Genomic DNA, 55,744 nt, shown 5'->3' with positions numbered 1-55,744 from the left:
AGAAATTGGCAGGTATGCGTAATGATCGTCTTGACGTTTATGTTGAATACCACATGATGTAGGTGTCCCATATATTTTATTAAAGGTTTTCTTTTATTCTAATAGCTATTGATGTGTAGCAAGCGCTTGTAAAGTTTTACACCTCTCTCCCTTTTCAGTCATATGTATTGAGTTCTCTTTCCTATTTCTTCTTGTCTGACTGTTAGTGTATGGTTTTTTCTCAGAAACGATATTCCATGGTAAGCTTCACTTTTGCTTGCTAATAAATTATATGATGTTTTTAGGAGGAGAAAAAATGTCAACGTTGGATCATCGACAAGGTTTCTTCATTCCGATGGAAAATCTCAATCTCACAGAGTTCCTTTTTATTGTTTTAAGCCTTTTGCGAACAATGATGATAAGTGTTTAAGACCTATCGTATTGCAGCGTGGCTTGGCGCTACTGCTTCATCTTTTGTTCACTGTGTATTATACATGTTCTATTTGCTCAATGTGAATATGAAGAAAATATATGATGGCGTGAAAGTAGCGTAAGTGAAATTTTCCATTATCCTTATCATCTTGAACCCATAGTTTAGGTTTTCGTATTTTGTGCCACCTATTCCTTCATCATCAACGGCTGATGCTTTGCCATTTCTACCGTCAAGGGCTGGTCTTCATGCTGTTCCGACTTGCACGTACAAACATTTGAGTAGACGCGCAGTGTCCTTGTAAGTGTTCTTGTTGTTTTCACAATATAAACAGTGATATGCAAGAGTTTGGCTTCTTCAATACCTGCGCAATGACGTAATCTCTACTGAGTGTCATTTGTTACACGACACACCTACTACCACCATAAGGTCTTTTTTCTTCGGCGGTTTATTTAGGCATTCAGAGCTGTTCCTACTACACTTAAAACAGTCGGTAGCGTCTTCAACGAAAATGACTTCTATGTAATGTTGGCATCGTAGAGATCTGATATGCCCTTGAAAATATTGGAAAATTTCTCGAACATGTTCATGACTTCTCCTTTAGCTATTAACCGATAATTATTTCATTTTCTACCGTTACTATAAATCACATTTTTTGCATAGAATGAGTGGGAATGAAGAAATACAAAAGTGGACTGAACATAAACTGGAAAACTCTTCAAATTACTAAGAGCAATATTTTTGTTGCAGGCTAGTAATATACACGTAAATAGTAACATGCACAAAATTCGTAAAATTTGTGCAATAAAGCAAAGTATCGTCGATAATTCGGTTATGTTCAAAACCTTTAAAGTCCTCTGGTAATCTAAAAATATTGCCAATTGCCAAAAATTCAAAACTCCCCGAAAAATCAGGCTTGAAGTAGATGAGGCAGTCCAGCAAAACATGGCGTCGTCGCGTAAATGTTAATTCATACCGAAGCTCATTGATCTTACTGCTCAACTACTTAAGAAATTGCACCTTTCAATTTAAGATAAACGTAAATCAGCTCATACTGAGGATCATTATTTAGAGTACCTCTGAAACAATTGTTCTGTGCTTTTCTCGTAAAGGCACCGTATGTTGAATAGCCAAAGCAACTGCTGTGTTTTCTAATATATCGTTGAGCTGTTTAGCTCCCCACTTGTGTTAATGGTTTTAACAATTAAAGTTCAGGTTTTCGATAACTGGTTATGAATTCTCAATAATTAGAGTACTTAAGGGGCTTAGAGTTTGCTGAACTTATCGAAGAGACTTTCTTTTATCTATTTAGAGTGAATAATCATTTTTCAACAGTGTTATTTTATTCTTAATAATGTCAACGAGCTCTAGTTACAATTGGTGACAGTCTGCAAATTCAGCAAGACAAGGAGTGTAATTTAATTGGTTTTCAAATTAGTCATGTAGATCGCATGGTAGTTCTTGCATTGGCCTTCTATGTAATATACGCTTATACCTTAGAATTATGGTTTGCATACATCATCGGAACGATCTTATAGAGAGTCACTCCATTTCAGATCTAATACTAATATCCAACTTTAATGATACTGCTTGCGGTACAACTAAACAGAAATGCGGTTAGATCTATCGTGTGATGCAGAAAATTAGTAACAGATTGTCAAAAAAAACTGTGTTGTGAATCCATAAAAACGAAGTTTTTCAGAAAAGACCGCCAACAAGATAGGTATACGTGTTTTTTATTCGTTTTCACCAACCACTTGGGTGTAAACGAATTAAGATCTAATTACTGACAGTCGTAAAACCCGGCATAACTAAAGCAACTTCCCTCATCAACTATGGTTGCCGAGAAGAAAATCGGAAAGATTTTATTGCAATTGTTAACGTAAAGACCAAATGTATATGTATATGTACACAAGTGGCCATGCAAAAGGAAATTTGATTCAGTTAAAGCTGTACCATAAGGCGATGACTCATCATTTCTTTCTTAATAAGTCTTTTCATTTTTAAACGCCACAGATAGCTTTTGTGGTTACTGCCTTTTTTTCTCCTTATTCTCTTTAGCCGTGATGGTAAGTATTTACACAGCTGTTTAGTTATTTGGTTCATTAAAGTGGTTCCATTTAAAACCCGCTGTTTTAGTCCATATGTTGCAAGAACAAGTGAGGAAATATACACATAGCTTTGTCGATCCTGATGCAGTAAGTATTTGCTGGGGCTTTGCATTTTTTATACAACTTATTATAACATTTTTATTTCAGGTATGTGCAAAGTCATTAAACTCTATTTATAATGAATTTCAGAACAATGGAAAGTTGTCGCGCTATAGCATAATATCGAGAATCACTGCTGCGCCATCAAATTCTTATCTTATCGATGGTACTGTGTTCAAGACCACATTTGCTCTCATCTATAAATCTGGTAAAACTAGTTTTTACTTTACATTTGTGTTATGTAGTTGGGTTTATGTTAATTCCTCTTCATTTTTGTCTTTTATGAAGTGTGTCTTTATCTGCACATTTAACTTCAATTTTGTGTTGAATCTAAACCTTGCGTTACATTTTTAACAGTTTCGATTTTGACTAAGTACCAGCGACAAATAAATTGTCACGAAGTTTGAATTAGAAATGCAATTTTTATACGTTAGATCAAAGTTCACTACCTCGACCAAGCAAATATGAATGTTTTCAGTTGGAGATCTGCTGTCGTCAATTCTCGATTTCTTTTCTACTTTTGGTCACAGAGCTTATTCACTATTGCTTACGGTAAACTTTTTTGGCTTTTTTTCTGCTCAGTGCTAAAAAGAGTTGATTATATTTAGTTGGCATCACGATGTCATCAGCTGCGGAAGCCTTCAATTCGCCAAGATTGTATCTTTACAAAAGCATGACACTAATTTACAATCTTGGAACTATAATGATGACTCCATTGACTTATTTCTATTCCATGGTTTCGACTGTTGTTTCGGCATTCTTCCTTCTGGCTGCAAGTTTGTTCCACCGATTTTCGGTCGATGTGGTTGATGAACAAAATAACATATATATGCAAATTAAGCTTCTATTTTATTTTGCATTTAGACAGCGTAAAAGTGAAGTGGAAGAAAATTCTAGCCTCGATTACATTTACACGGAAATAAATTCTAATGTCCGTGTAGCCACAGTCGCACCATCAATCGACGAGGCAAAATTGATCAATAAAATTGATACAACGGTAGATTTCGATGTTTTCATGAAAATTTTAATTGATTATTCAACACTCTACGGCATTTCTTGTACTCTATTGTTGTTATTTTAAAATATTGCCGGCTGAGACACCAGTAGTCTTTATATTATCGTTTATTTCTGTCTAGGTGCGTGCAAAATGAATCAGGACTTCAGAGTGAAGTTTAAGAAAAAATTGAAAGTTTTATCTGCTACGTACAGTAAGAAATATCTATTTTTTACGGTTGTAGTCATGACCTTCATTGAATGAGATAGTTTGATGTCCTATGTTTAGAAAAACCGAATTGATGTCGACTACTCACGGTTGGAGTCTATTATACGTACAGCAATACGTGATTGCAATAGTGACAAACAGGAATGTCCGATTTCTTTTAGAGAGCGCTGGTGTGTAACCGAAGAATTTAGTTTGAAATGTTTTGTTTACATTATTGAAGTTAACTTTTACTAAGTTGTAAAATTTCAGCTATTTATTTTATTTGCGTTGTAGAAGATAATCTTTTACTTTATGTGAAAGTTAAGGATGGTGGATTGGTTTAACGTTCTTCCGCATCATATTTTCTTGCTACACTTGATTCATTGTTTTTGTACACAACAGCACTATTATTAGGTGCCGCAGTAATTTCGACACGATAATCGGAGAACTACAGTACATATTCCAGGCTCGAAAAATCTGGGACATCCTGCTATGGTATTCTATCTGCGGGCCGGCAACCGTTATAGAGGTAATTGTTTTCTGCTTTATTGTCGATGAATTTTTAGTTATTAAATATTAGATGAAGATATCTTGTAAAAGCTATAAAGCTTATATTTAGCAGGCAATCACTTGTAAATCTCTGGTAAGACTTCTTGATCTGAAGCAATTCCGATATGCATCGTTTAAGCGTTAATCGAAAACACTATTTCCTGACATGACTGTTGGTCGTTCAAAGGTTCTGGGTGACGACATCACAATTCGTCTTTCATAGGAAATCAATGTCACTCTTATCTGCTACGAACATATTGGTGTGTAAAAAACTATTTGACTATATTATTCGTTATAGTGAAATTCTTGTTTTTTTTTAGTCCGCAAATATATCTTTTATTTCAGATGCTTATCAAGCTCCAGATGGTGCTCCCAAAACGTTCAAAATCTGTGTATGACTAGATTTTAGTGTTTTCAACGCTCTCATAGTGCTAGTGTAAACAATATTTAGGCCTGTATGTCAGAGAATGATATGAATACAAGAGTTCGCCTTGGTGACTTCATGTACGACCTTAAGGGCAGTCCATTGCAAGTCTTCGTAGTTAAGGTTGTTATTCTCCTCGTATTTTGTGATGGCAAACAAATAAGCGAAAACATGCTATCTATTAGTCTCTAAAGTAGAATTTTCACACTCTTACTGTTTCATTTGTGCTTTTGGTGTTTTTGAGCTTCATATTCGTGGCTTTGCTGACATGTGAACGACGTCCTGGCCGTGAAGCGCTACTAAACCTCATCTAGTTTACACTCTTTAGATTCAACCGGACAATCCTGTGAAACTTATCGAGATTGAGGTTACGCTTAACTGCGGTGCTGAGTTCACTTCCTTTATCGTCTCCATCTCCATGGATGAGTTTATAAATCAGGAAATGTGTAATGCTCTTCTTACTTGGGTCAACCTCGACACTTTGAAATCTTGTGAATATTGATTTCTTTTATTTTATTATTTTTAGCATTGTAAGTGTATAGGGCCACTCTATTTCTTAAGTACAGAGCTGAGTTGTTATTGTTTAGTTCTTATTTTCTTTAGCGTACCGTTTATTTTGTTTCTTTGTTTATTTTCCGGTAGCTGTACTTGATAGCTACGTCTCATGAATAGCGCACTATTTCATGTTTCTTTGATGATACACTGCTAGTTGTCACAAATATTTCCATTTTAGGAATGAGTAGTGTTAGAGCCGTGGATTGACATGAATTCTGTGTTTTGTAGATATATGGGTTCTTGTTATTTCTTATTTAAATGCCTACTTTTCGCGGGCTATTATGGTCTGAGCTTTCATTTACCATAAAAGACTTTTCTCCAATAAAATCTTTTTAAACTATGAAGATGTTCGCATTGAATTTAAATTTACTAGCCATACGTATTTTTTAACTTCACCTGTGTCACCTGAAGCTGCGTTGATTTTCGAGTGACTCGAGCGGGCGCCAGTATTGCCACCATATCTCCCTGTCGCGTGCAAGAGTGGCCCAATGAGTTCTGCTCGCTTTAAGGACACGTTGAGCATCATACCATTCTTCGAGCGTTTTCACGAAAAACTCTGACCATCGGGTCCGTAACCTTTCTGAGTGCGTTTGATATCCCGAGGAATCCAATCCGTTACGGCTCTTGTCCATCGGTTGTCATTGAATCGCATCACGTGCCCGGCCCACCCTATTTTTGACCTTTTGGCGTGAAGGACGGCATCTCTAATCTTCGATCGCTGACGTAGGTCCGAGCTTCGTATTCCCTCTTTCACTTTTGTGATATGGAACACTCCTAGCATCGCCCTTTCGACTGCGCGTTCAGTAACGCTGAGTGTTCTTTCATCCTGCTTACGTAGAGACCAGGTCTCTGATGCGTACGTTAGGGCAGGAAGAATCGTTGAGTCAAAAAGGTGGGCACGGAGTCGAGTTTTCTTTATCCTCTTCACTACATCCTCGATGCTCTTAAAAGCTCCCGATGCCGCTCTCTTCCCCCTGCTCAGATTTGGAGCTAGGTCGTTCATCATGTTGACTTCTCGACCTAGGTACACATAACTGGAGCAATCGGAGATATTTGTTCCGTTGAACGTAAGTAGGACATTAGAAACCAATCCGTTTTTCATGAACATGGTTTTTGTAAGATTTAGCCGAAGGCCAATACTTCCACATATTTTGTTAACTCGGCAAGCATTCGTTCCGCCTGATTGATGTTTGATGTTATAAGAACGATATCACCAGCAAAGCGAAGATGGTGTAGTATTGACTTCCCAAGACCAACTGTTTCTTAACTTGGGCAGTGTTCATTTAACTTTCATTATTAATGGCCCAATTCTTTTTATAGGCAGTGTTATTAATCGAAATATAACTGCGCTGATGCTGAGATATTTGCGATTAATTGAATTATAAATAAAGTTCCAACGCTTTCATACTCAGCCATCATTCTTCAGTTCACCAATACTCCCGCTTATACAATACTTCGTGCAACTAATGTCGACGTGTACGCGCAACAAATGACGGATTGATCACATTGGAGAAAATTAGACTCCGAAAAAGAACACTATCGGCCATTATCAGTACGCACACGTAGTTCCTTTCTTGCAGTCTCCTCAATGCACAGGTACCACTGAAAATTTTTGAAAGAACGAAACTACACTATCAGCTAGCAGGATCCAGCGTTTGTTATAATGAACACCAACGTGACTACCACACGAAGAATGGCCATGATGCCGACACCGACGCCGAAGCGGACGAGCGGTCGCGTCACGCACTAAATGATGAACCTAATTTGAACTCTACCGCAATAAGAAACTACTATGTAACGAAATTGTCTAATCTCTATACAACAATGAAGAGTTGAAACCAATACAAACATTTAATAAAAAAAGAACCGTTATAACTATTCAAAATAATTTGTGCCACTAAAAGCACTCTTTGGATTAATTTACCTCTAAAAATATATCTATTGCTTGAGTTGTACTTGTTGGCGGCCTTAGTGCTCTCAGGCACGGCGTCTTTTGCAAGCTCTCCTGGAAGGATCAGTCTGACTGCCGTCTGGATCTCATGAGACGAGATTAGCGAGCGTTTGTTGTAGTAAGCTAGAACCGATGCATGTGCAGCAATGCGTTCGAGGATGTCTTCACAAACGAATTCATCATGACATCGCCTTTGATGACACACCAGTATCGGGATGTCCCTGTTGCAGTACACAATAGATGTGTACAGAAAAGCTTTCCTTCCGTCGATGCTTCTTCTTCTGGTCTCCAGTACTGCTGACTTCCTCGCTCCTAGCGGCTCTCTTCGCTCTCTTAACGTACTGCTTCGGCGCCATGATGAGATCTATCGTGTACATGTCATTCATCTCGCTCATGTCTCTATTTATAGCGGTCCCGCAACGAAGCTCCGCCTCTATACGTGTTATCGCTGTGTCCTATAAATACACTCCTGATCTCTGCTAACGCATTATCAATTCATTGATTGCTGTCGATGTGGGGCCGTAGTAAAGCAGCGGAAGCGAAGAGCAGCAGGATAGTCAGATCAATGCCGGCTCGTCCTCGCCTGCAGTTTCCTGCTAGAATTCTTCATCGAAAGCTCTGCAAGGGTAACTATGCTGCCACAGTAAGTGGTGGTGCGGATATCTATCTAGCTGCCGTCCTCGAATACTTAACTTCCAAAGTTTTGAAGTTGGCTGCAAATACAGCTCGTGACAATAATAAAACAAGAATTAATCCTCCTCATCTCCGGCTAGCTATTCGCAGCGACCCCGACATTAACAAGTTACTTTCGAGAGCAACGATTCCTCTAGAAGGATTCCTGCCCAAACGCAAGCCGAGCTGATGCCCAAGAACACTGGTGGAGAAACGAAATTAAGCAAACTGCCCTCATTAGGGGCCAGACTCATTGTTAACTGTTTTGTTGATTATGTAAAATATTCAATAAAGATCATTCCATCAACTTGTTTCTGTTTGTTTTCAACTTATATTAAAGAAGATAGCGATTAATTACATACTTTGTCGTAGATTGGTCATTGTAATAGTTTCTTACGTAGTGCATTAAGTTGAACTAGTATGGTATATTCTGTCTTAACCACAATAAGTACAATCTTAGGAAATTCGGTGTTCGTGCGTATGCTACGGATTGGGTAGTAACGGAAGATTCAGTAGAAGGGTTTTGATTCTCTGTCGTTTTAAAGTTTACGTTTTTGCACTTGTCGATAGAGAAAGTCTTGTTTCTGATGGGTAAGAATGGCTATAGACTAGCTGATTAGCAAATAAAAATTACCAAGCACGCAATTGGTCGTTTTACTCGTCGTGGTGGTGTGAAACGTATTTCGGGACTGATCTATGAGAAATTTCGTGGAGTCTTCGAGAACGTGATCAGAGATGCCGTCACCTTTTGTGAGCATGCGAGAAGAAAGACGTTCACTGCCATGGAAGTGGTCTATGTTCTCAAATGCAAAGGACACACTCTCTACGGTTTCGGTGGATAATGAAGCTTCTCCCGATCGATTACTGTAATACGACGATCCCTTTTGGGCCACATTTGAAAAACCTCGATAGCATCTCACTTGTAGTATGATGTGTTTGGTGAAAAAAAAGTACTTTACTACTGTTTTGCACATTCGACGTTATCTACGTTTCATCAATTTGTTATGGACGAGATCTTGTTGAATCCTCAACACAAATTCTCCATACAATTTCTCGAAAAAAATGTGTTGTATATTTCGAGATAACATTGTTATGATCACAATTCAACTCAACCCCTAACCACATGGAAAAATTGCGCTCTATTGTCACTCTGTGCACCCTTTAAAACAGTCAAAAATGGGCCTACGATTACTTGACGAATCCTCGAAGTTCAGCATCTAGAACCAGTTATTAGCAGTATTCTTGTATTACGTAGGAATGGCTCACTGTTCCCATTTGTCCATTGCATCGAGAAGAAATCATGGGCACCCGTTTAGAATTACTTCTCTCCCATTTAAGGGGCACACTTTGGTGGCACAAATTTTTTGTATAGCCTGCCTTAGTGTGACAGTTCAGCTGGTTGCTAACGATTTTGTAATGAATCTGTTACGCTGCACTTAAGGCTTTTTTGGTATTAATGTCGTTGTTCGTTAATGTCACCTCGTGTTTAAAACACAAGCGAAGCTTTTATATCAGGCAGCTGCGCACAAAGCACTAATTTCTAATATTTTTTCTTCGGTTAAAGTTTGAAATATGTCCTCTTTCAAAATGAGATGTTCGAACTTGCAGTGAAGTGTGTTGTTAGCGGTAAATAGCTTAAGCTTGAGCATTTTTTTTTAGTTAAGAATCAAATTATTTTCGTTGTTTCTGCGATGTAAATCTAATTAAGTTCTTATTTTCTTCACTTCAGTCAGGACATACTACCAAGCGAGACAGAAAGAAAAACCGTTAGTCAGAAACGATCATGGTTAGTGTCTTTTCTTCTACATTGTTTTTATTTTTTACATATATCTAATACTTCGCATATGCTCTTTCATTTAGAAATAGAAGAATAGTTATATCAAGCAGAACGAGAACTACCGGAGAAGCAGCGTAGCAATAACGAATTGCTGGCGTCTATTAACGAAAAGGAACACAACATGCAATCAGCTCAGATGACAACAGAAAGGTTTTCTTATGTAGTGCTTTCCATTGACATACCTTATATCTATCCCCTAATATTCCTACTGCATGTTCTTTTTATTTTAGTTTGGGCAAAGTTGCGCATGCGTTAGAGGCTATTCCTGTGGTATGTAGAATATTTCCAACCACCCTGATGTAACTGCTCCCTCACTTGAAGTGCAGGATGTAGCTTTTGATTTCGTAACAGTAAAGAAAATACGTGGACTATTGAGAGCGAAAGGTAGGGAATGGAAAATCCTTGCCAGCGTATAAGTGTAATTGTTTGACGTGGAGAATGACGATGGTCTCATGTGCCCAAATAAAAAATATATAGGGACCATAAAGGGAAGGACAAAATTTCTCTCAATAATAGAATTTTAGAGCATAACGGACGATGCGAATTGTTTACAGTCGAACGTTTGCGGCTGGAGTTTACAATGCGATTCTCTGTAGGGAACATCACTGTTCATAGTTTTATTTTGTTGCACAGATCTTTTTCGCTATATTTTTTCACGCATTCGATAGCTTATCAAACGCAACTGGACATAACAAGGTTCGCAACAGAAAAGCTTTCCATATGCTTCATAATTTGCAAAAAACCTCGGACATGTTAAATTCTCACTCCAACTATACACACTGAAAGACTGCATTTAAAGGCTTTTTACCTAGAGATAACTGGAACGAAGCTAAACATACAGAAATATTTTTGTGTTATTTTGCTGTTGCAGCATCGGCGACAGCAATTAAGGAGTGGATAATGAGGGACTCAGGTGATGTGGATACGCGAAACCCAGGAGAAGAACGAATGAGTGAGTCTTCCCTTTCCATTACATCATTATCTTAATATTTCTTCTTTGTTCCGTTTTTTAAACTATTTGTTTGGTAGGCAGAAATACTCTGGTTTCATGTCGGGTACTGCACCAGAGGTGATAGGAATCAAGGAGTGATTTACAAGGCACCCTCTTGATATTCATATGCGCATGCGAGAGAAGAAAGAATGAGTGAGTGTTCGCTTTCCATTCCATCATTAACTTAATATTTATTTTTTGTTTCCTTCTATTTAACTACTTTTGTTTCGTAGAGAGGAATATCCCGGTATTATATTGGGTATTTCAGCATCGGGGACAAAGATTAAGGAGTGGATTGCGAGGCACACACTTAATGTGGCTACGCAAAAGCCAGGAGAAGAAAGAATAGGTGGTCTTTCCTTTCCATTCCATTATTATCTTTGTATTTCTTTTTGATACGTGCTCTTTAGCTAAATTTATTTCGTAGACATGAATGTCCTGGTTTTATCTTATCTATTGCAGCATCTGCTACAGAAATTAAAGAGTGGATAATGAGGAACTCACATGATGTGAATGTGCAAAAGGAAAAGAAAAAGGAATGAGTGAGTCTTCCCTTTGCATTCCATCATTATCTTAATATTTCTTTTTTCTTCGTTTTTTTTATCACCTTTGCAGGTATGGAGTGGATAATGAGGAACTCACGTGATTTGGATGCGAAAAAGCCAAGAGAAAAAGGAATGAGTGAGTCTTTTCTTTGCACTCCATCATTATCTTAATATTTATTTTTTGTTTCCTTCTGTTTAGCTACTTTTGTTTCGTAGACAGAAATATCCTGGTATTATATTGGGTATTTCAGCATCGGTGACAGGAATTAACGAGTGGATTACGAGGCACCCCCTTGATGTTGATATGCAAATCTAAGAAAAAACGAATGAGCGGTTGTTCGCTTTCCATTCCATCACCATCTTAATATTTCTCTTTCTTTCGTTCTTTTTAACTACTTTTGTTTCGTAGACAGAAATACCCTGGTGTACGACGCGTACTGCAGCATCGGTGACAGGAATTAAGAAGGCAATTACGAGGCACCGCCTTGATATGGATATGCAAAAGCCAGGGAAAGAAGGAATGAGTGAGTCCTTCTTTTCCATTCTGTTGTTATCTCTATATATTTTTTTTGTTTGGGTCGTGGTTTAAAAATGCAAGATGAACAGTATTTACGGCAAAAAAGCAGTAGCATTAGGATTTGCGAATATTGCGTGTTTGTAAAGCTTTCGGCAGGGATTGTGAATTTCATCACATCGCTATAAGAGCAGAGCATTCAAAGATTGAAAACAAAGTAGGGATTAAAATTGCTTGGAAAGACATGAAGTGACAGATCTCAAAGTAAAAGCATATATACTATAATGCGTTTAACTCATCTTTAGTAAATTCATATGTAATCTACTTATGTTTTACCTTATACTGCTTACTCGTCAAGTAGTATTTAGAAATTCTTACTAAATAAAAAGAAAAGATTCTTTACCGATAAACAAAATCCATGCCTTAAAAAGATGCGAGGTAAATAAGGACATTTCTACATCTACTGAACATTCCCATCTGTAGCATCTGTAGCATACGCACGTACATGAGATCCTAAATTTACAGCTATTTCAATGGTATGAAAATGTAAAAATTCATTACAGTCTGTTATTATCAATAGAGTACGTAGTCGATACAAATTTTCATCACAAGTTAACTACAAGAAGCAGAAGCAAGTTCCTAATAGAACGATTTTTATTCATGTCAATTCTTCTTCTTTGAACAAACACGAGGTTGGTAAACAATTTTACTATTGGGCTGACATTTCGGCCGTATCGCCTACCTCAGAGCTATTTCTCGCCCTCCGATCAACCGTTAGGTTGTGTCTGCCTTGTCTGATTTTTATTCAATAATTTATAAAATGAATGATAAGCTTTCTCAAGAATTCAGTATCACAGAACTACTCCTTTTCTCCACCGGTTTTCATCGGCGCTTGGATGTTGGGAAAGACTCTTCCTGGCAATCGTTACTCCCGAGAGTAACTTGTTAAGCTACTCGTCGCTGCGAGTAGCTAGTTGGAGATCACGAGGATTAATTCTGGTCTTTTCATTGTCACGAGCTGTATTCCCAGCAAAGTCCAAAACTTCGGAAGTTAAGTATTCCAGGACGGCAGCAAGATAGACTGGGTCACCACGACTAATTATGGCAGCATAGTCACCCTTGCAGAGCATTCGATCAAGTCGTCCAACAAGAAACTGTAAGCCAGCACGAACCGACCTTGACTTCACCCTACCCCTGCTCTTGGCATTTGTTCCTCAACCAAGGGCAACATCCTAACGGCAACATGCAAAGAACTGCTGATCGGTTAGCAAAGAGAAGGAGTCTATTTAAAGGGCAGAACAATAGTAAACTCTGCTTACGTGTAGAAGCGGAGCTTTTTTACGAGACCAAACTCTAGAAGAATAGTACAATGCTGAGAGAGTGCCTAAAGAGAGCAGAACCCATTGGGCCACTCACGCGAAAAAGACAAAGAGAGAATCTACTTGCACCTGCTGGAGTCACGCAAACATCATCGGGGATACAGGTGATGCAGATGATATTATTAATTAATAGATTAAAATCATTCCACAAAAACTTCAATTTTTCCAGTTTAAGATCTAAGTTTAAAAAAGAACGAGAGAAAGGCTTTTGAAAATGAGGCCAAAAAGAAAAAAGATCTCACAGAGAAATGTAAAAGCTAAGAATTCACATTTTTCCTTATCTCCTGCATATTTCATCAGAAATGATGAATTTCCTCATAATAAATAATGATGCATTGAACGAATATTGGTTAGCACTTACGTGACGATGTGATCTCTACAGTGGTCGTTTCTTGCGATACACAGTAATCGGTATGACGTCTATAGTAGTCATAGCGACGGCTGCGAAAATTTAGGGTTCAAATAGAAGCAGAATACTAGCGAAACTAGATGTCGTCGCGTAAGTGTTAAATGTTAAATCTAATGGGCGTACAGAAGTCTCTAGTTCAACTGTGTGAGCTAGTTGAACTATCTTCATTTATCATCTTCATCACTACAACTTGATGGAATAACGATTTGTTATCATGGATATCACTACGCGATAAAAAACAAACAAAATCATATTATCTTCTTATCGTTATTACAACTTAACAAGTTATTTCCGCAGTACGCCTTCAATTCGTCATTGGTGCTCATCGCGAAAGGTAAGGTCTGTTTACTAGCACAGTTTATCCCTTTTCTTTTCCAACTTCTCCCAACTTACTCTGCTCCTCTTCTTCTCTTCTCTCGATTATGTGGACCTTATTTCGTATAGTAAACAGGACGTTTAGCTGCTAGTATATGGGAATGAGTAAGTATTCGCATAGGATTAAAAACGAAACACTTTAAAAGTAGATCTTTTTCGTAATATTCCTAAAGAATCCTAAATGCTTTTTATCATTAATATTCGTTTCGAGTAAGTGTCGATATCTATGTGATTCTACTTCTAGTGCACATTATTTGCAGGCGTCACAGCACTATCGAAGTTGGTGTCGAAAAGTGTCGAATGTGAATAATCACCGCAAAAATAAGTTATGTGGAGAACAAATGCCAACAACGAAAGGTGGTTGGTCAATTTCGTCAAAACGCTCTCTCAACAATGAGCCAATGAGCTCACATGAGAAAGTCATCGACTGTGAGTTTTTCTTTATGACATTGCTTTAGATTTTCTGAGAATTTCAGGATTATCATACAATAAACAAAAACTTTTTAGGGTTTCATCGCAACGAAGAATATTTGAACCAATTTTTGACGAAGGATGCTATGAAAGCGACAAAAAAATATTAGTTCTATTCTTATTTTTTTTTTCTTTTGATTACCATTCCATTGAATTGCAGATGCAATTGTTTTTTTTTTCAACAAAGCTTCTGTAAATTTTGCTTTTACACGATTAGCAGACGACCTTGCAATAAAAAAATCTGAACTAGCTATTGTGTTATTAAACTGGTAAGCAGGAATGACTCTGTGAATAAAGACATTTCATTTATAATGATAAGAAATACGATCGTCGCAGAAAATGAATGGTATTGATGACTTACGCAAATTAGGGCAGGTGAAAAGGTTAACGTGTAGAACGTGGCCACATTTAATTAGAGTGTTCTTTTTCTTGTTAGTTTTCAATGTTTCATCTGGGGGCGGTTGTAGCGCAATGGTTAGCGACGCCACGCAATACACACTGGATTCGATCTCGCACCCCGAGCACACCAAGCCTTCCATCCCTCCGAGTTCGACAAATTGTGCCAGATTTCCTATCAGGATAAAACACTGACTTGTCACATTGGCTGGCACCCGCAAGTCACTGTATATAGGCCACATATGCATTTAACCACCTCTATGATGTCTAATGAAGTCGAGTGCATGGCGCATCCCTCAGGGTTTGATTAACGCCAACCACTTTTTTCTTTATCCTTTAAGTAGAAGCCTTAGAGTTTGGAACAGGAATACAGCAGGTTGCGACATAGTTATAAATAGAAAGAGGAAACATTTTACTTATGCTTAACTGACAAATGTTATAGCGTTTCAATTAAAGCCTCAAAGCATATAATTCTAATGGATTACAGTTTTAATGGTGTAAGCTTAGGCCATGTTTGTGATGTGCAGAAAATGAACAACAGCAACAACACAATATTTCTTCTGTTAATGTTTGTATTCAAAAATAAGTGAATAAAAATTTTTAACTTAAGCAAAAAAGGAAGAAACAGGCAATACATTTTTTCTCCTAGTCTTCTGCTTAGATGCTCTTCGGAGTCTTCACCATCACTATCGATGATGGGTTGACCTAAAACATAGTGGAGATTGTCATTTGGTATGAAAAATTATGCTTAGCGTCTAAAATGAGAAAATATGAAGCACACATAGCGTACATACCCATAGAGCGATGAACTAAATTGCAATCGCTGTAGAGAGTCATGCTTATTGTCTAAAATAAAAAAATATAAGAACATATATATCCCAAGAACGATTGAGCAAAGTTTACCTCATAAAACTGTTCAGATTCTAACTCCTGAAGTACATTAATCATCAAAAAACCATATGTAGTTATCGAAGAACTGGAATCGCACGTTATACGAAGCATAATTTTCGACCAGCAGCTCGTTGATGTCTCATTTTCAATCGCTATGATAAATCGTAGTTGCTGTATGAAATGGAATAATATAAGAATCGCAAAGTAAACATAATAACACACTTTGCACACCCTATAGAAATCGAATTAAATGTTGACACGAGTGTGACTGAATGGTGAACAGATGCTGTTTTCTTCACCGCTTACAAGAGTCAGATATGCTCCAAGAACAGTGAGACGCGTGTTGAAGAACATAAGGATACATAGGATATGAGAAACATGGAAATAGCCTTTAAAACATAGATAGAAACCAGATTATAAAGCGAAAATCGCAATAAAACGGGAGGGTCTAACTACTTATGGGGTGTAGTGGTCGGTGTGATCTCTATAGAGGTCATAGAGAGCGCCGCAAAAAATTAGGGATCAAATGGAAGCGGCACACTAGCGAAATTACGCGTCGTCTGATAAGCGTTAAATAACTCGAATTCTTCGCTTATGCCTGCATTTTCAACTGCACACTTCTCAACTATCCGTCATTGTACTTGAACTTCTCAAAAATTTTCCCATCTACATAGCAGCTTCTCATGTAAGCTAGCGTGCGTAAGAAGCTTATATCGTAACCAAATCTTTCCAAACCTTGAAAACTTCATATAAATAAGAGTTAGCTACCTCGTCGTACTCACTATTTTCAACGTCTTGAGAACATTTTAGAGTAAGAAGCGATTTCATTCATTTTACTGCTTTTGATATGTAAATATACACGTCTAACTCGCCGGATTCTTCCGTGAGGGCTGAAAAAATGGGGTAGTGAGGAACTCTTTAAAAGAGGGTCATACTAAAAAATCACTTGCATGCATGTAAAAGCACTCAACAATTTCTGAATCCACTCTAGTTTGAAAAAACTTATATGGTCTCTCTGGTTTCCGTTTAATCGCGATTTGTAGTTGCACTGTGGAACCCAGTGTGTAGCCGGCCAAGATCCCTCGTGTAAGTGAGATTTTAGGGATTTCTTCTTGATGGATGACGTGCATCACGCGTGACGAAATCAAATTGTTCATAAAGGTTCAAAGAGAGTTGGGTTCAGAGTATAGAACGTATTTCAACTCGTGGAATATGAATAAATACATCACGACTGAGTCAGAAGCAGTGAAAAAAGTGAATTCTATTGAATAGCAAAATAGAAGCACGCTAATATTCAATCATACAAATAACCGTCTTTTCGATGATTTTCTAGTAGAAATTGCGTTAGTGTGCTAGGGTCTTTTTTCTTCCAGGTCTTCATTACGGCCATTTCTCCGGCTTTGTTAGTGGAATATTCACGGCTTTGGGACCCACTGATTCTTCCAGGACGACAGTGGTTCCTGCGACGGCATTGAATTTTGTAGTTTCTCTATTGACCGCTAATGAACGATGTTGCAAGCAATAAATTTACTAAACCACAACTACTGTGGTAAACTTGGAGCGGATTAAAATTTTTTTTATAGAGTACAATAAAACAAAGCGTTCATATGAACACTATTAAAAAGCACAAAATTTTCGCTTTGATGCTACTAAGGCACTTTGCCGAAAATATATCTCAGTATGTTACGAATACCTGTAAGAATTCAGATGTTGTGACTGCACGTATGAACATGTCTACGTTGCGACAAAAAGTAGGTGCCAAATCGGCGCAGCAGAAAAAGAAAGTTCATCCCTTTGATCCATCTTCGTTTCTAGGAAGCACAAGGGCGATTTTGGTCAGCGTTTGACCTCCTCTCCGCAAACTGGGGACGCGCCAAGTTGCCTCGTAACCAGCGGGCTCGAGATCCCTCGGTGAGGAAGATCCACGGGGAGAGAGATCCGTGGGTAGAAGACTTAACCAATTATAAAGGCTTTATTAGAAAGTCGACATATTAGTGCTGGAGTTTAATCACACAAGTGGGTGCCTTGCACCATTTTTACACATCGCAGAAGAGTTTCTTTCGATTAGAACTCTAACTTTACAAGGAGATCACAGTACATTCACTGCTAATAAATGCTGACATTACGTGGGGCGGGAAGCCCATGGGTTAGAGATGCCACGCAATAAACGCTCGTCGAGGGTTGCAAACCACCCTAGGCCAATCATTCATCCACCCGATGTGGCTAGAAGGTCCCACGTATTTTCGGATAAAGTTTTTCCGATCAGCGAAAGGTGGCGACTGGCTCTTGTTAATGCCTGAGAGCTCCATAGCAGAGCTATCCCATATGATATTCGACCAGCATTAAACAATATTTTTGGGGATGACGAAACCCTCAAACACAGGCCGAGCACAGGAAGAAATTCGGGAACTGTCGTGAATTAAAGATGGAAGGCAATAAAGGAGAAATGAAAGATTTGCCAGGATTCGCACAATATTTCAAATTTAAAGTCAGATTAGACAAATAGAATAAAAACTGAAAAATGTTACCATCCAATTCAAACAACTACCATTTGCTAGAGGGATGAAATATGAAGACAAATAGATATGGAAAAGATATAATAATATAGTATTATATGAAATGTTAGTACAAGATATTGTCGACATAAACGTGACATGTCACGGAATTTGATAAGTGCCATAAGTTAAACCATCTATTATAATATGCATGTTTAGCAACAGGTATATATATATATGATGTTCTAAGTATAGATAGAGATAATTAGGGGCGCGTGTAGCGCAGTGGTTAGAGGTGCCCTGCAATACACGCTGGATTCGATCCCGCGCCCAGGGCTCACCAAGGCTTCCATACCACCGGGGTCGGCAAATTGGTACCAGAGCTGTCTGGGAGGATAAAAACACTGACTTGACACATCGGCCGGCCCCAGCAAGTCATTGTATAGGCCACATTTGCGTTCAATCACCTCTGCGATGTCTAATAAAGTCGAATGATGGCGCATCCCTCAGGGATTGATCAACGCCGACCACTTTTATTAAGTATAGATCATTGTGGAAGCTCCTTCATTTCTGCCATTTCTTATATCCTCCGTCAACGTTTCAATGTCAAGAAAGCATATCTAACTCTTGTAGTAGTTTCAGAAAAAAACTCGTCGACCATTCAATTATACGGCTGTCAACATTTAGTTAAGTTTTTTGTGAGAGTATACTAAACAATTTACGGCACTATTGACATCTTTTTGATTACTGATACCTGCTAGAGAATGGGGTCACCGTTAACTAAAGCTTTCTATAGGGAAAGGTTTTTCTTGTAGGTCATCATCACACATTTCCCGAATCCTTCATTCATTTTGTTGTGTTCCATCATCTACGAAGGTATTCAGATTTGCATGTGGGTTCCGATGCCATTTAAGGATTTTTTTTTCTTACTATGAATAGCTTTGAACTAAGGACGAATTGATTCTGCCAGAAATCCTGTAATAGATGCTCTAGAGTGTTCTTAAGTCTTCACTACAGTAGCCGCCGATTTCAGAAATAGACAGTTAACATCATATCACAATTACTATAAGGAATCATGCTTAGCTCTTAAATTAACGAACACAGTAACATATAGATCAATAGAAAGGTTGAGTAATGTTTCTTTTATAAATGTTTTACGTTCCTAAATCCTGAAGCGCATAAGTCATCAAAAAGATGTCTACGGTAATTGAAGTAGCGGCATAGTAGGCTGTTTGAAGCAGAATTTTTTGAAAGCACTCTTTGTGAGTCATTTTCAGTCGCGAAGTTATTTGATGAATTGTAGTTATTTTCTGAGTAGAAGGATACAAAGACCGCAGAATGATTGGAGTAATATGTCTAGAATATTTCATAACAACTTCACTAAATGCTGACACAAGTATAATTCAATTCTTGACGAATTTCTCTCTCAAACTACTCACGAGAGTTAAATATGCTCCATTGACATTGAAAAGTGCATAAATACCTTGCAATGTTCGAGAATGCTGTGTCCTTAAAACACGTATATATACGTGTTGCTAAGTATGCATCGTATAATAGATGGGTTTGCTCGTGCCACTTATCATGTGTAAATTCCGTGACATGTAATGTGCATGTCGATAGTATCTTATAGTATTATTTTATATAATAAAATATTAATATATCGTTTTCATATCTATTTGTCTTCATGTTCCCTCTCTCTAGCAACTGGTACTTGTTAGAATTGAATCGTAATATTTTTTTGCTTGGTATGCTTCCTCGAAGGGATGAAAGGCTTGGTGAGCTCTTGGCGCGAGATCGGGTCCTGAGTGTATTGCAGGGCTATCGTAACCGCTGCGCTAATACGCGACGCGATTCGCCCATATGGCGTCGTCCACAGCGATGGCCGACAGTGTCTGTTCATACCTGGTGTGCGTGGTTCAGCTCTGAGACAGTTTTGGTTTTTTTTAAATTCATATATTAGCGTAATGCAAAAATTTCGTCATCTGTAGAATTTTCTGTTATCCTCTATCTTTTTTTTTATGAATGATGCTTGCTCATTATATTACGATTGTTAAAAATGAAAATAAACTGAACTCACCAGTGCAGTGTCGTCGCTTTTTTCCAATTGTTATATCAATTATGTTAATTAATGTTAATTATCTGTTACATAATTATTATATAATTTATAATGTTGCAATTCATTTTTAACTACCTATTTCTGTTTATCGGTAGTGTTATTATCAATCGAAATAACCGCTAGAACACTGAGATATTTGCAAAACTGGACACATATGTGGGGCACGGATGGTGTAATGGATAACTGGTGACCCCCCGGAAAGGGCAATCATCTGGTTGGAAGTTCGCACCCGCCCCAAGTTTTGCAAATATCTCAGTGTTCTAGCGGTTATATCGATTGATAATAACACTACGGATTAACAGAAATAGGTAGTTAAAAATGAATTGCAACATTGTATATCAAAATTTTTTTAACTCGATTAGTTTCAGTTGCGAGTGTAACGCATTTTTGGTTGCGTGAGGGTTTTGCCTGAGTGTTTCTCAAGTTACCAATACATCCTGTGCTGCTCTATTAAATCGTAGAGTCTTTCCTTCGTTCAAAAAATTCTTCATTCTCGTTGTTGTTGTTTACACTGGGCAAGTTAGCATTTTCTCAGATTTATGAATTAGTTTGGGTTTAATTTCCCCAATAGATTCTTCTATACGTCCTTAGAGCCGTGATATTTCCACAAACTAAAACAATATGTAATCAACCTTGCGATTAAAAGGATAATTCACCTGATTCGACATTCATTCTCTACATCGTTGTTTTTTATCAATAATTACTAGAAACTTTGACGGAAAAAACCTTTTACTTTCCTGTCATATAAAGCCAAAAAATTTTGAAGAAGATGGATTTTAATAAACATGGGGCGTTGAAATTTCATAATTCAAAAGAAAATGTGATTCAAATAAAGCAATCATTGCGCCAGCCGCGACGCAGACGCACTGCGATAGGTGTTTTGGGTGCGTGGTATCATCCGGCTAATATCTTTTAGATTTGCTATAGTTTATTTCTGTAATTATTATTGTATGGCTATGTACTGTGTTTAAGGCATAGAAGCAGTTCTTTCGATGTATACTCATTACTCTTGTTTTTAATCTTTTACAGAATTTTCTTTCTATCTTGGTATAAAGGCAGAGCTTTCTTGATTTATTGTCAATTCGTGTGTCTAATAACATCCAAACAATTTCATCATGATTATACACAAGAGTGACACACTGGGTTCTGCTCACTCTACGAATTTGCTGAACATCATATATTTCTTTTAGGATCTTCGTGAAGAATTGTGACCATCGGGTCGATGGTCTTCGTTCTGTGCGTTTGATATCCTGGGAATCTAATCGGTAACGGTTCTTGTCTATGAATTGTGGCTCATTCGCATCACTTGTCCGGCGCACTTGAGTTTTAAATTTTAGCATATACAACGGCATTTCTAATCTAGTTCCATCGCTGACGTAAGTCAGGGCTTAGGATTTTCTCTCTCGTTATACAGGTTACTTCTAACAATGCGTTTTCGACTGTGCGTTCCATAAGGCTGGGTGGTCATGCATCCTGGTTACGTAATGACTAGTTCTCTGATAGATACGTTAAAAAAAAAAGAAGAATCGCTTCGTCAAAAAGCTTTTCTACAGGTGTTCTTCGCCGTCTTCACAACATTCTCGATACTCTTAGAATGATTACCATGCTATCCGCTTTCAGCCTCTCAGCTTCGGAACTAAGTCGTTCATTGTGTTGACTTCTCGACTCAGGTACACGAAGTTAGAACATTCGGAGATATTTATTCTGTTGAGCATTGCAATTGGTGCAAATCGTTCAATTTTGCGTCTACCGTAGACGGTCATATAGGCAGATATGAATAGCAGAGAAGGATTCGAAACTGAAGTCACTATTGTCGTTCAGGAATCTAAAAAATCACCTCACAAAACTCTCGAGGTATTTCGAACTAATTCTAAAAATCTAAAGAACCGCAAGAAGAAAAACTGCCTCGTCATCAGACGTGTCTTCGCACCATATCTTGGAATGATATTTTTATCCGATGGAGGCACTTACCACCGCTATTACTCACTTCTCATCCGCCCTTAACACCTAAACAGTGAGCCTTCACCATTATCTGCCAGACCTAACCGGGGAATCCATGTCTGCTGAATATGTTGTTTCTGATGCGATTGAAATTAACTTTTAGAACTTCTTCTGTTGGAGTTATTGCATTGTTTTGAGAGAGCAGTATGTATTGTGTGGATACCACATAAAATAGCCATCTACAAAATGAAAGTTCTATAACGCTATTCCGGAAAGCAACTGTTGACTTCGATCAATAACTTATAATTTTGTTAACATGCAGTTGTGTTCATACTGTTTTGTTTGACTTTTTTCTTTTTGAGTCACACCTTATAAATGTACATTGCTTCATGATATATCGTTTTGCCGTGAAGAATTTAGACTGCATATCTAACACAACTATTTCTAGCATTTTCATTCAGAAGTCTGAAATGGCCAGCAACAATAGCATTCAAGAGAGAGCAGTTGGCAATTCTGGTCGAATGGGCGTATATAAATCTAATAGTAGTCCGGCCCGGTTAGTCGAATGATTTGTAGCATTCATGAAGTGTTGTTTTTTTTATTATTGTATAATAAGAGAAAAACTGATGATAAGTGTTTAGTAATCTAATTAACGTATTCCATTTTGCACACCAATGATGTAAGTGGAGCTTCAATGTTTGGTAACAAAAATTTTAGAATTCGATCGAGGCCCATTTTCGTCTGAAGCCCGATGCTGCTTTGGGTGACTTGAAAAAAAAATTTGCCACTAGTGCAGGATTAGATTTGCTATCCTTGCGGTAACTTTCCTTTTTCATATCACACTATCAGCTTCTTAGGTCTGATTGATGTTTGGTTCTAATCGAAATAGTAACGACTCTATTTGCTTTGCAGGTTTCTATTCGACAGTCGTCGAATCAATGACGAAGACACGCCGCGGACACACGAAATGGAAGATGGCGATACGATAGAGGCAATACATTTATACCAAGAAGTTTTTCTCTGCATACGAAGAAAATTTTGTTTCATTAGTTTATTACAAAGTAATTGCGTTGAGGTTAAATTGGACTATTTTTAAAAGATTAACATATATATATATATATAATGTAGATTGTTGTTTGTCGCGCTTTAGCTCTTCAAACTTCCGAGATAAGTCTGCGAAAGAGCAGTGTTTTTTTTAGATCACATATACAGGATTGTCTAGCGTGAGGAATCGATGAGACACTATTGTTTTTATTATTTATTAATCACAAAATTACGGTTGAATTTGATCTGTGTAAATGTACTTGTTAATTCTTCTTCTTTGAACAAACACGAGGTTGGTAAACAATTTTATTCATTGGGCTGACGTTTCGGCCGCATCGCCTTCTTCAGAGCCTGGAAAGGTCGACTGACAACGATCTACCAAGCCAAACACGCCAACAAATTAAACAGAGAAACTCAAAAACCAAGTTCGAAACGCATAAATAACATCAAATACTCGCAACTTCTCCGCCTGCTCCCACGACCTACATTAAGTTCACCCGAGAAACACCTAAAGAGGATTGACTTTCCATTTTTAAACGTTCAGGTTAGCGTACTTTATAAACAGCTATGCTACGAAGTGGTACCGTAAGCAAAGTAATAAAAACATATTGGTTCATTATCTCTCGTCTCATCCTTCAGAAACAAAGAGAGCACTTATAAGAAACATGTTTCCTACGGCCTCCGGTGTGTGTACGGGAGGAGAACAGAGAGAAGAATCACTCGACTTGGCACGGAAAATAGCCATTTCCAACGGTTACAACGTCGTAGCTTCTCGGGATAAGTTTAGAGGAAAGGCGATGAGCTATAATCATGGGTCTAGCAATAATAAAATCCCTTTCCAAATACCCTTCATTTCGAACGAAATAAGCATAGCTATTAAAAGATGCTTAGGAAGGGCGGGCTTAGAGAAATCAGTGGTAGTTATAGAAATACCACCGAACAATCTACGTCGCCAATTGATTCAAAACCGCTTGTACGACCGTCTATGCACAACGCAGAAATGCACGATTTGCCCTCAGGGCAGAGACGGTGATTGCATGATCTCGGGTACAGTGTAGCTGATTTCTTGCAAAACTTGCGGGGACGAATATATTGGCGAAACGGGAAGACCTCTTTGTGTCCGCATAAAAGAACACCTAGATGGTAAATTTAAAAGCAAGGCTAACACTCCACTAGGCACGCATAGGACACAAAGACACAACGGAGAGGATTTTGATGTTAAGGTTAATATTCTTGCACAGGAAGATAGTATATCGGCACGCAAAGTTCTTGAGGCATTTTGGATTAAATTCAAAAACTCAAACATGAACCGCAAGAAGAGTGCCTCCTAATCACATTGGTAGATCGTTGTCAATCGACCTTTCCATGCTCTGAATAAGGCGATACGGCCGAAACGTCAGCCCAATAAATAAAAATGTTTACCAACCTCGTATTTGTTCAAAGAAGAAGAATTACCAAGTACTAAACAATGCCGTGGTTAAAGGACAGTCGGTCATGGAAACTGTGTAAAAGTAATTCGATCCTATCAGTATCCTTTTGCTGAGCAGGTACCATAACTAGCGCTTTCAGGTCTACCAAGAACAACTTGGAAGGTTCATCGTGAATTTTTCTCCAAACGAACTTCCAAAGCAGTTTCATTCTTTTTCTTGTCATCGTTAATATGGAATAATTTTAACTGAATAAATATTTCAATCTGAGGTATATTTATAAAATTTTACCTGTTCTTCCTATATACATCACATACCTTTGGTTGTGATTATCAAGTGTTTGGATTTTTAGAAGATAAACCATTTTATCTCCGTTTAACCATTTGACCATGATGTAATTTTGAATGTAATTATACCTTAGTTCTCAGAGGTGATGACATAGTCTCATTTGTAGCAAAAAGTGCTTATCCGAGATCGTAGACCATGAGGTTTATCTTTTCAACATATATTATCTACCTTGCAAGAGTTTTCGCTTCTTTGCTTTCTATTGCTCAATTGTAATTTTTTCTGATGTTTTGTTAAAGTCGTAAGTTAATAAAGCAGAAGTTAGATGTTTAAGTACTCACATAGTACGTAAGCCATTGTCTATTGGAAAACAATCTAGATGTTTTTCTATTTTCATAAAAAACAAGCGAACTTTGTGGAACTCTTTACCATTGAGAATCAAATTTAAGTCAAAATTAACTAGACTTCTTTCACACAATTGCAAGCTTATCGTCATATACTCGTGAAATTAGTATCTCGTTCGCAACAAATTGTAAATTTAACTGGACCTTATTTAAATTGATAACAACGGATTTGTTTTGTTATATTGACGTTTTCCACGGATCTCCCTCACTGAAGGATCGCAAGCCGTATAGTGGCCAGGTTACGTAGCGCGTCCCCAAGTGGCGGATGGGGTGTGAAATGCGGACCAAAAGTGACCTTGTGCTTCTCAGAACGCAGGTGGACAAGTGGGATGGATTTCCGTTTTCCGCTGCGCCGATTTGGCACAAATTTTTTGACCTACGTAGATATATTCGTGCATTCGTGTGTGAATAGCTGAAGTAATTAGGTGCGGTATTAGTAACGTCTTTCAGTCATGGATTCTGTCCTACGTTCGCCGGCGCTAAAAACAGTGTATCATAGACGTCTTTCACTTACTCGCCTTCCAATTCGATCTGCCATTTGCCTCTTTCACTGAGGAAGAAGCGGATCAACTGACCAGTTCGTTTCTGTAAGTGTTCATAATGTCAAATATATGGCAAAGAATTGCTGTAATTTTCTTCCAGGAAGTACTCAACTGGATACACGTATGCGTTCAGGTGGATTTTTCGCTTCACTTTTTTCATTATGTGATTTTTAGTATAAATTTCCAGTATCTACAACCCCGATAATCTCTCTGCATGAAAGGTTCGAATGTCAACAACAATGTGTTACAGATTACACGTCTTGAATATGATCCGTATGATTCTCCGGCTAACAGTATTATTTGCAAGGTGAACTTATTTATTTTTAACTTTTTAAAATGTTGTTTACTAAAGGGTTGTATTCTTTTGTCTAAAGGGAATCAGTGTTGTTTCTACGTTGCTCAATGCTGCATTTTGGCTACTTGATTTGGTCACTATATCCTTGTTGAGGAATGTTGGACTGTTGTCGTACAATGCTACTGAGTGCATTTTGTGCTTAAGTATGTTACTTATCAATTTTCTGCAATTAGAAATACTTGAGTAAGGTTATAAGCCTAATATATTGTACTTTAGTTCGGGGTATTTGTAGTTATATAGTCTATGTTGGTACGTCAGTTTCTTCTATGCGAACCATCTTCGTTCTCGCTCTTCCATGTGTGAAGTGCTGTCTGTCATTGTTTTGAGGTTACTTTACACGATTTTTAAGATTCTTAGTGTTCCAGGTGTATAAAATTACGTTTTTAAAGTGTTTCGTCTTACGATTCCATAGTTTTATTTTAGTAAATCTTACTATTGTTGCCTTCTTCACATTTCGAAGCTCTTTTAATCGCTCATATTACCTACGTTTAAAATAAAAATGCCAAGAAATAAATAGGCGAAACCTACTAGCATATTTAGAGCATGTCGAATGACGAGAAGCTGAAACCACGCGGTTTTTTTTCAGAAAATGCAACGACCGGTGCGTTCAGTTGAACAAGCATCATTTCATTTTTGACATTATAAGCAATACCACTGTAAGCATAGAAGCAGATAGCATATGTTTCATAATCTAGTTAATGTTTTTAGTTTTTTGAATTTACTACTTTCATATTTTTTGCAGAAATTGGCAGGTATGCGTAATGATCGTCTTGACGTTTATGTTGAATACCACATGATGTAGGTGTCCCATATATTTTATTAAAGGTTTTCTTTTATTCTAATAGCTATTGATGTGTAGCAAGCGCTTGTAAAGTTTTACACCTCTCTCCCTTTTCAGTCATATGTATTGAGTTCTCTTTCCTATTTCTTCTTGTCTGACTGTTAGTGTATGGTTTTTTCTCAGAAACGATATTCCATGGTAAGCTTCACTTTTGCTTGCTAATAAATTATATGATGTTTTTAGGAGGAGAAAAAATGTCAACGTTGGATCATCGACAAGGTTTCTTCATTCCGATGGAAAATCTCAATCTCACAGAGTTCCTTTTTATTGTTTTAAGCCTTTTGCGAACAATGATGATAAGTGTTTAAGACCTATCGTATTGCAGCGTGGCTTGGCGCTACTGCTTCATCTTTTGTTCACTGTGTATTATACATGTTCTATTTGCTCAATGTGAATATGAAGAAAATATATGATGGCGTGAAAGTAGCGTAAGTGAAATTTTCCATTATCCTTATCATCTTGAACCCATAGTTTAGGTTTTCGTATTTTGTGCCACCTATTCCTTCATCATCAACGGCTGATGCTTTGCCATTTCTACCGTCAAGGGCTGGTCTTCATGCTGTTCCGACTTGCACGTACAAACATTTGAGTAGACGCGCAGTGTCCTTGTAAGTGTTCTTGTTGTTTTCACAATATAAACAGTGATATGCAAGAGTTTGGCTTCTTCAATACCTGCGCAATGACGTAATCTCTACTGAGTGTCATTTGTTACACGACACACCTACTACCACCATAAGGTCTTTTTTCTTCGGCGGTTTATTTAGGCATTCAGAGCTGTTCCTACTACACTTAAAACAGTCGGTAGCGTCTTCAACGAAAATGACTTCTATGTAATGTTGGCATCGTAGAGATCTGATATGCCCTTGAAAATATTGGAAAATTTCTCGAACATGTTCATGACTTCTCCTTTAGCTATTAACCGATAATTATTTCATTTTCTACCGTTACTATAAATCACATTTTTTGCATAGAATGAGTGGGAATGAAGAAATACAAAAGTGGACTGAACATAAACTGGAAAACTCTTCAAATTACTAAGAGCAATATTTTTGTTGCAGGCTAGTAATATACACGTAAATAGTAACATGCACAAAATTCGTAAAATTTGTGCAATAAAGCAAAGTATCGTCGATAATTCGGTTATGTTCAAAACCTTTAAAGTCCTCTGGTAATCTAAAAATATTGCCAATTGCCAAAAATTCAAAACTCCCCGAAAAATCAGGCTTGAAGTAGATGAGGCAGTCCAGCAAAACATGGCGTCGTCGCGTAAATGTTAATTCATACCGAAGCTCATTGATCTTACTGCTCAACTACTTAAGAAATTGCACCTTTCAATTTAAGATAAACGTAAATCAGCTCATACTGAGGATCATTATTTAGAGTACCTCTGAAACAATTGTTCTGTGCTTTTCTCGTAAAGGCACCGTATGTTGAATAGCCAAAGCAACTGCTGTGTTTTCTAATATATCGTTGAGCTGTTTAGCTCCCCACTTGTGTTAATGGTTTTAACAATTAAAGTTCAGGTTTTCGATAACTGGTTATGAATTCTCAATAATTAGAGTACTTAAGGGGCTTAGAGTTTGCTGAACTTATCGAAGAGACTTTCTTTTATCTATTTAGAGTGAATAATCATTTTTCAACAGTGTTATTTTATTCTTAATAATGTCAACGAGCTCTAGTTACAATTGGTGACAGTCTGCAAATTCAGCAAGACAAGGAGTGTAATTTAATTGGTTTTCAAATTAGTCATGTAGATCGCATGGTAGTTCTTGCATTGGCCTTCTATGTAATATACGCTTATACCTTAGAATTATGGTTTGCATACATCATCGGAACGATCTTATAGAGAGTCACTCCATTTCAGATCTAATACTAATATCCAACTTTAATGATACTGCTTGCGGTACAACTAAACAGAAATGCGGTTAGATCTATCGTGTGATGCAGAAAATTAGTAACAGATTGTCAAAAAAAACTGTGTTGTGAATCCATAAAAACGAAGTTTTTCAGAAAAGACCGCCAACAAGATAGGTATACGTGTTTTTTATTCGTTTTCACCAACCACTTGGGTGTAAACGAATTAAGATCTAATTACTGACAGTCGTAAAACCCGGCATAACTAAAGCAACTTCCCTCATCAACTATGGTTGCCGAGAAGAAAATCGGAAAGATTTTATTGCAATTGTTAACGTAAAGACCAAATGTATATGTATATGTACACAAGTGGCCATGCAAAAGGAAATTTGATTCAGTTAAAGCTGTACCATAAGGCGATGACTCATCATTTCTTTCTTAATAAGTCTTTTCATTTTTAAACGCCACAGATAGCTTTTGTGGTTACTGCCTTTTTTTCTCCTTATTCTCTTTAGCCGTGATGGTAAGTATTTACACAGCTGTTTAGTTATTTGGTTCATTAAAGTGGTTCCATTTAAAACCCGCTGTTTTAGTCCATATGTTGCAAGAACAAGTGAGGAAATATACACATAGCTTTGTCGATCCTGATGCAGTAAGTATTTGCTGGGGCTTTGCATTTTTTATACAACTTATTATAACATTTTTATTTCAGGTATGTGCAAAGTCATTAAACTCTATTTATAATGAATTTCAGAACAATGGAAAGTTGTCGCGCTATAGCATAATATCGAGAATCACTGCTGCGCCATCAAATTCTTATCTTATCGATGGTACTGTGTTCAAGACCACATTTGCTCTCATCTATAAATCTGGTAAAACTAGTTTTTACTTTACATTTGTGTTATGTAGTTGGGTTTATGTTAATTCCTCTTCATTTTTGTCTTTTATGAAGTGTGTCTTTATCTGCACATTTAACTTCAATTTTGTGTTGAATCTAAACCTTGCGTTACATTTTTAACAGTTTCGATTTTGACTAAGTACCAGCGACAAATAAATTGTCACGAAGTTTGAATTAGAAATGCAATTTTTATACGTTAGATCAAAGTTCACTACCTCGACCAAGCAAATATGAATGTTTTCAGTTGGAGATCTGCTGTCGTCAATTCTCGATTTCTTTTCTACTTTTGGTCACAGAGCTTATTCACTATTGCTTACGGTAAACTTTTTTGGCTTTTTTTCTGCTCAGTGCTAAAAAGAGTTGATTATATTTAGTTGGCATCACGATGTCATCAGCTGCGGAAGCCTTCAATTCGCCAAGATTGTATCTTTACAAAAGCATGACACTAATTTACAATCTTGGAACTATAATGATGACTCCATTGACTTATTTCTATTCCATGGTTTCGACTGTTGTTTCGGCATTCTTCCTTCTGGCTGCAAGTTTGTTCCACCGATTTTCGGTCGATGTGGTTGATGAACAAAATAACATATATATGCAAATTAAGCTTCTATTTTATTTTGCATTTAGACAGCGTAAAAGTGAAGTGGAAGAAAATTCTAGCCTCGATTACATTTACACGGAAATAAATTCTAATGTCCGTGTAGCCACAGTCGCACCATCAATCGACGAGGCAAAATTGATCAATAAAATTGATACAACGGTAGATTTTGATGTTTTCATGAAAATTTTAATTGATTATTCAACACTCTACGGCATTTCTTGTACTCTATTGTTGTTATTTTAAAATATTGCCGGCTGAGACACCAGTAGTCTTTATATTATCGTTTATTTCTGTCTAGGTGCGTGCAAAATGAATCAGGACTTCAGAGTGAAGTTTAAGAAAAAATTGAAAGTTTTATCTGCTACGTACAGTAAGAAATATCTATTTTTTACGGTTGTAGTCATGACCTTCATTGAATGAGATAGTTTGATGTCCTATGTTTAGAAAAACCGAATTGATGTCGACTACTCACGGTTGGAGTCTATTATACGTACAGCAATACCTGATTACAATAGTGACAAACAGGAATGTCCGATTTCTTTTAGAGAGCGCTGGTGTGTAACCGAAGAATTTAGTTTGAAATGTTTTGTTTACATTATTGAAGTTAACTTTTACTAAGTTGTAAAATTTCAGCTATTTATTTTATTTGCGTTGTAGAAGATAATCTTTTACTTTATGTGAAAGTTAAGGATGGTGGATTGGTTTAACGTTCTTCCGCATCATATTTTCTTGCTACACTTGATTCATTGTTTTTGTACACAACAGCACTATTATTAGGTGCCGCAGTAATTTCGACACGATAATCGGAGAACTACAGTACATATTCCAGGCTCGAAAAATCTGGGACATCCTGCTATGGTATTCTATCTGCGGGCCGGCAACCGTTATAGAGGTAATTGTTTTCTGCTTTATTGTCGATGAATTTTTAGTTATTAAATATTAGATGAAGATATCTTGTAAAAGCTATAAAGCTTATATTTAGCAGGCAATCACTTGTAAATCTCTGGTAAGACTTCTTGATCTGAAGCAATTCCGATATGCATCGTTTAAGCGCTAATCGAAAACACTATTTCCTGACATGACTGTTGGTCGTTCAAAGGTTCTGGGTGACGACATCACAATTCGTCTTTCATAGGAAATCAATGTCACTCTTATCTGCTACGAACATATTGGTGTGTAAAAAACTATTTGACTATATTATTCGTTATAGTGAAATTCTTGTTTTTTTTTTAGTCCGCAAATATATCTTTTATTTCAGATGCTTATCAAGCTCCAGATGGTGCTCCCAAAACGTTCAAAATCTGTGTATGACTAGATTTTAGTGTTTTCAACGCTCTCATAGTGCTAGTGTAAACAATATTTAGGCCTGTATGTCAGAGAATGATATGAATACAAGAGTTCGCCTTGGTGACTTCATGTACGACCTTAAGGGCAGTCCATTGCAAGTCTTCGTAGTTAAGGTTGTTATTCTCCTCGTATTTTGTGATGGCAAACAAATAAGCGAAAACATGCTATCTATTAGTCTCTAAAGTAGAATTTTCACACTCTTACTGTTTCATTTGTGCTTTTGGTGTTTTTGAGCTTCATATTCGTGGCTTTGCTGACATGTGAACGACGTCCTGGCCGTGAAGCGCTACTAAACCTCATCTAGTTTACACTCTTTAGATTCAACCGGACAATCCTGTGAAACTTATCGAGATTGAGGTTACGCTTAACTGCGGTGCTGAGTTCACTTCCTTTATCGTCTCCATCTCCATGGATGAGTTTATAAATCAGGAAATGTGTAATGCTCTTCTTACTTGGGTCAACCTCGACACTTTGAAATCTTGTGAATATTGATTTCTTTTATTTTATTATTTTTAGCATTGTAAGTGTATAGGGCCACTCTATTTCTTAAGTACAGAGCTGAGTTCTTATTGTTTAGTTCTTATTTTCTTTAGCGTACCGTTTATTTTGTTTCTTTGTTTATTTTCCGGTAGCTGTACTTGATAGCTACGTCTCATGAATAGCGCACTATTTCATGTTTCTTTGATGATACACTGCTAGTTGTCACAAATATTTCCATTTTAGGAATGAGTAGTGTTAGAGCCGTGGATTGACATGAATTCTGTGTTTTGTAGATATATGGGTTCTTGTTATTTCTTATTTAAATGCCTACTTTTCGCGGGCTATTATGGTCTGAGCTTTCATTTACCATAAAAGACTTTTCTCCAATAAAATCTTTTTAAACTATGAAGATGTTCGCATTGAATTTAAATTTACTAGCCATACGTATTTTTTAACTTCACCTGTGTCACCTGAAGCTGCGTTGATTTTCGAGTGACTCGAGCGGGCGCCAGTATTGCCACCATATCTCCCTGTCGCGTGCAAGAGTGGCCCAATGAGTTCTGCTCGCTTTAAGGACACGTTGAGCATCATACCATTCTTCGAGCGTTTTCACGAAAAACTCTGACCATCGGGTCCGTAACCTTTCTGAGTGCGTTTGATATCCCGAGGAATCCAATCCGTTACGGCTCTTGTCCATCGGTTGTCATTGAATCGCATCACGTGCCCGGCCCACCCTATTTTGACCTTTTGGCGTGAAGGACGGCATCTCTAATCTTCGATCGCTGACGTAGGTCCGAGCTTCGTATTCCCTCTTTCACTTTTGTGATATGGAACACTCCTAGCATCGCCCTTTCGACTGCGCGTTCAGTAACGCTGAGTGTTCTTTCATCCTGCTTACGTAGAGACCAGGTCTCTGATGCGTACGTTAGGGCAGGAAGAATCGTTGAGTCAAAAAGGTGGGCACGGAGTCGAGTTTTCTTTATCCTCTTCACTACATCCTCGATGCTCTTAAAAGCTCCCGATGCCGCTCTCTTCCCCCTGCTCAGATTTGGAGCTAGGTCGTTCATCATGTTGACTTCTCGACCTAGGTACACATAACTGGAGCAATCGGAGATATTTGTTCCGTTGAACGTAAGTAGGACATTAGAAACCAATCCGTTTTTCATGAACATGGTTTTTGTAAGATTTAGCCGAAGGCCAATACTTCCACATATTTTGTTAACTCGGCAAGCATTCGTTCCGCCTGATTGATGTTTGATGTTATAAGAACGATATCACCAGCAAAGCGAAGATGGTGTAGTATTGACTTCCCAAGACCAACTGTTTCTTAACTTGGGCAGTGTTCATTTAACTTTCATTATTAATGGCCCAATTCTTTTTATAGGCAGTGTTATTAATCGAAATATAACTGCGCTGATGCTGAGATATTTGCGATTAATTGAATTATAAATAAAGTTCCAACGCTTTCATACTCAGCCATCATTCTTCAGTTCACCAATACTCCCGCTTATACAATACTTCGTGCAACTAATGTCGACGTGTACGCGCAACAAATGACGGATTGATCACATTGGAGAAAATTAGACTCCGAAAAAGAACACTATCGGCCATTATCAGTACGCACACGTAGTTCCTTTCTTGCAGTCTCCTCAATGCACAGGTACCACTGAAAATTTTTGAAAGAACGAAACTACACTATCAGCTAGCAGGATCCAGCGTTTGTTATAATGAACACCAACGTGACTACCACACGAAGAATGGCCGTGATGCCGACACCGACGCCGAAGCGGACGAGCGGTCGCGTCACGCACTAAATGATGAACCTAATTTGAACTCTACCGCAATAAGAAACTACTATGTAACGAAATTGTCTAATCTCTATACAACAATGAAGAGTTGAAACCAATACAAACATTTAATAAAAAAAGAACCGTTATAACTATTCAAAATAATTTGTGCCACTAAAAGCACTCTTTGGATTAATTTACCTCTAAAAATATATCTATTGCTTGAGTTGTACTTGTTGGCGGCCTTAGTGCTCTCAGGCACGGCGTCTTTTGCAAGCTCTCCTGGAAGGATCAGTCTGACTGCCGTCTGGATCTCATGAGACGAGATTAGCGAGCGTTTGTTGTAGTAAGCTAGAACCGATGCATGTGCAGCAATGCGTTCGAGGATGTCTTCACAAACGAATTCATCATGACATCGCCTTTGATGACACACCAGTATCGGGATGTCCCTGTTGCAGTACACAATAGATGTGTACAGAAAAGCTTTCCTTCCGTCGATGCTTCTTCTTCTGGTCTCCAGTACTGCTGACTTCCTCGCTCCTAGCGGCTCTCTTCGCTCTCTTAACGTACTGCTTCGGCGCCATGATGAGATCTATCGTGTACATGTCATTCATCTCGCTCATGTCTCTATTTATAGCGGTCCCGCAACGAAGCTCCGCCTCTATACGTGTTATCGCTGTGTCCTATAAATACACTCCTGATCTCTGCTAACGCATTATCAATTCATTGATTGCTGTCGATGTGGGGCCGTAGTAAAGCAGCGGAAGCGAAGAGCAGCAGGATAGTCAGATCAATGCCGGCTCGTCCTCGCCTGCAGTTTCCTGCTAGAATTCTTCATCGAAAGCTCTGCAAGGGTAACTATGCTGCCACAGTAAGTGGTGGTGCGGATATCTATCTAGCTGCCGTCCTCGAATACTTAACTTCCAAAGTTTTGAAGTTGGCTGCAAATACAGCTCGTGACAATAATAAAACAAGAATTAATCCTCCTCATCTCCGGCTAGCTATTCGCAGCGACCCCGACATTAACAAGTTACTTTCGAGAGCAACGATTCCTCTAGAAGGATTCCTGCCCAAACGCAAGCCGAGCTGATGCCCAAGAACACTGGTGGAGAAACGAAATTAAGCAAACTGCCCTCATTAGGGGCCAGACTCATTGTTAACTGTTTTGTTGATTATGTAAAATATTCAATAAAGATCATTCCATCAACTTGTTTCTGTTTGTTTTCAACTTATATTAAAGAAGATAGCGATTAATTACATACTTTGTCGTAGATTGGTCATTGTAATAGTTTCTTACGTAGTGCATTAAGTTGAACTAGTATGGTATATTCTGTCTTAACCACAATAAGTACAATCTTAGGAAATTCGGTGTTCGTGCGTATGCTACGGATTGGGTAGTAACGGAAGATTCAGTAGAAGGGTTTTGATTCTCTGTCGTTTTAAAGTTTACGTTTTTGCACTTGTCGATAGAGAAAGTCTTGTTTCTGATGGGTAAGAATGGCTATAGACTAGCTGATTAGCAAATAAAAATTACCAAGCACGCAATTGGTCGTTTTACTCGTCGTGGTGGTGTGAAACGTATTTCGGGACTGATCTATGAGAAATTTCGTGGAGTCTTCGAGAACGTGATCAGAGATGCCGTCACCTTTTGTGAGCATGCGAGAAGAAAGACGTTCACTGCCATGGAAGTGGTCTATGTTCTCAAATGCAAAGGACACACTCTCTACGGTTTCGGTGGATAATGAAGCTTCTCCCGATCGATTACTGTAATACGACGATCCCTTTTGGGCCACATTTGAAAAACCTCGATAGCATCTCACTTGTAGTATGATGTGTTTGGTGAAAAAAAAGTACTTTACTACTGTTTTGCACATTCGACGTTATCTACGTTTCATCAATTTGTTATGGACGAGATCTTGTTGAATCCTCAACACAAATTCTCCATACAATTTCTCGAAAAAAATGTGTTGTATATTTCGAGATAACATTGTTATGATCACAATTCAACTCAACCCCTAACCACATGGAAAAATTGCGCTCTATTGTCACTCTGTGCACCCTTTAAAACAGTCAAAAATGGGCCTACGATTACTTGACGAATCCTCGAAGTTCAGCATCTAGAACCAGTTATTAGCAGTATTCTTGTATTACGTAGGAATGGCTCACTGTTCCCATTTGTCCATTGCATCGAGAAGAAATCATGGGCACCCGTTTAGAATTACTTCTCTCCCATTTAAGGGGCACACTTTGGTGGCACAAATTTTTTGTATAGCCTGCCTTAGTGTGACAGTTCAGCTGGTTGCTAACGATTTTGTAATGAATCTGTTACGCTGCACTTAAGGCTTTTTTGGTATTAATGTCGTTGTTCGTTAATGTCACCTCGTGTTTAAAACACAAGCGAAGCTTTTATATCAGGCAGCTGCGCACAAAGCACTAATTTCTAATATTTTTTCTTCGGTTAAAGTTTGAAATATGTCCTCTTTCAAAATGAGATGTTCGAACTTGCAGTGAAGTGTGTTGTTAGCGGTAAATAGCTTAAGCTTGAGCATTTTTTTTTAGTTAAGAATCAAATTATTTTCGTTGTTTCTGCGATGTAAATCTAATTAAGTTCTTATTTTCTTCACTTCAGTCAGGACATACTACCAAGCGAGACAGAAAGAAAAACCGTTAGTCAGAAACGATCATGGTTAGTGTCTTTTCTTCTACATTGTTTTTATTTTTTACATATATCTAATACTTCGCATATGCTCTTTCATTTAGAAATAGAAGAATAGTTATATCAAGCAGAACGAGAACTACCGGAGAAGCAGCGTAGCAATAACGAATTGCTGGCGTCTATTAACGAAAAGGAACACAACATGCAATCAGCTCAGATGACAACAGAAAGGTTTTCTTATGTAGTGCTTTCCATTGACATACCTTATATCTATCCCCTAATATTCCTACTGCATGTTCTTTTTATTTTAGTTTGGGCAAAGTTGCGCATGCGTTAGAGGCTATTCCTGTGGTATGTAGAATATTTCCAACCACCCTGATGTAACTGCTCCCTCACTTGAAGTGCAGGATGTAGCTTTTGATTTCGTAACAGTAAAGAAAATACGTGGACTATTGAGAGCGAAAGGTAGGGAATGGAAAATCCTTGCCAGCGTATAAGTGTAATTGTTTGACGTGGAGAATGACGATGGTCTCATGTGCCCAAATAAAAAATATATAGGGACCATAAAGGGAAGGACAAAATTTCTCTCAATAATAGAATTTTAGAGCATAACGGACGATGCGAATTGTTTACAGTCGAACGTTTGCGGCTGGAGTTTACAATGCGATTCTCTGTAGGGAACATCACTGTTCATAGTTTTATTTTGTTGCACAGATCTTTTTCGCTATATTTTTTCACGCATTCGATAGCTTATCAAACGCAACTGGACATAACAAGGTTCGCAACAGAAAAGCTTTCCATATGCTTCATAATTTGCAAAAAACCTCGGACATGTTAAATTCTCACTCCAACTATACACACTGAAAGACTGCATTTAAAGGCTTTTTACCTAGAGATAACTGGAACGAAGCTAAACATACAGAAATATTTTTGTGTTATTTTGCTATTGCAGCATCGGCGACAGCAATTAAGGAGTGGATAATGAGGGACTCAGGTGATGTGGATACGCGAAACCCAAGAGAAGAACGAATGAGTGAGTCTTCCCTTTCCATTACATCATTATCTTAATATTTCTTCTTTGTTCCGTTTTTTAAACTATTTGTTTGGTAGGCAGAAATACTCTGGTTTCATGTCGGGTACTGCACCAGAGGTGATAGGAATCAAGGAGTGATTTACAAGGCACCCTCTTGATATTCATATGCGCATGCGAGAGAAGAAAGAATGAGTGAGTGTTCGCTTTCCATTCCATCATTAACTTAATATTTATTTTTTGTTTCCTTCTATTTAACTACTTTTGTTTCGTAGAGAGGAATATCCCGGTATTATATTGGGTATTTCAGCATCGGGGACAAAGATTAAGGAGTGGATTGCGAGGCACACACTTAATGTGGCTACGCAAAAGCCAGGAGAAGAAAGAATAGGTGGTCTTTCCTTTCCATTCCATTATTATCTTTGTATTTCTTTTTGATACGTGCTCTTTAGCTAAATTTATTTCGTAGACATGAATGTCCTGGTTTTATCTTATCTATTGCAGCATCTGCTACAGAAATTAAAGAGTGGATAATGAGGAACTCACATGATGTGAATGTGCAAAAGGAAAAGAAAAGGAATGAGTGAGTCTTCCCTTTGCATTCCATCATTATCTTAATATTCTTTTTTCTTTCGTTTTTTTTATCACCTTTGCAGGTATGGAGTGGATAATGAGGAACTCACGTGATTTGGATGCGAAAAAGCCAAGAGAAAAAGGAATGAGTGAGTCTTTTCTTTGCACTCCATCATTATCTTAATATTTATTTTTTGTTTCCTTCTGTTTAGCTACTTTTGTTTCGTAGACAGAAATATCCTGGTATTATATTGGGTATTTCAGCATCGGTGACAGGAATTAACGAGTGGATTACGAGGCACCCCCTTGATGTTGATATACAAATCTAAGAAAAAACGAATGAGCGGTTGTTCGCTTTCCATTCCATCACCATCTTAATATTCTCTTTCTTTCGTTCTTTTTAACTACTTTTGTTTCGTAGACAGAAATACCCTGGTGTACGACGCGTACTGCAGCATCGGTGACAGGAATTAAGAAGGCAATTACGAGGCACCGCCTTGATATGGATATGCAAAAGCCAGGGAAAGAAGGAATGAGTGAGTCCTTCTTTTCCATTCTGTTGTTATCTCTATATATTTTTTTTGTTTGGGGTCGTGGTTTAAAAATGCAAGATGAACAGTATTTACGGCAAAAAAGCAGTAGCATTAGGATTTGCGAATATTGCGTGTTTGTAAAGCTTTCGGCAGGGATTGTGAATTTCATCACATCGCTATAAGAGCAGAGCATTCAAAGATTGAAAACAAAGTAGGGATTAAAATTGCTTGGAAAGACATGAAGTGACAGATCTCAAAGTAAAAGCATATATACTATAATGCGTTTAACTCATCTTTAGTAAATTCATATGTAATCTACTTATGTTTTACCTTATACTGCTTACTCGTCAAGTAGTATTTAGAAATTCTTACTAAATAAAAGAAAAGATTCTTTACCGATAAACAAATCCATGCCTTAAAAAGATGCGAGGTAAATAAGGACATTTCTACATCTACTGAACATTCCCATCTGTAGCATCTGTAGCATACGCACGTACATGAGATCCTAAATTTACAGCTATTTCAATGGTATGAAAATGTAAAAATTCATTACAGTCTGTTATTATCAATAGAGTACGTAGTCGATACAAATTTTCATCACAAGTTAACTACAAGAAGCAGAAGCAAGTTCCTAATAGAACGATTTTTATTCATGTCAATTCTTCTTCTTTGAACAAACACGAGGTTGGTAAACAATTTTACTATTGGGCTGACATTTCGGCCGTATCGCCTACCTCAGAGCTATTTCTCGCCCTCCGATCAACCGTTAGGTTGTGTCTGCCTTGTCTGATTTTTATTCAATAATTTATAAAATGAATGATAAGCTTTCTCAAGAATTCAGTATCACAGAACTACTCCTTTTCTCCACCGGTTTTCATCGGCGCTTGGATGTTGGGAAAGACTCTTCCTGGCAATCGTTACTCCCGAGAGTAACTTGTTAAGCTACTCGTCGCTGCGAGTAGCTAGTTGGAGATCACGAGGATTAATTCTGGTCTTTTCATTGTCACGAGCTGTATTCCCAGCAAAGTCCAAAACTTCGGAAGTTAAGTATTCCAGGACGGCAGCAAGATAGACTGGGTCACCACGACTAATTATGGCAGCATAGTCACCCTTGCAGAGCATTCGATCAAGTCGTCCAACAAGAAACTGTAAGCCAGCACGAACCGACCTTGACTTCACCCTACCCCTGCTCTTGGCATTTGTTCCTCAACCAAGGGCAACATCCTAACGGCAACATGCAAAGAACTGCTGATCGGTTAGCAAAGAGAAGGAGTCTATTTAAAGGGCAGAACAATAGTAAACTCTGCTTACGTGTAGAAGCGGAGCTTTTTTACGAGACCAAACTCTAGAAGAATAGTATAATGCTGAGAGAGTGCCTAAAGAGAGCAGAACCCATTGGGCCACTCACGCGAAAAAGACAAAGAGAGAATCTACTTGCACCTGCTGGAGTCACGCAAACATCATCGGGGATACAGGTGATGCAGATGATATTATTAATTAATAGATTAAAATCATTCCACAAAAACTTCAATTTTTCCAGTTTAAGATCTAAGTTTAAAAAAGAACGAGAGAAAGGCTTTTGAAAATGAGGCCAAAAAGAAAAAAGATCTCACAGAGAAATGTAAAAGCTAAGAATTCACATTTTTCCTTATCTCCTGCATATTTCATCAGAAATGATGAATTTCCTCATAATAAATAATGATGCATTGAACGAATATTGGTTAGCACTTACGTGACGATGTGATCTCTACAGTGGTCGTTTCTTGCGATACACAGTAATCGGTATGACGTCTATAGTAGTCATAGCGACGGCTGCGAAAATTTAGGGTTCAAATAGAAGCAGAATACTAGCGAAACTAGATGTCGTCGCGTAAGTGTTAAATGTTAAATCTAATGGGCGTACAGAAGTCTCTAGTTCAACTGTGTGAGCTAGTTGAACTATCTTCATTTATCATCTTCATCACTACAACTTGATGGAATAACGATTTGTTATCATGGATATCACTACGCGATAAAAAACAAACAAAATCATATTATCTTCTTATCGTTATTACAACTTAACAAGTTATTTCCGCAGTACGCCTTCAATTCGTCATTGGTGCTCATCGCGAAAGGTAAGGTCTGTTTACTAGCACAGTTTATCCCTTTTCTTTTCCAACTTCTCCCAACTTACTCTGCTCCTCTTCTTCTCTTCTCTCGATTATGTGGACCTTATTTCGTATAGTAAACAGGACGTTTAGCTGCTAGTATATGGGAATGAGTAAGTATTCGCATAGGATTAAAAACGAAACACTTTAAAAGTAGATCTTTTTCGTAATATTCCTAAAGAATCCTAAATGCTTTTTATCATTAATATTCGTTTCGAGTAAGTGTCGATATCTATGTGATTCTACTTCTAGTGCACATTATTTGCAGGCGTCACAGCACTATCGAAGTTGGTGTCGAAAAGTGTCGAATGTGAATAATCACCGCAAAAATAAGTTATGTGGAGAACAAATGCCAACAACGAAAGGTGGTTGGTCAATTTCGTCAAAACGCTCTCTCAACAATGAGCCAATGAGCTCACATGAGAAAGTCATCGACTGTGAGTTTTTCTTTATGACATTGCTTTAGATTTTCTGAGAATTTCAGGATTATCATACAATAAACAAAAACTTTTTTAGGGTTTCATCGCAACGAAGAATATTTGAACCATTTTTTGACGAAGGATGCTATGAAAGCGACAAAAAAATATTAGTTCTATTCTTATTTTTTTTTCTTTTGATTACCATTCCATTGAATTGCAGATGCAATTGTTTTTTTTTTCAACAAAGCTTCTGTAAATTTTGCTTTTACACGATTAGCAGACGACCTTGCAATAAAAAAATCTGAACTAGCTATTGTGTTATTAAACTGGTAAGCAGGAATGACTCTGTGAATAAAGACATTTCATTTATAATGATAAGAAATACGATCGTCGCAGAAAATGAATGGTATTGATGACTTACGCAAATTAGGGCAGGTGAAAAGGTTAACGTGTAGAACGTGGCCACATTTAATTAGAGTGTTCTTTTTCTTGTTAGTTTTCAATGTTTCATCTGGGGGCGGTTGTAGCGCAATGGTTAGCGACGCCACGCAATACACACTGGATTCGATCTCGCACCCCGAGCACACCAAGCCTTCCATCCCTCCGAGTTCGACAAATTGTGCCAGATTTCCTATCAGGATAAAACACTGACTTGTCACATTGGCTGGCACCCGCAAGTCACTGTATATAGGCCACATATGCATTTAACCACCTCTATGATGTCTAATGAAGTCGAGTGCATGGCGCATCCCTCAGGGTTTGATTAACGCCAACCACTTTTTTCTTTATCCTTTAAGTAGAAGCCTTAGAGTTTGGAACAGGAATACAGCAGGTTGCGACATAGTTATAAATAGAAAGAGGAAACATTTTACTTATGCTTAACTGACAAATGTTATAGCGTTTCAATTAAAGCCTCAAAGTATATAATTCTAATGGATTACAGTTTTAATGGTGTAAGCTTAGGCCATGTTTGTGATGTGCAGAAAATGAACAACAGCAACAACACAATATTTCTTCTGTTAATGTTTGTATTCAAAAATAAGTGAATAAAAATTTTTAACTTAAGCAAAAAAGGAAGAAACAGGCAATACATTTTTTCTCCTAGTCTTCTGCTTAGATGCTCTTCGGAGTCTTCACCATCACTATCGATGATGGGTTGACCTAAAACATAGTGGAGATTGTCATTTGGTATGAAAAATTATGCTTAGCGTCTAAAATGAGAAAATATGAAGCACACATAGCGTACATACCCATAGAGCGATGAACTAAATTGCAATCGCTGTAGAGAGTCATGCTTATTGTCTAAAATAAAAAAATATAAGAACATATATATCCCAAGAACGATTGAGCAAAGTTTACCTCATAAAACTGTTCAGATTCTAACTCCTGAAGTACATTAATCATCAAAAAACCATATGTAGTTATCGAAGAACTGGAATCGCACGTTATACGAAGCATAATTTTCGACCAGCAGCTCGTTGATGTCTCATTTTCAATCGCTATGATAAATCGTAGTTGCTGTATGAAATGGAATAATATAAGAATCGCAAAGTAAACATAATAACACACTTTGCACACCCTATAGAAATCGAATTAAATGTTGACACGAGTGTGACTGAATGGTGAACAGATGCTGTTTTCTTCACCGCTTACAAGAGTCAGATATGCTCCAAGAACAGTGAGACGCGTGTTGAAGAACATAAGGATACATAGGATATGAGAAACATGGAAATAGCCTTTAAAACATAGATAGAAACCAGATTATAAAGCGAAAATCGCAATAAAACGGGAGGGTCTAACTACTTATGGGGTGTAGTGGTCGGTGTGATCTCTATAGAGGTCATAGAGAGCGCCGCAAAAAATTAGGGATCAAATGGAAGCGGCACACTAGCGAAATTACGCGTCGTCTGATAAGCGTTAAATAACTCGAATTCTTCGCTTATGCCTGCATTTTCAACTGCACACTTCTCAACTATCCGTCATTGTACTTGAACTTCTCAAAAATTTTCCCATCTACATAGCAGCTTCTCATGTAAGCTAGCGTGCGTAAGAAGCTTATATCGTAACCAAATCTTTCCAAACCTTGAAAACTTCATATAAATAAGAGTTAGCTACCTCGTCGTACTCACTATTTTCAACGTCTTGAGAACATTTTAGAGTAAGAAGCGATTTCATTCATTTTACTGCTTTTGATATGTAAATATACACGTCTAACTCGCCGGATTCTTCCGTGAGGGCTGAAAAAATGGGGTAGTGAGGAACTCTTTAAAAGAGGGTCATACTAAAAAATCACTTGCATGCATGTAAAAGCACTCAACAATTTCTGAATCCACTCTAGTTTGAAAAAACTTATATGGTCTCTCTGGTTTCCGTTTAATCGCGATTTGTAGTTGCACTGTGGAACCCAGTGTGTAGCCGGCCAAGATCCCTCGTGTAAGTGAGATTTTAGGGATTTCTTCTTGATGGATGACGTGCATCACGCGTGACGAAATCAAATTGTTCATAAAGGTTCAAAGAGAGTTGGGTTCAGAGTATAGAACGTATTTCAACTCGTGGAATATGAATAAATACATCACGACTGAGTCAGAAGCAGTGAAAAAAGTGAATTCTATTGAATAGCAAAATAGAAGCACGCTAATATTCAATCATACAAATAACCGTCTTTTCGATGATTTTCTAGTAGAAATTGCGTTAGTGTGCTAGGGTCTTTTTTCTTCCAGGTCTTCATTACGGCCATTTCTCCGGCTTTGTTAGTGGAATATTCACGGCTTTGGGACCCACTGATTCTTCCAGGACGACAGTGGTTCCTGCGACGGCATTGAATTTTGTAGTTTCTCTATTGACCGCTAATGAACGATGTTGCAAGCAATAAATTTACTAAACCACAACTACTGTGGTAAACTTGGAGCGGATTAAAATTTTTTTATAGAGTACAATAAAACAAAGCGTTCATATGAACACTATTAAAAAGCACAAAATTTTCGCTTTGATGCTACTAAGGCACTTTGCCGAAAATATATCTCAGTATGTTACGAATACCTGTAAGAATTCAGATGTTGTGACTGCACGTATGAACATGTCTACGTTGCGACAAAAAGTAGGTGCCAAATCGGCGCAGCAGAAAAAGAAAGTTCATCCCTTTGATCCATCTTCGTTTCTAGGAAGCACAAGGGCGATTTTGGTCAGCGTTTGACCTCCTCTCCGCAAACTGGGGACGCGCCAAGTTGCCTCGTAACCAGCGGGCTCGAGATCCCTCGGTGAGGAAGATCCACGGGGAGAGAGATCCGTGGGTAGAAGACTTAACCAATTATAAAGGCTTTATTAGAAAGTCGACATATTAGTGCTGGAGTTTAATCACACAAGTGGGTGCCTTGCACCATTTTTACACATCGCAGAAGAGTTTCTTTCGATTAGAACTCTAACTTTACAAGGAGATCACAGTACATTCACTGCTAATAAATGCTGACATTACGTGGGGCGGGAAGCCCATGGGTTAGAGATGCCACGCAATAAACGCTCGTCGAGGGTTGCAAACCACCCTAGGCCAATCATTCATCCACCCGATGTGGCTAGAAGGTCCCACGTATTTTCGGATAAAGTTTTTTCCGATCAGCGAAAGGTGGCGACTGGCTCTTGTTAATGCCTGAGAGCTCCATAGCAGAGCTATCCCATATGATATTCGACCAGCATTAAACAATATTTTTGGGGATGACGAAACCCTCAAACACAGGCCGAGCACAGGAAGAAATTCGGGAACTGTCGTGAATTAAAGATGGAAGGCAATAAAGGAGAAATGAAAGATTTGCCAGGATTCGCACAATATTTCAAATTTAAAGTCAGATTAGACAAATAGAATAAAAACTGAAAAATGTTACCATCCAATTCAAACAACTACCATTTGCTAGAGGGATGAAATATGAAGACAAATAGATATGGAAAAGATATAATAATATAGTATTATATGAAATGTTAGTACAAGATATTGTCGACATAAACGTGACATGTCACGGAATTTGATAAGTGCCATAAGTTAAACCATCTATTATAATATGCATGTTTAGCAACAGGTATATATATATATGATGTTCTAAGTATAGATAGAGATAATTAGGGGCGCGTGTAGCGCAGTGGTTAGAGGTGCCCTGCAATACACGCTGGATTCGATCCCGCGCCCAGGGCTCACCAAGGCTTCCATACCACCGGGGTCGGCAAATTGGTACCAGAGCTGTCTGGGAGGATAAAAACACTGACTTGACACATCGGCCGGCCCCAGCAAGTCATTGTATAGGCCACATTTGCGTTCAATCACCTCTGCGATGTCTAATAAAGTCGAATGATGGCGCATCCCTCAGGGATTGATCAACGCCGACCACTTTTATTAAGTATAGATCATTGTGGAAGCTCCTTCATTTCTGCCATTTCTTATATCCTCCGTCAACGTTTCAATGTCAAGAAAGCATATCTAACTCTTGTAGTAGTTTCAGAAAAAAACTCGTCGACCATTCAATTATACGGCTGTCAACATTTAGTTAAGTTTTTTGTGAGAGTATACTAAACAATTTACGGCACTATTGACATCTTTTTGATTACTGATACCTGCTAGAGAATGGGGTCACCGTTAACTAAAGCTTTCTATAGGGAAAGGTTTTTCTTGTAGGTCATCATCACACATTTCCCGAATCCTTCATTCATTTTGTTGTGTTCCATCATCTACGAAGGTATTCAGATTTGCATGTGGGTTCCGATGCCATTTAAGGATTTTTTTTTCTTACTATGAATAGCTTTGAACTAAGGACGAATTGATTCTGCCAGAAATCCTGTAATAGATGCTCTAGAGTGTTCTTAAGTCTTCACTACAGTAGCCGCCGATTTCAGAAATAGACAGTTAACATCATATCACAATTACTATAAGGAATCATGCTTAGCTCTTAAATTAACGAACACAGTAACATATAGATCAATAGAAAGGTTGAGTAATGTTTCTTTTATAAATGTTTTACGTTCCTAAATCCTGAAGCGCATAAGTCATCAAAAAGATGTCTACGGTAATTGAAGTAGCGGCATAGTAGGCTGTTTGAAGCAGAATTTTTTGAAAGCACTCTTTGTGAGTCATTTTCAGTCGCGAAGTTATTTGATGAATTGTAGTTATTTTCTGAGTAGAAGGATACAAAGACCGCAGAATGATTGGAGTAATATGTCTAGAATATTTCATAACAACTTCACTAAATGCTGACACAAGTATAATTCAATTCTTGACGAATTTCTCTCTCAAACTACTCACGAGAGTTAAATATGCTCCATTGACATTGAAAAGTGCATAAATACCTTGCAATGTTCGAGAATGCTGTGTCCTTAAAACACGTATATATACGTGTTGCTAAGTATGCATCGTATAATAGATGGGTTTGCTCGTGCCACTTATCATGTGTAAATTCCGTGACATGTAATGTGCATGTCGATAGTATCTTATAGTATTATTTTATATAATAAAATATTAATATATCGTTTTCATATCTATTTGTCTTCATGTTCCCTCTCTCTAGCAACTGGTACTTGTTAGAATTGAATCGTAATATTTTTTTGCTTGGTATGCTTCCTCGAAGGGATGAAAGGCTTGGTGAGCTCTTGGCGCGAGATCGGGTCCTGAGTGTATTGCAGGGCTATCGTAACCGCTGCGCTAATACGCGACGCGATTCGCCCATATGGCGTCGTCCACAGCGATGGCCGACAGTGTCTGTTCATACCTGGTGTGCGTGGTTCAGCTCTGAGACAGTTTTGGTTTTTTTTAAATTCATATATTAGCGTAATGCAAAAATTTCGTCATCTGTAGAATTTTCTGTTATCCTCTATCTTTTTTTTTATGAATGATGCTTGCTCATTATATTACGATTGTTAAAAATGAAAATAAACTGAACTCACCAGTGCAGTGTCGTCGCTTTTTTCCAATTGTTATATCAATTATGTTAATTAATGTTAATTATCTGTTACATAATTATTATATAATTTATAATGTTGCAATTCATTTTTAATTACCTATTTCTGTTTATCGGTAGTGTTATTATCAATCGAAATAACCGCTAGAACACTGAGATATTTGCAAAACTTGACACATATGTGGGGCACGGATGGTGTAATGGATAACTGGTGACCCCCCGGAAAGGGCAATCATCTGGTTGGAAGTTCGCACCCGCCCCAAGTTTTGCAAATATCTCAGTGTTCTAGCGGTTATATCGATTGATAATAACACTACGGATTAACAGAAATAGGTAGTTAAAAATGAATTGCAACATTGTATATCAAAATTTTTTTAACTCGATTAGTTTCAGTTGCGAGTGTAACGCATTTTTGGTTGCGTGAGGGTTTTGCCTGAGTGTTTCTCAAGTTACCAATACATCCTGTGCTGCTCTATTAAATCGTAGAGTCTTTCCTTCGTTCAAAAAATTCTTCATTCTCGTTGTTGTTGTTTACACTGGGCAAGTTAGCATTTTCTCAGATTTATGAATTAGTTTGGGTTTAATTTCCCCAATAGATTCTTCTATACGTCCTTAGAGCCGTGATATTTCCACAAACTAAAACAATATGTAATCAACCTTGCGATTAAAAGGATAATTCACCTGATTCGACATTCATTCTCTACATCGTTGTTTTTTATCAATAATTACTAGAAACTTTGACGGAAAAAACCTTTTACTTTCCTGTCATATAAAGCCAAAAAATTTTGAAGAAGATGGATTTTAATAAACATGGGGCGTTGAAATTTCATAATTCAAAAGAAAATGTGATTCAAATAAAGCAATCATTGCGCCAGCCGCGACGCAGACGCACTGCGATAGGTGTTTTGGGTGCGTGGTATCATCCGGCTAATATCTTTTAGATTTGCTATAGTTTATTTCTGTAATTATTATTGTATGGCTATGTACTGTGTTTAAGGCATAGAAGCAGTTCTTTCGATGTATACTCATTACTCTTGTTTTTAATCTTTTACAGAATTTTCTTTCTATCTTGGTATAAAGGCAGAGCTTTCTTGATTTATTGTCAATTCGTGTGTCTAATAACATCCAAACAATTTCATCATGATTATACACAAGAGTGACACACTGGGTTCTGCTCACTCTACGAATTTGCTGAACATCATATATTTCTTTTAGGATCTTCGTGAAGAATTGTGACCATCGGGTCGATGGTCTTCGTTCTGTGCGTTTGATATCCTGGGAATCTAATCGGTAACGGTTCTTGTCTATGAATTGTGGCTCATTCGCATCACTTGTCCGGCGCACTTGAGTTTTAAATTTTAGCATATACAACGGCATTTCTAATCTAGTTCCATCGCTGACGTAAGTCAGGGCTTAGGATTTTCTCTCTCGTTATACAGGTTACTTCTAACAATGCGTTTTCGACTGTGCGTTCCATAAGGCTGGGTGGTCATGCATCCTGGTTACGTAATGACTAGTTCTCTGATAGATACGTTAAAAAAAAAAGAAGAATCGCTTCGTCAAAAAGCTTTTCTACAGGTGTTCTTCGCCGTCTTCACAACATTCTCGATACTCTTAGAATGATTACCATGCTATCCGCTTTCAGCCTCTCAGCTTCGGAACTAAGTCGTTCATTGTGTTGACTTCTCGACTCAGGTACACGAAGTTAGAACATTCGGAGATATTTATTCTGTTGAGCATTGCAATTGGTGCAAATCGTTCAATTTTGCGTCTACCGTAGACGGTCATATAGGCAGATATGAATAGCAGAGAAGGATTCGAAACTGAAGTCACTATTGTCGTTCAGGAATCTAAAAAATCACCTCACAAAACTCTCGAGGTATTTCGAACTAATTCTAAAAATCTAAAGAACCGCAAGAAGAAAAACTGCCTCGTCATCAGACGTGTCTTCGCACCATATCTTGGAATGATATTTTTATCCGATGGAGGCACTTACCACCGCTATTACTCACTTCTCATCCGCCTTAACACCTAAACAGTGAGCCTTCACCATTATCTGCCAGACCTAACCGGGGAATCCATGTCTGCTGAATATGTTGTTTCTGATGCGATTGAAATTAACTTTTAGAACTTCTTCTGTTGGAGTTATTGCATTGTTTTGAGAGAGCAGTATGTATTGTGTGGATACCACATAAAATAGCCATCTACAAAATGAAAGTTCTATAACGCTATTCCGGAAAGCAACTGTTGACTTCGATCAATAACTTATAATTTTGTTAACATGCAGTTGTGTTCATACTGTTTTTGTTTGACTTTTTTCTTTTTGAGTCACACCTTATAAATGTAAATTGCTTTATGATATATCGTTTTGCCGTGAAGAATTTAGACTGCATATCTAACACAACTATTTCTAGCATTTTTCATTCAGAAGTCTGAAATGGCCAGCAACAATAGCATTCAAGAGAGAGCAGTTGGCAATTCTGGTCGAATGGAGTATATAAATCTAATAGTAGTCGGCCCGGTTAGTCGAATGATTTGTAGCATTCATGAAGTGTTGTTTTTTTTTATTATTGTATAATAAGAGAAAAACTGATGATAAGTGTTAGTAATCTAATTAACGTATTCCATTTTGCACACCAATGATGTAAGTGGAGCTTCAATGTTTGGTAACAAAAATTTTAGAATTCGATCGAGGCCCATTTTCGTCTGAAGCCCGATGCTGCTTTGGGTGACTTGAAAAAAAAATTTGCCACTAGTGCAGGATTAGATTTGCTATCCTTGCGGTAACTTTCCTTTTTCATATCACACTATCAGCTTCTTAGGTCTGATTGATGTTTGGTTCTAATCGAAATAGTAACGACTCTATTTGCTTTGCAGGTTTCTATTCGACAGTCGTCGAATCAATGACGAAGACACGCCGCGGACACACGAAATGGAAGATGGCGATACGATAGAGGCAATACATTTATACCAAGAAGTTTTTCTCTGCATACGAAGAAAATTTTGTTTCATTAGTTTATTACAAAGTAATTGCGTTGAGGTTAAATTGGACTATTTTTAAAAGATTAACATATATATATATAATGTAGATTGTTGTTTGTCGCGCTTTAGCTCTTCAAACTTCCGAGATAAGTCTGCGGAAAGAGCAGTGTTTTTTTTAGATCACATATACAGGATTGTCTAGCGTGAGGAATCGATGAGACACTATTGTTTTTATTATTTATTAATCACAAAATTACGGTTGAATTTGATCTGTGTAAATGTACTTGTTAATTCTTCTTCTTTGAACAAACACGAGGTTGGTAAACAATTTTATTCATTGGGCTGACGTTTCGGCCGCATCGCCTTCTTCAGAGCCTGGAAAGGTCGACTGACAACGATCTACCAAGCCAAACACGCCAACAAATTAAACAGAGAAACTCAAAAACCAAGTTCGAAACGCATAAATAACATCAAATACTCGCAACTTCTCCGCCTGCTCCCACGACCTACATTAAGTTCACCCGAGAAACACCTAAAGAGGATTGACTTCCATTTTTAAACGTTCAGGTTAGCGTACTATATAACAGCTATGCTACGAAGTGGTACCGTAAGCAAAGTAATAAAAACATATTGGTTCATTATCTCTCGTCTCATCCTTCAGAAACAAAGAGAGCACTTATAAGAAACATGTTTCCTACGGCCTCCGGTGTGTGTACGGGAGGAGAACAGAGAGAAGAATCACTCGACTTGGCACGGAAAATAGCCATTTCCAACGGTTACAACGTCGTAGCTTCTCGGGATAAGTTTAGAGGGAAGGCGATGAGCTATAATCATGGGTCTAGCAATAATAAAATCCCTTTCCAAATACCCTTCATTTCGAACGAAATAAGCATAGCTATTAAAAGATGCTTAGGAAGGGCGGGCTTAGAGAAATCAGTGGTAGTTATAGAAATACCACCGAACAATCTACGTCGCCAATTGATTCAAAACCGCTTGTACGACCGTCTATGCACAACGCAGAAATGCACGATTTGCCCTCAGGGCAGAGACGGTGATTGCATGATCTCGGGTACAGTGTAGCTGATTTCTTGCAAAACTTGCGGGGACGAATATATTGGCGAAACGGGAAGACCTCTTTGTGTCCGCATAAAAGAACACCTAGATGGTAAATTTAAAAGCAAGGCTAACACTCCACTAGGCACGCATAGGACACAAAGACACAACGGAGAGGATTTTGATGTTAAGGTTAATATTCTTGCACAGGAAGATAGTATATCGGCACGCAAAGTTCTTGAGGCATTTTGGATTAAATTCAAAAAGTCAAACATGAACCGCAAGGAAGAGTGCCTCCTAATCACATTGGTAGATCGTTGTCAATCGACCTTTCCATGCTCTGAATAAGGCGATACGGCCGAAACGTCAGCCCAATAAATAAAAATGTTTACCAACCTCGTATTTGTTCAAAGAAGAAGAATTAACAAGTACTAAACAATGCCGTGGTTAAAGGACAGTCGGTCATGTAAACTGTGTAAAAGTAATTCGATCCTATCAGTATCCTTTTGCTGAGCAGGTACCATAACTAGCGCTTTCAGGTCTACCAAGAACAACTTGGAGGTTCATCGTGAATTTTTCTCCAAACGAACTTCCAAAGCAGTTCATTCTTTTTCTTGTCATCGTTAATATGGAATTATTTTAACTGAATAAATATTTCAATCTGAGGTATATTTATAAAATTTTACCTGTTCTTCCTATATACATCACATACCTTTGGTTGTGATTATCAAGTGTTTGGATTTTTAGAAGATAACCATTTTATCTCCGTTTAACCATTTGACCATGATGTAATTTTGAATGTAATTATACCTTAGTTCTCAGAGGTGATGACATAGTCTCATTTGTAGCAAAAGTGCTTATCCGAGATCGTAGACCATGAGGTTTATCTTTTCAACATATATTATCTACCTTGCAAGAGTTTTCGCTTCTTTGCTTTCTATTGCTCAATTGTAATTTTTTCTGATGTTTTGTTAAAGTCGTAAGTTAATAAAGCAGAAGTTAGATGTTTAAGTACTCACATAGTACGTAAGCCATTGTCTATTGGAAACAATCTAGATGTTTTTCTATTTTCATAAAAAACAAGCGAACTTTGTGGAACTCTTTACCATTGAGAATCAAATTTAAGTCAAAATTAACTAGACTTCTTTCACACAATTGCAAGCTTATCGTCATATACTCGTGAAATTAGTATCTCGTTCGCAACAAATTGTAAATTTAACTGGACCTTATTTAAATTGATAACAACGGATTTGTTTTGTTATATTGACGTTTTCCACGGATCTCCCTCACTGAAGGATCGCAAGCCGTATAGTGGCCAGGTTACGTAGCGCGTCCCCAAGTGGCGGATGGGGTGTGAAATGCGGACCAAAAGTGACCTTGTGCTTCTCAGAACGCAGGTGGACAAGTGGGATGGATTTCCGTTTTCCGCTGCGCCGATTTGGCACAAATTTTTGACCTACGTAGATATATTCGTGCATTCGTGTGTGAATAGCTGAAGTAATTAGGTGCGGTATTAGTAACGTCTTTCAGTCATGGATTCTGTCCTACGTTCGCCGGCGCTAAAAACAGTGTATCATAGACGTCTTTCACTTACTCGCCTTCCAATTCGATCTGCCATTTGCCTCTTTCACTGAGGAAGAAGCGGATCAACTGACCAGTTCGTTTCTGTAAGTGTTCATAATGTCAAATATATGGCAAAGAATTGCTGTAATTTTCTTCCAGGAAGTACTCAACTGGATACACGTATGCGTTCAGGTGGATTTTTCGCTTCACTTTTTTCATTATGTGATTTTTAGTATAAATTTCCAGTATCTACAACCCCGATAATCTCTCTGCATGAAAGGTTCCGAATGTCAACAACAATGTGTTACAGATTACACGTCTTGAATATGATCCGTATGATTCTCCGGCTAACAGTATTATTTGCAAGGTGAACTTATTTATTTTTAACTTTTTAAAATGTTGTTTACTAAAGGGTTGTATTCTTTTGTCTAAAGGGAATCAGTGTTGTTTCTACGTTGCTCAATGCTGCATTTTGGCTACTTGATTTGGTCACTATATCCTTGTTGAGGAATGTTGGACTGTTGTCGTACAATGCTACTGAGTGCATTTTGTGCTTAAGTATGTTACTTATCAATTTTCTGCAATTAGAAATACTTGAGTAAGGTTATAAGCCTAATATATTGTACTTTAGTTCGGGGTATTTGTAGTTATGTAGTCTATGTTGGTACGTCAGTTTCTTCTATGCGAACCATCTTCGTTCTCGCTCTTCCATGTGTGAAGTGCTGTCTGTCATTGTTTTGAGGTTACTTTACACGATTTTTAAGATTCTTAGTGTTCCAGGTGTATAAAATTACGTTTTTAAAGTGTTTCGTCTTACGATTCCATAGTTTTATTTTAGTAAATCTTACTATTGTTGCCTTCTTCACATTTCGAAGCTCTTTTAATCGCTCATATTACCTACGTTTAAAATAAAAATGCCAAGAAATAAATAGGCGAAACCTACTAGCATATTTAGAGCATGTCGAATGACGAGAAGCTGAAACCACGCGGTTTTTTTTCAGAAAATGCAACGACCGGTGCGTTCAGTTGAACAAGCATCATTTCATTTTTGACATTATAAGCAATACCACTGTAAGCATAGAAGCAGATAGCATATGTTTCATAATCTAGTTAATGTTTTTAGTTTTTTGAATTTACTACTTTCATATTTTTTGCAGAAATTGGCAGGTATGCGTAATGATCGTCTTGACGTTTATGTTGAATACCACATGATGTAGGTGTCCCATATATTTTATTAAAGGTTTTCTTTTATTCTAATAGCTATTGATGTGTAGCAAGCGCTTGTAAAGTTTTACACCTCTCTCCCTTTTCAGTCATATGTATTGAGTTCTCTTTCCTATTTCTTCTTGTCTGACTGTTAGTGTATGGTTTTTTCTCAGAAACGATATTCCATGGTAAGCTTCACTTTTGCTTGCTAATAAATTATATGATGTTTTTAGGAGGAGAAAAAATGTCAACGTTGGATCATCGACAAGGTTTCTTCATTCCGATGGAAAATCTCAATCTCACAGAGTTCCTTTTTATTGTTTTAAGCCTTTTGCGAACAATGATGATAAGTGTTTAAGACCTATCGTATTGCAGCGTGGCTTGGCGCTACTGCTTCATCTTTTGTTCACTGTGTATTATACATGTTCTATTTGCTCAATGTGAATATGAAGAAAATATATGATGGCGTGAAAGTAGCGTAAGTGAAATTTTCCATTATCCTTATCATCTTGAACCCATAGTTTAGGTTTTCGTATTTTGTGCCACCTATTCCTTCATCATCAACGGCTGATGCTTTGCCATTTCTACCGTCAAGGGCTGGTCTTCATGCTGTTCCGACTTGCACGTACAAACATTTGAGTAGACGCGCAGTGTCCTTGTAAGTGTTCTTGTTGTTTTCACAATATAAACAGTGATATGCAAGAGTTTGGCTTCTTCAATACCTGCGCAATGACGTAATCTCTACTGAGTGTCATTTGTTACACGACACACCTACTACCACCATAAGGTCTTTTTTCTTCGGCGGTTTATTTAGGCATTCAGAGCTGTTCCTACTACACTTAAAACAGTCGGTAGCGTCTTCAACGAAAATGACTTCTATGTAATGTTGGCATCGTAGAGATCTGATATGCCCTTGAAAATATTGGAAAATTTCTCGAACATGTTCATGACTTCTCCTTTAGCTATTAACCGATAATTATTTCATTTTCTACCGTTACTATAAATCACATTTTTTGCATAGAATGAGTGGGAATGAAGAAATACAAAAGTGGACTGAACATAAACTGGAAAACTCTTCAAATTACTAAGAGCAATATTTTTGTTGCAGGCTAGTAATATACACGTAAATAGTAACATGCACAAAATTCGTAAAATTTGTGCAATAAAGCAAAGTATCGTCGATAATTCGGTTATGTTCAAAACCTTTAAAGTCCTCTGGTAATCTAAAAATATTGCCAATTGCCAAAAATTCAAAACTCCCCGAAAAATCAGGCTTGAAGTAGATGAGGCAGTCCAGCAAAACATGGCGTCGTCGCGTAAATGTTAATTCATACCGAAGCTCATTGATCTTACTGCTCAACTACTTAAGAAATTGCACCTTTCAATTTAAGATAAACGTAAATCAGCTCATACTGAGGATCATTATTTAGAGTACCTCTGAAACAATTGT

The 55,744-nt window shown here is 37.7% G+C and overlaps 3 protein-coding genes and 2 long non-coding RNA genes across 5 annotated transcripts; all 5 read left to right on the top strand.

The window, feature by feature from the left end:
• The first annotated feature begins 4,602 nt into the window (after window positions 1–4,602).
• Window positions 4,603–5,425, top strand: LOC309798186 (nuclear migration and anchoring protein unc-84-like). Its single transcript, XM_082646464.1, has 4 exons — window positions 4,603–4,629; window positions 4,715–4,761; window positions 4,821–4,916; window positions 5,122–5,425. Exons 3-4 carry the CDS (start codon window positions 4,827–4,829, stop codon window positions 5,293–5,295), a joined length of 264 nt encoding a protein of 87 aa, XP_082502590.1. The 5' UTR covers window positions 4,603–4,629; window positions 4,715–4,761; window positions 4,821–4,826; the 3' UTR covers window positions 5,296–5,425.
• Window positions 5,426–7,810: 2,385 nt separating this feature from the next.
• On the top strand, window positions 7,811–8,161 carry LOC309798188 (histone H2A-like; the record flags this gene model as incomplete). The annotated part of the gene is made up of 1 exon (XM_082646466.1): window positions 7,811–8,161. The coding sequence occupies one exon, from the start codon at window positions 7,811–7,813 to the stop codon at window positions 8,159–8,161; it is 351 nt and encodes a 116-aa protein (XP_082502592.1).
• Window positions 8,162–31,540: 23,379 nt separating this feature from the next.
• LOC309798184 lies at window positions 31,541–32,020 on the top strand. Its single transcript, XR_014292990.1, has 3 exons — window positions 31,541–31,757; window positions 31,844–31,890; window positions 31,950–32,020. It is a non-coding gene; the product is annotated as an uncharacterized lncRNA (long non-coding RNA).
• Window positions 32,021–34,938: 2,918 nt separating this feature from the next.
• Window positions 34,939–35,289, top strand: LOC309798187 (histone H2A-like; the record flags this gene model as incomplete). Its single annotated transcript, XM_082646465.1, has 1 exon — window positions 34,939–35,289. The coding sequence occupies one exon, from the start codon at window positions 34,939–34,941 to the stop codon at window positions 35,287–35,289; it is 351 nt and encodes a 116-aa protein (XP_082502591.1).
• Window positions 35,290–49,925: 14,636 nt separating this feature from the next.
• On the top strand, window positions 49,926–50,465 carry LOC309798185. The gene is made up of 3 exons (XR_014292991.1): window positions 49,926–50,011; window positions 50,173–50,273; window positions 50,368–50,465. It is a non-coding gene; the product is annotated as an uncharacterized lncRNA (long non-coding RNA).
• Window positions 50,466–55,744: the final 5,279 nt, after the last annotated feature.

Source organism: Mesoplodon mirus, assembly GCF_964341445.2.
Source record: "Mesoplodon mirus genome assembly, contig: HAP1_SCAFFOLD_2047, whole genome shotgun sequence".
Classification (NCBI taxonomy): Eukaryota; Metazoa; Chordata; class Mammalia; order Artiodactyla; family Ziphiidae; genus Mesoplodon; species Mesoplodon mirus.
Note: the sequence above shows the minus strand (reverse complement) of the source record. Positions and strands in the feature narration are given on the sequence as shown.

What these genes read in the sequence shown, in the direction of transcription:
- LOC309798186 (XM_082646464.1), top strand. Translation starts at nt 4,827, where the DNA reads ATGTCAGAGAATGATATGAATACAAGAGTTCGCCTTGGTGACTTCATG. An exon ending in TGCAAGTCTTCGTAGTTAAG is followed by an intron (nt 4,917 to 5,121) that starts GTTGTTATTCTC and finishes TACACTCTTTAG; the next exon opens with ATTCAACCGGACAATCCTGT.